The sequence below is a fragment of the Ixodes scapularis genome, unplaced genomic scaffold (genome assembly GCF_016920785.2).
Source record: "Ixodes scapularis isolate PalLabHiFi unplaced genomic scaffold, ASM1692078v2 PGA_scaffold0__279_contigs__length_252992795, whole genome shotgun sequence".
In the NCBI taxonomy this organism is placed as follows: Eukaryota; Metazoa; Arthropoda; class Arachnida; order Ixodida; family Ixodidae; genus Ixodes; species Ixodes scapularis.
In genome coordinates, this window is record NW_024609835.1 from 187,038,130 (window position 1) to 187,110,218 (window position 72,089).

Here is a 72,089-nt window from a genome sequence, read left to right on the forward strand (position 1 = left end):
CGCCGCACCCGGACTGGGGGTACCTGACGGAGGCCGTGAAAGGCAGGAACCTCTGGCATGTCGCCCATGAGGGAGGACTGACTTTGATTACTGACCCGGATCAACCCACTCGGAGGGGAGATGCAAGGCACAGGGACACCACGCCGGACCTAACATTCGTCCGGAACGTGAAAGGAGCGGAGTGGATCAACGCCTGGGAAGATCTGGGCAGCGACCATTTCGTGGTGGCGGCGACGGTCACAGCCGGCCCGGGGAAATGGAAGGGCAGAAGGCTTAGGATTACAGAGTGGGACGCCTTCAGAGGATTTTAGAAGAGTTTGAGGAAGATGACATTGAGAACATGGAGGAGTGAACAAAAGAGCTGAGGGCCCGCGCCGAGCGCGCGAACAAGACCGTGCCAGAGGAGGCGAACATGCTGACTGCAGACAGTAAGCTCCTGCACATGTGGGAGGCCAAGTCCAGCATGCAGAGGAGGTTGAGGATCCAGAGGCACAAGCGCAACCTTCGGCGTAAGATCGCCAAGTTAAGTAAGGAGATTGAAGCACATGCCAGCAAGATCACGCGAGAGCAGTGGCAAGACTCCTGCGACCGCTTCGACCACCAGCTTGGCGCTCCGAAGACCTGGAACATCCTTCGGCACCTGCTCGATCCAGACGGCACCAAGACGGCCCAGAAGAACAAGATGAGCGAGATCCTGCGTCGCCATGAGGGGAGCGAGAACGACCTCCCCTTAGCAAAAAAAGCCTATATTTTAATTACATTTTAAATGCATTTAGTACATGTATTGTTTTCGAATTTTTTGTTCGCACTTGAAATGCATTTAAATGCATTTCTCGAAATGCATTCGAACTTATCTTTTTGGTGCACTAAAAGTATGAAGGAACATATATTATAAATGCATTCAAATGTATTCCAGAATGAATTAAATTTGCACTACGATAGCGTTCTAAAATGTATTTGAAATGCATTTCTGTATTTTATTTAAATGCATTTTAGGTGTACAGTATTTATACCTTCCATTTATTTTTTACATAATGCTACTGAATATCCCCCGACTTCAAAAATGCAAGCCATCTAGTACAACAAATGCACAAATTAATGCTCACTCAGAGACCCCTCCCAGAATGCTAGACACACAAAATAGAACTGTCAAACACATTGAGCATTTCACACAGGTTGCAAGTAGAAACTGGTTTATTTTGTACTACCGGTACAATCGTAAACTCCATCCCCTCAGCCTTCTCGTTTTTTTTATACAAAGCTTTATATTTAGACAACACCATTTCCAAATTACTACAGAATTGACTTTTACGCTTAACAAAAGATAAGCTACCAACAACACCCACACGTGCGACGAAGAAAGAAAACAAAAAAATAAACAACAGAGGAAACAGAACTAGTGACTGATGTCCTTAAAGGTAGAGAAAAAAATAGTTTCCTCTTGCACAACTTCTGGAACACGAACGTTGCCCGGACGCACATGCAAACAAACATTGAAAACAAAGTCAGTTAATAAAACACGCATTTCGAAAAAAAAAAAAAAACGCTTGTTGTGTGCTGTCGAAGATGAGCTGTCGCCCGTTCGTTTAGGCCGGCGGCCGATAGCTGAAAATCTAACACGATGGAGGCAAACACGCGTCCGGCACTGGCGAATGCCGCAAAAACAAAGGTGGTCGGTCTCGGAACTAAGTTTTTCGCCTTGTAATCGCCTGGTCGTCATTCGGTCATCCCGCGAAGGCCTGTAGAATCGGGAAGGCGTCTGGCACACCTGCTGACCGCCAGAAGGCACCGCAAAGTTGCACAAGAGGTGCCGCAAATAGGCAGGCGGGCGGGAATATGGGCGCCATGTTGACTCGGCTGCAGCTGGCCGCCAGCGGCGGGCAGATGGCAGCCATGTTGAATCGGCCTTCTCTTCACGATAGAAACGTGCACCTCGGAGCTTGAAAAGCTACACGAATTATCGAGAAACGTATCGTATGCTTTTCTTGAAGAGTCCTGCAGCCCTCCAGGAATGTTTCGGCGAGGATTCAGACGTTTTCCGGCTAAAAACGTAAAAACTCACGGGGTCGATGGTAGAGACCTGACGCACGCTGGCCTCCTACTTCAGTGCTGCCAACCGTAAAAAAAAAAAGTGTGCATTTTTTTGTCTGAATTAGGCGATTGAGAGTAAAATGTGTACACAAAAAAAACTTCTTGCTCGAAATTTGCCTTGCTTTTTCAAGTCAGGCTTTGGCAAAGCCTACCTCGTGTAGCAACATTTAACGTTTACTTAGATTATGGCAAGCCAAATTATGTATTATTGTTGGTGTCTGTCGCGCTTATAGGGAGTATTCACTGGGGACATAGCTCTGAGCTCGACTGCTGAGCGCGTGCTGACGGCGGGCTTTCAGAGTTCTTTTGCAACGTGCATTTTGCACCATCAAGAGTGTCGGTCTTAGCAGCCTATTAATGTGAGCTCGTTCTGAGCATGAGCTCTAAACATAGACCTCAAGTATATCGTCCAGCGAATACCCTCTATAGAATTCCACGACTTTATGTATACGTGCATTTGGACTGTGCCTAATTCGTATTTTCCGCGATGTATTTTTGTAAATGTATTTACAATATATTTTTAAAAATATATTTTAATACAAAGCAAAGAAAATTTTTATTGACCAAAAATATGTGAAATGCATTTTGAATGAACTAACATCGCATAAATGCCTTTAATTGTATTTGAGGTGTTCTTAAAGTAAATTTTAGAAAACACTTATTTTTGCGTATTTAGAGAAATACATTTTAATATTATACGAAGGACAAAAAATGCATTTTAGTGTATATTTTAATGCATTTAGAGACAGAAAATACGTTTAAATGCATTTGAAGTACATTTGGACATATTTCGAAAGTATTAGTTTTCACTAAGGGTCATGAAGGAGATCCGCAAGAGGTACCTAGGGGACAGCCCACCCCAAGCTCCTACGGAGTACGACGGCTAGAGGAACGAGGCGTTAGACGTGCCCATCACCGAAGCGGAAGTAAGGGAGGTCCTGCTCAGACTCAAGACCAAGTCGGCCCCGTGTCCCGACGGAGTGGCGAACAAGATGCTACGCAATCTTGGGGACGGAGCCGTTACCGGCATAACGCGATACATGAACGCGTGCTGGGAGCGGGGCTTTATCCCCCAGCAGCGGAAGACCGCCAAGGTGTTAATGATCCCCAAGCCGGGCAAGAGGCCGCAGCTGGCCTCCCTTAGACCCATTTCGTTAACTTCCTGCGCGGGCAAGCTCATGGAGCACGTCGTCCTATGGAGGCTGAACAGATACATGGAGGAGAGAGAGCTCTTTCCGCACACCATGGTCGGCTTCAGGCCGCATCTGTCCACTCAGGACGTGATGCTGCGCCTTAAGCAACAGATAGTGGATGGAACGGGGAGCTCCCCCCTCGACACCAAAGCAATCCTAGGCCTGGACTTGACGAAGGCTTTCGATAACATTATACACGACGCAGCCCTCGACAACCTCAGGGCACTGGCCGTGGGCAAGCGAACATATGAATACATTCAGAACTTTCTGAGCTGGAGGAAGGCGAGATTGGCGGTCGGCGAGGTCGAGTCCGAAGGGAAAAGGAACGCCACAGGGATCGGTGCTGTCCCCGTACCTCTTCAACGTGGCGGTGATCTGCCTGCCCGCGAAACTTGAGAAGGTAGCCGGACTGCAGCATAGCATCTACGCCGATGACATCACGCTGTGGGTGACTGGCGGCAGCGACTGCTACATAGAGGAAGTACTGCAGGAGGCAATCCGGGTGGTAGAAGAGTACTTAGCTCTCAGGGGACTGGCGTGCTCTCCGCAGAAGTCCGAGCTTTTGCTGCTGAGACCAAAACGCGGCGGGAAGGAGAAATCGAACATCGAACTCTTCGCGCAAGGGCACCGAATCCCCCAGGTCGAGAGCATCAGGGTGCTAGGCCTGCGCATGGAGGCAGATGGAAAGAACAGGGAGATGATACAGGCCCTAAAAGGGACGGCCTATCAGGTCGCCCGGCTCATCGCCAGGATCTCCAACAGGAACTATGGGATGAAGAAAAGCAACCTCATGCGCCTGGTACAAGCTTTTGTGATGAGTCGGCTGGCGTACGTGGTTCCCTTCATGAGACTCGGAGTGGCCGAAAAGTCCAAGCTGGAATGTGAAGTGCGGAAAGCATACAAGCGAGCCCTAGGGCTGCCGGATTCGACGTCAAACGAGAAGTTGGCGGCCCTAGGGGTAAAAATACCATCGACGAGCTCATCGAGGCTCAAAGAACGGCCCAGTTGGAACGGCTCACGAGGAGCGCGACTGGCAGGCACATTCTCAAGAGCCTCGGCCTCCGGTATGAGACACAGAGAGGCGAGAAAGTGTACGTTCCCCTACACATCAGGGAGATGCTGCAGATTTCCCCTATCCCAAAGCACATGCATCCTGTACACGACGCCAAGAGAAGGGAGGCGAGGGCCAAAGCCTTGGGAAGAACGCTAAAACAAGAGGAGGAGGTCGCGTATGTCGACGCGGCCGAGTACTAGGGAAGAGGAGCCATGGCAGCGGCGGCGTTGAACGGTGACGGGCACCTCGTCGCGAGCTGCAGCGTGAAGGCCGACGACCCGGTGACGGCGGAAGAGGTGGCGGTGGCGCTCGCGCTAAGCATGCCCGGCGTCAGGGCAATCGTGTGCGACTCCCAGAGCGCGGTTCGCAACCTCGCCAAAGGGAGAGTGTCGCCGAAGACTCTGCGGGTCCTCAGGGGTGCGACGTGCTTCGGTGGGAGAGAAAGAGTGAGACTCGTGTGGACACCAGCACACGCGTCACTTCCTGGCAACGAGGAGGCTCACGACGCGACCGGAGGACTTACCGTCCGGGCCGGCACGACGTCTGGGGCCCCCGTTGCGTCGTCCGGGAGAGACAGGCTGGTGACATATAGAGAAATTCTTGACCACTACACGGACGCGAGGAGGAGCTTTCCCCCCGTGCACCACCCTCTGAACAAGAGACAATCCACGGTGTGGAGACGTCTGCAAACGAACACCTATCCGTGTCCGGCTTTACTAAATCGGTTGTACCCTGACCGATACACGGGTGCGTGCAAACTATGTGGGAAGAGGGCGAACTTGAAACACATGGTGTGGGAGTGTGGTAACATAGGGGCGCTTGCGCGAATAAATTACTCACGCAGTTCAGAGATGAAGAGAGCTGGGAGAGCACTCTGCTCAGCTCGAACCCTCGGGTCCAAGAAGAGTTAGTCCGACCGGCCGAAGACGCCGCCAGGGTCCAGGGGATCCCGGCCGTCGTCTGAGGGGAGGGGGGGGGGGAACCTTTGTGGGCTCCTCACCACTTCCTAATTCCTTTTTCGGGCACCAATAAAGTTGTACTGACTGACTGACTGACTGTGCAATCCCAGAAATGCCTGGACATAGAATATACTTTTCCTGTCATCAATTTCAAAATCCAGAATCAGGCCGTCGGGACTTTTCAAAAATGAAGTCATTTGGTTCTTCGGAGCTTGATTTATTCGTAGAAACTGCGTCAGTTGCATTCTGCCACTATACGATACCATTTTTTCGTTTACTTTTGCCAGTTCCTGAGGAGTCGATTAGTGGCGTCCTTTCAGCGCCTCCGCAACTCCGCTACACAGAGCCTGTCCTGATATTTTTCTTCATAAGATATATTAGGTCGTTCACAACTACTAGTTGCGATCTCAGCTAAAAGTACCTGTCCCGTGATATACTCTTAGCAATAAGTGGCACCCTTATTATTTTCAACCAATGCGTATTGAAATGGGGATTTCCCAGACAGAACATCGTGACTGAAATGGCAAGAAACGTTTCAATTCATCTGCAGAGGTGTTAAAACTCTCTCCTGACTCAGCGACTTCTTCGGTGCACCGACCCATTGACATCATTGCACGCAATTTGTCAGTGACAGACTGCTGAAACTATTTATATGGGCCGTAGTGAGTGAACTATTTCTCCCACGTCGTCCGGAACGGCTTGGAAGTTCGGTACCCAGGACACTGGAGAACTGAAAGCAACATTGTGCCAGCTCTTACAAATATGTGTCAGACAGTTTGAGCACGCAACAAATTACCTTGTAAAGGTAACAAAATTTGACAAAGATAGCAGGATGACAAAAGTAGTGGTAAGAACAAAAACTAAATTTCTCAAAGACTAAAAAACGTTGAACACACATTAGAACCTGACGTAATGCTTAAACCACTTCGCCCTCAAAATATGTTGCAAACAGCTGTCAATGTAAACAAGTCAATTTTTATACGTTTTGTATCGTATTATGAATCTGTCGATAGCAGGTAAATCTCTCTTCTGACTGACTTTCCACAAAGGCAGCCTCTTTTCGTACCAGGAGCAGTCGCTGTGGCTCCTTTTCGTCACTGCGGCTGCCTTCTGCAGAACTGGGGTCATCTTCAGAAGAAACAAACGGAGCGTCGTGTTCAATGGTATCATCATTACTGTCTAACAACTCAAAGTCAGACGTCTGTCCTTGTGCAATTTTTTAAAGTATTTGTTCAGTCATTTTTTCACTGATGCGTGGTGGACCTCCTAAACCAGCCCTAAATATCATACCACGTGAAAAAAATAAAAAAGACGTCTTTGTACGGCACTCACTTGAGCAACCAAAGGCAGTACGTCAGTCAGGCACACTTTTCACTGAGTCCCATTGTGCCGTCTATTGGACATCCCAATCTAAAGGGCGTCGGAGTAAAACAAAGGCAACTGGAGATCAACATTGTAAATCGGAATGTGCACTTAATAGTTAAGGATGACATCCAAGCGGTAGAACTAAAGAAACTCGTAAAAAAAGTAGCAAAAACATACTTTTTTGATCGCCACCGTAGAGCGCGCTCTAAATGAAAGCCTCTCCCGCTCCCGCTGGTGAATTGAGTTTTCCTCAACTTCACAAATGGCGCCACTAAATGTCCACAATGGTGGAAATCGGGATTCGACTACGAAAACACTGTTGATATCTGTCCGTCCGTTCAGATCTTGTCACTAATATATTGAACACATTTTCTATAGCTGGCTGGCTCTCAGGAGTATCTTGAAAATTCTAGTATTTTTTATAATATTTGTTTATTAAGAAAACACCTACACCACCTAGGATTCATTATTGAGAAAGTATGAATATAACATAATCCCCTTCAGTATAGTTTTGTATTTTGATAGCATATAAACGCAGTATCTAGGGTATTAAGTCAGCAGGTATAGTTTGCTTAACCCTTCGCACCTTGTAGGAAGCAATTCACATAATTGCAAGCATGTCGTCACCCAAGAACGCTACGTGTTTGTAATCGTGCATTATGGATCCGGCGCTGGCTAATGAGGCACAAGCATGTAAATACATGAGTGAAAGCGCATGCAGCACGTTACCCAATGAAATGTTTGGAGGCCTGCAAAGGTATGCGCTTTGCTAGATGCTGCGGCGGCAACCATAGGCCATGCGCACTATCCTCTTACACATTTGAGGGAAGGTGTTCTGGGTGCTGTCATTTTGAACAATGTTACCACGGCGTATTTTTTTTTTTGTTTTGTTTTCTGTTGTGTAAATCCTAAAACACAGGGAATCAAAAATTCCGTCGCATCGCGTCGTCAAGTAGCGTAACCATAGGAACCGCCGCAGACGGTATTACGAGACGGCATGGCACAAGGCCACATCACAGCGTTGGCGCGACGCGACTCGATTGTTGCTTACATGTGTATCACGTTTTAGGCTGCGCCACAAAAAAAGCGCGAATCTGACCAACTAGTAAAAGCAGTAGCTATGTCGAATTGCGTTTCGCGCCTTGGTGAAAAAAAGATTTTGAAGCGGCCAAGGGTGCGGGGCTTGTTATTGCAGGGGCTGGTGTTCGTACTCAGTTGGTAGGCCTGCTCAGATAAAGGTGTGTTTCTTCTGTGCTCAGTTCGGCGAGGTCTTCTTGCGGGTGAACAATGCACCAATTCTAGCAGACGTCATTGCAACGTACCCCGCGGAAACAAACTATTTGCTCATTGCGAAGGAAAACTGGCTGACGGTAACGAGGGTGTAAGTGCACCTTCTGTTTCATTCTTTTAATACCTTTGAGAATTTAGTATGCGTTTAATTTCTGGCATTCGTTACTGCTTTCGGAATCTTATTTTATTGTTTTGTACACGTTTGCGGTGAAAAAACAAAACACGTGTATTTTCATAAAACGTTTCTGACACTCCCTCGACGAAAAACTGGTTTCCTTCAGCGACTGACGCCTATCTGCATTGTGCGACAGGCAGCAAAGGTGTTTGTCGGAGAGTAAGTGTGCCTAACCTCGGTACACGGGTTCAGCTGAGAAATCATTAGCAAGCCATGTATAGACGCTTTCTACGCGGTCATCTACATCATTCATTGCGGGAATTCCAGTATGCGGGGAGACAGTTTGTCTTTCGCGACGCCACTGGAAGTGCACGTTTTATTTAAGACTGTCAGTCACTTGTTTTGTATTGCTTGTTTCATGTTTGTTATGTACTACATTTTTCACACATACAGATTATCTGCAAAACGTAGCCAGAGATAAGAGGAAAACTTTCGATTATATTTTTTGTCAGCGAATGCTTAGAGAAACGTTGACAGTATAACCTATAGCAATGACGTTTTGTCCCGAAATGCTTAATAAAACCTCCAAAAATGTGTCTTTTTGGGAACCGAGGACCAAGATTGCGACTAAAGAAATGACAAACCCCAGCTCGAGCCTCCACATCCACAGTTGTAGTGAACAGTTAGAAATATTCCCCACTTCAGTATTAAAGGTTTAGAAGCATAATTTTATATCGCTGTCTCTTGGCGATGTTGACTTCTATTTTAACCAGGTGTAAAACAAAATAGCAGGAAAAAATTAATCCGTTACGAAACAGCGTCTAATAGAAAATAATGACGTAAACGCCGGTGAAACACAATTTCTTAGAGCCACAACTTGCCAGTATGCATAATTTTTTGTAGTCTTTCGCAGCCACAAGTGTCGCTGCTCGCAAACGGCTAATGGTTGCACGGTATTGCTCTAGATTGTTTTCATTATTTTCCTTTTCATTAATTGTAATAGCTTTCCACCCACATTAATCTTACTTTGTTTGGTTGTTTCTGTCGAAGAAACTTTCTTATCAAAATTATTAACAAACTGAATATACTCATCAAGATTGAGCTCTTAAAGCTGCAGCAGTTCTTCGGTCACGCCTAACAAATTGTCTTAAAAAGAAAGCATTTTGGAATGTGTCAATCTGAGTGTAATTGTTTAAGTTTGCCACTTATGCCATTCATTAAAAAAGACTGTAATGTCACGATGAAAACAAATTACTAATAAAAGAAGCAGTGGTATCAGCACGCTCCAGCCAAAACCCACGCTCCTCGTGACGCGCCCTCCTTTGGGGCCGTACATATTCAAGACTGCATTATCCACGCCGTAGGGGTTACTTGAATACGTTGAATACTCCGGACTACTAAATTGGGCCCAAACGTTCCAAGGATATATTTTTTTTTAGGTGAACTGATGCCGATAAATTGCTCGGTGACGTGCCTGAAGGCGGGCCACGACTGCGCAGCGTCAAAGACGAGTCCCGCGAGCACCCTGCCTAGTTGACTGGGCAGGAAGGGCAGCGCCACCTGCCTGAAGACGCTGACGAGAAGCTCCTCGGTCACCGCTCGCTCCAGCCCGGAACATTCGCAGTCACTGTCGTCTCCATTCACGATGAATTCTTCCGTTGAGGTTCTCGTCGATCGCTCCGCTGGCGTCCAGCAGTCCGATCACATTACCGTTGCCAAAAGGCGCGTTCATCCTGGGTGGTTCTCTTCTCCGAGTCGCCAACAGGTCGTGAAGACATATGTCGATGACCTGCTTATCACCAGCAGCTCACCTAAAGAACACATCACGTATATTTTGAAAAAATTAAGCGTACGAGTCGCATATTTGGAACACATACACGCATATACAAGCAGTTTCACAACTATGCTATTGTCGTTAACGCAGCTAAGCGTGTCTTCAGAACATCTACATGCTTGTTTCTAGGGCATCAAAGGAGCATCAACGCATTCATCGGTTGCCTTCCAAAGTCCAAGTCATCTGGGAACTCCCGTACCCAACTTCACTACGCAGGCTACTATGATATTTCGCCCTTGTAAATATTCGTCTATATTCCATATACAGCTAACTGCTCCTAGATTCTCAAAAAACTCAGAGACCTGCTGCACCAATCAAAAAGTCTGATCGCTCTGGTTGATTGGAACTAAAGTGCACTTGACTCACCTGAGGCACATGGCGCCACACGTGAGTGAGCCCTGGTGCAATGGAAAAGAATACCGTATTCTGCTCCCATGATGCTTTTGAATCTCGGTTTTAAGTCTTATACTATCACCAAACAAGCCTCACCAAACTTGCATTCCACATGAAATTGTGATCAATGTTGCAGCAGATGCTTTTAGAGCAAAAAAGTATGCTCAATTTCTAAACATCTTCAACTGTGTTGTAGGAAATATAATTAAAACTCAAATATTTAGGGGTGGCGGCCATGCTTGATTTGCTTGATTAAGCTTGATTTGAGAATATCCCAAATTAGGGAAAAACATCTCCGTCGCAAGAACCAAACCCATCTACCAAACGTTGCTGCTCGGAGAACGTTACATTAAAAAGTCAGAAGACCCACGAAAGAAAGAAACACAAACACACTTTTAATACATTTGCTCATTTGGTTACCGGTGTGCTGTCCTGAAAGTTATTGAATATAACCAAGAACTTTCATATAGCTGACAAGCACATAGCAAAACACACGGAGGCATTCTGTCACGCTTGCAACACAACTAGCAGAAACCTCGCTGTATGAGCGGATGCCAAGATCCACGCTCATAACATCAAATTCTCGTTCGCACCAGTCATCACGGAGAACTCTAAAAATGGTGGCCCCATTACCTCTACGCCAGGAAATGACGAAAATGGCTCCGAAGTGTTACGAGGGAGAGCACTCCCGAAGCTCCATATACTTCGAAGATGGGCTTGCTCCTTGGTGTTCGACGAGCTCCCGCACTTTCTCACAGAAGCCCTGATGACTCCAGAGAAGCGAAAACAAGATGGAAAGCTGGCTGAACAATGCCCCATTGGTTTCCTCGTCGAAAACGTATTAGAACTGTTTTATTTGTACTGATTCGTGAGGTGCACTGCTTTATGTTCGGAAAAGATACATATAATTGTCATATTACCATCCGATAATGATGAGGATGGGAGCAATCGCCACTGTGAAAACCCAGAGGGCCGTGACGTCTGACGTCTGAGGGAATTTCGGGGATGGTAGCCTTGTAGCGAAGCAGCGTTAGATTTTTTTATTTTATTTTTCTCGTGCGTATCAGGAATTAGAATACGATGTTTGCTAACCAACTCGCGTTCATAATTTTGCTCTCTGTTTATTCCTGAATTCAGCGTGGAAGTAATATTTCATTAGAGCAATATTCGTATATCCTGGCGCTATAACGAGCGTAAGTTTCGTCTTTGATACCACAAAGTGCGAATGGGGAAAAGTGAGAATGTGTAGATAATCGGGTGGACATTTGTATTGTACACTGTGTTCCACACTATGCTAGACAGAAACCTACGCTTTAATCGGTAGGGGGCCAAAGAAGCCGCGCCCAAAGCGCACGGTCAAGTTCTTGTTGTTTTATTGGGTCGATCATGACTAACTAAATCCAGCCACACACAAAAATTATCAATTTTGCTTCTCTTTCATTTTTATATTCGTTTAAAAAAACTGATAGTTTCATTCTGGTAAATCGAGGAACATATATTGCGATACATTATTTTCTTCATTGGCATGTTTAAACAACATATTGATGCGCGTGAGGGCTACTGTACTCAACAAATAGATTTTCATATAACTTTGAGCGAAAAAAATACACTCCGCATTGTGCCGACATATATGCCTCAGTTAGGTTTACTTTTGTCATATTCTTCTAGAAAACAAAACAACAAAAAGTCAGAGAAAGTACTTAGGAAGTGAATATAATATGCTCCGCGGGCGCGCGCACCTCTGACGCAGTAGTTTGGAAGCTGCCACGCGCCTAGGTGCGGCTGTAAAGAAAGACGGTTCCCAAAATTTTGGAGGAACAAAAAGGGCTCTGCCGGCTCATCGGCGGCGCTAGCCGTTGGGCCAAGCGTCCGACAAGATGGCAGTAAAGCTTGGTAGCTAAATTCCTTCTGGCCTGGCTGATGCATCGGGGTGGACGGCGGTAGCCGAGCGAAATAACCCTCCGACGTGTTTAAGTTACAGCACTAAGTATTGTGTTCCAGAATTAGTAAGATACTTACCTAATCCCAAAAGTAATAACGAGTAACCTGAGTACAGTATTTAAAGCACGAACCAGTCTGCATCCGACCGGTTCTTGAGATTACCCCCCACCGCCCCCATTACACCCCGGAGAAGCGTATACTGCAGCGAATTTTTCCGCTGCTATAGTCCACAATTTATCCCCGGGTTTAATAATGACCTACCTCCTTAAAAAGCAAAGCCTGGTATATAAGGGGCGCCCCAATACAAATTTACGTTTAGAGTCTTTGTTTTGGAGGTAGTCCCCTATGTACTTGCAAGCAGTTTTCTTTCATCCTAACTACGGTAGACATCAAAGCACAAATATAACGCAAATGAACAGTGCAGTGCTCCACAATTAAAATCGCAAAGATTGAGAGGTTCTAATCTGTAGAAGCACCTAAGGACCTTCCATAGCAATTAAAAGAGCATGCAAACCCGAATGTGTAAGCGTAAAGTCACCTTTGTTTGGATAAAACTTGTAGCTCCCGAAACCTTTGACTACGGAACCTGTGTCCTCGTTCAGGCACTTGGCGTCTACAGAAGACAAATGAATGCAGAGATGCTAGTCGGGCCGCTATTAGGTGAACCTTTTTTTAATGATAAAACTTGTTCATAAATAATTTTTCTAACATTTCGTGCCGTCGACCAGAATTTGCTTAACCCAGTTGTCCTGCATAAACCCGCTTGAGCAGTTTAATGCAAAATTAGGATAGTATCAATCGACCTTCAACCATTAATTGAAAAAAAACTGCCCTGTCTAGCGGAGCCCTATATTTCAGGCACCACACTGCTCTACCCGTCGCTGCGTGTTCTCCCACGCTACTTTATTAGCTGCCGCGAACGCCATGACACGTGAACTCACCGCAGAACGTCTGATTGCGACAGCACCTTACTCGCTAGCTTGGATTAAAGGTTATTACGTCGTGTCGGCCCAAAAAGGCTCATTTTAGAGGCAGGTGCTCGAGTTGGCTACCCACGCACTTTCAATTAAGTCCAAAGCATTCATATAGATTATTTTATTTTTTTCTCGTTTCCTTTGACTGCATGGGGACGTCGCGTTGGAGCATACACCACAACGTTTCTCAGCATATTTTCGTTCACTGTCTATGCATTAATATACCAAAGTATATTTTTATAACCTCAAAGGTATGGTTATGTTCAACGCTTAGTCTAATTTAACCTCACGCGATCCAAACGCCCTCGCTCATAACTTGAATGGACAGAAAGCCTGCTTGCCTAATCTCATCTAAAACACAAAGCCGGCGCGTGACATCATCAATAGTGCCTCCCCGACCAGCCCCGAGTGAAAAACCCGCTGTGAGTTATTAGGGGTAGGCCGCGCGTGCGTCTAACCTCATCTTGTGCTAGCGCAGCCCTTGTTTTTAGACGCTGCAGTACTCATAAACTAGCCCAAGACGACGCTGACGCGAGGTGGGTGGATCTGCATGAATCTCACGGTGATGATGTTTGAGAAGGGGGAGGTGGAGGGGGGGGGGGGGGGGCGGGAAGGACGCTGCACTTTGTGGCCTCTAAGTAGCATTGGTTTGTCTTGACGTTTTTTTTTTATTAGAACAAGCGCACCCAGCATCAACCCCACGTATAAAAGCAACTGCGGTGTATGCAACCAACCAAGGTAATTATTAGCGCGTAGTCATTACAACATCACGAGTAATGGTCAACCCTTCAGCCACTTTTACCCTACGGGGACCTATCAGTCCCCCCTGAATCAAACATACGACCCGTGGTTCACATTTTGAAAGCAAACAAAAACGAACACGGTTTTAGTACAAAACTTATTTTCCGCTACAGGCGAGGGACGCCTGAAACCGGATCCAAAAGAAAAACAATGGCGATACCGAGTACCCACAGGTTACAAATCATAAAGCTTTATATGTTTTGAAGCACTAAGCCTCGCAGGATTTGTAACCCAAGCTCTCGCATATGTTGAGGTAGCGGGGTTCAATACAATGCTTGAAACATGAGTACCAAAGAGCACGTACTAGAGAAACTAAGGCCAATTTGACGTCAAAATGTCCCTAGGGATCTTAGAGTACCGGTGAATGTGAATTTTCCGCAAGATGTTGTCTAGTAGGACATTGAGCCAGGAATCAGTATAATTACATATAACACTTGAACGATAAACGGCTCGGATATCAGCGGATTTTATTTTTCCTCAATTGCTGGATAATTTGGGCCTTCCTCTTCGGCAATTCACCCTTGTGAAGGCTTCCACTGCGTTTCGACGGTGCCAAAAAGTGACCCATCGAAAACTTCCCCGGGGTCGAAAAAATAGTGACGAGTAGAGAAATCTTTATTAATCCAGACCTTCTTTTCGACACCATTCGCTTAAAGTCGTTCCGCAAAGCCCAAGAATGATACGCTAATGTAATTTGATCGAAATTTTATTTTTCTTGTGGTGATTTATTGATTACGCATGTGAGAGTTTTTAATGTCAGATCAGTCACTTGCAACAGAGCTACAAGGACATGTGTGGGAAAGTTTGAGAAAATTGAATTGAAATTCTCAACCAGATTTCGCCGTTTCTTTTTGTGTTTGTTAAGAGTTATAGTGACACTTTTTAGTTTCACATTTAAAAGAGCTTTGTTTAAGCTACTAAGCGTTTAAGTGAAATAGAAAGTTCCCATAAAAAAGCGAACATAAGTGAGGTGTGGTGGCTGCAGAAAACAAATTCGATTAAAGCAGTCCTTCTTGGCCACTCGTACACTCAGAAAGGAGACAAACTGCTGTGTTCGTTCAACTTTTGCATGTACATTAAACTGCAAAAAAAAAAAATAAACATTGCTGAGAGATAAGAAACCAGTGCTTATGGCGAAACATATCTATGCTTTTGTTTACTATTTAGAGTGGAGGAACGAAATAAGAGTTAAGTGGTGCTTTATTCAGTTACATTTTTTATTACTGCAATCCAAATAATATTAAAGGGACCGTGAAATGACCTTTTTACTTTTTCCAGATAACTTTTTGCAATAAACATTCTATGTTCACTGAATGCCGAACATGCATCCGTTTTCGTTTCGGCTAATTAAGTTCTACACAAAAAATGAATGAAAAATCGACTTTTTCTTTTTCTCCAACTTATCGCAAAACAAGCTGCGGCGCAGTTTTGACGGTCGTGACGTACTCTGGCACAGGAACCGGAAGTTTTCTCGGCAGTTGGAAAATGAGAGCGTTAGCGGCAGCGAGTTGGGGGTGTGCCGAAAGGTTTTACTGCTCTGATGGGCGCTGATGTCACCGACGTATTTTCTGAATCGGCGCCTCTCATTGCCGCGATAAACATGGATACATCGCAGCTGAGCGAAATTCAGTTAGATGGGTTGCGCTACAGCGACAGCATGGGACTAGTCCTATGCACCGGTATGCCTGTTGGGAAGTGCGGCGAGTCTTCCGACTACCACTTCAGTTCTTCATCGGAATCGGACGACGAGGAGTGAGGCGGCTTAGAGGCACAGAATGGCAGGTTCCCTAGTAAAAAAAATCATTTGTATGAGAAATTTCTTGTGTCCAATAAACACATATGAGTCATACAAGATATATAAAAATATATAAGAACATATAAGAACCATATAAGAATTATATGAGAATTATATAAGATATATAAGAACCCCATAAGAAACTTATAAGAAACTTTCCACTAGTTTCTTATATGGTGGTTGTATGTTCTCATATACCTTATATAGTTCTTATATAGCTCTTATGTGGTTCTTATACGGTTCTTATATGTTCTTATATATCTTGTATGATTCATATCTGTTTATTGGACACAGAAATTTCTCATACAAATGAGAAGTTTTAATGGGGTTACGTGTCGGCCGTAATTATGTACGGAAGTAAGAAAGATATAGAACGTTTTGTTTCTTTGTAGCTGCATCTGCAAGTGGTGCATTGCGGCGCACACCGCTCGAGAGTGCTTCTGCTGCCGGGAATGCTCCGCCGCCGTCTCAATTCAAAACGACCGCTGCATCAACCATGTATAATTTCGCATTCTATGTCTGGTCCCCATTGCGCTACAGGTAATGTAAATACTGGGAGCTGCAAGAACAAGGGTTGCGAATGAACCGTGGAGCGAGCATGTACGTAAGCTTTGAAACTGATTTGGCCGTGCTGCAACAGTGCAACGGCCCGGCACCAACATTGCCGATTCATTTCGTGCGAAATGCAAGCGGTGCTTTGCCGATTATATGTATTAAATTTGTTCGTTGCAGTCGGCTTCATTTTGTTGCCCACCGGCTGTTCGCCAGGTGGTTGTGGCAGAGGCTGGACCGGCATTACAGGCGAGTTCTACCCGCGTGTGTTGTGACACGGATTAGAGAATTCGCATCCGAGCTGTACACGAGATTTTTGGAGGCTCAGTAAACGTCAAACCTGAAGAGGGTTATACCTTTGTCCACTCTGTCCTCTTTTCCACTTGTTTGAGGGATTTTTTTCAATAATTTTACTCTTACCACCTGACTTGTCTTATTGCCATGCCTGATGAACCTGCCATGATAACAATGTAGGTGGAGAGTACTTGGAATAATCGTTGCACTGAATGGACGGCTGAGCTTGAGGAATTGTATATGTGCGCTCTGTATGCACCATACATTTTGAGAAAGTATGTGTCCAATTTCTCATGCCTTACCACATATAAAACATATGCTTTCCCAATCGGAGTTTTTATCGAGCCCATTATTTACACACCACACATTTATTCCTAACATATTCTTTCAGAATTACCCGTGCATCAACTTTCCTGCGGGGCGCTTGAACGCCCAATTGCAGCGGTCTGCGGAGAAAATTTAGCAAATGACGAGGACAAAAATATGTTCAGACGCAAAAAGACAGGCCTGACAGTGACACTCCACCAGTGACGCTCTCTTGCACAATTATTTAAACCTATATGTCAGTTTTGTCTTGACCATCTTATCCCAAATAAAACGAAGAACGTACTTGGTAAGAACCCCTGGATCACCCGAGACATAGTTCATCTGGTAAAGAAAATAAAACGTGATGGAAAGCTTTGGTTTGATAGTTCCACTATTTGAAATTTAAAGGGAATGCTTACGAAAAAATTGTGTAGGTAGGGAGTTTTACTAATCTAACACGCGACAAAATTTTGGTTCATTCTCATTCCCAATGGACAGAAAACCGTTGATTCTGTTAAAATAGGAGAAACCATGAGTCACGACAAGCAGAAAATTGCCAATGAACTTAATGTTTTCACATCCCAGCCCGCTAAAAACTTCCTTTGATAATTCAACCAGATTTGTCCAGAGTTCGTAAAATTTTAGGCCGAAGTCATCATGTGGCTCTGATTAGATTCCCAACCTGTTCCTTCGCCGTTACGCTGAATCACTTGCTAGGTTCCTTGTTGCCATTTTTTTTCCTTGTTTTAATGTGGTGATGCTCCCTTTATTAGCGTTGTGCACAGGCTGTACCCGTTTTTAAATGGGGACAATGCTCACTGTTAACTTATCACCATCCCATATCACCTACCAGCACATCACGTAAAATCTTAGAACATATCACTTCTAATTACATGACTGAATTCTTCTATAAGCATGACATCATCTCGTCTTTTCACCACGGCTTCCGTAGAGGCCTTTCCACTACCGGAGAAATATTTCTTCTATTTATTTTTTCGCTTCAGTCAAATCAAATCAAATCTTTATTTTCCAGAAAACTGGAGGGATCGCCAGACAAAAAGCTGTTAAAAACAGCTTGACTGGGTCTGGGATCCCTTTATATTGGCAGCAGCTTTGACACTGAAAAACATATGTTATACATACGTATATATATATAAATATATATATATAAAAGAAGAAAAAATAAAAAAAAATCACAGCCAAATTATGCATTCCAAATCCCGCTAAGCGAAGCTACCCACAGTACAAACGGAGGTCTTTTTTGTTTAACGTGTATATGTTTACGTTGTTAGTTATATACTTGTTTAATAAGCATGGTACATTATAATGTAGTGACTTAAAGTTATAGTTTGTGCGAGATTGAGGAAGCACATATGTCTCTGTACTGCGTGTGTTAACATTACTTTCGTTCATTTTGAGTCCTGAAATAATGTACAAAAAATCTACAAATGTTTGAGATGAAAAACGAATCGCACAGAGTAAACGGTATTCGTACATGCTCGCAACAGGAAGTATCCTAAATTTTGTAAACAAAGGTTTTGTGTGGTCGGTATACAAAACATCCGCAATATAGCGTGATATTTTTTTTCTGCAGTAGTAGTACATTTTGAAGATTAGTTTTTGTCGTTGTAGCCCACTCGAGATGGTAATAGTTTAAGTTAGACTGAAATAGAGCGTGGTAAATTTATAGCATAATGTTGGGGGGTAAAACACTCCGACAACGAAGGACAATACCGCCAATTCGAGAAAGTTTACCAACTAGATAGTTGACATGAGATTCCCACGTCAAGTGCTCCGAAAAAAATACACCTAAAGTTTTATGTTTCTTTACTAGTTCAAATTCCGAAGAGCCAAGTTGAATAGTATGATTTACCACGATTGGTTTATTGGTAGCCCTGAATAAGATAGCCTTCGATTTTGTTGCGTTTACGTTAAGCTGATTTACCTCAGACCATTGCGAAAACTTTTCTAGAACAGAGTTTGCTTTGCAGATTACTGCATTAGCATCATGGCCGGAGAAAAACAGGCTTGTATCGTCTGCATAAATTATAAACTGTGCTTCATTATCAATATTAACAATATCATTGATGAAGACATTAAACAAAAGAGGTCCTCATATATGCTACCTTGCGGCACGCCTTGCTGTGCATTTCGAAAAGAAGAGCAATGACCATCAATAATAACACACTGTTTCCGATCTTGTAAATATGATTTCAGTAAAGCCAGTGGCACACCACGGACGCCATAACGATTTATATTTCGCAAGCAAAATTTCGTGATTTAAAACATCAAACGCTTTGCTAAAATCAATGAATAAACCTAATGTAATAAGTCTCTTTTATATGTTTTGTAATATAATTTCCTTTTGAAATAGCAATGCAGCTTCACTTGATTTACCTTTTCGAAAACCAAACTGATTGTCTGTTAACACGCAATGTTTTACAAAAAGAGTTATCGAGACGTGTAAGAATAAATTTCTCAAGTGCTATAGAGAAAACAGGCAGCATGGATATAGGTCTATAGTTTTTTACCATGTTTTTATCACCACCTTTGTATATGGCTGAGACTTTAACAAACTTCATACTTGCGGGAAATATTCCAGAAGAGAACGATAAGTTATATATATGCGCTAGGCATGGTGCAATTACGTCCGTTACAAATTTAACAGGTTTCATTTCAAGCTTGTCGATATCACTACTCTTGCTCTTTCCGAGACCTAAGACTGCATTAAAAACTTCTTTCTCGTCGTTGGGGTTTAAGAAAGAAGTGTCATCGACATGACTGACATAACGAATGGCAGTGTCATCGTAGGTAGTATTCTGCGTATCTGTAAAGTGGGCGTTAAAACAATATGCCAGACACACTCCCGACATAGATCGACCTTCTACGGTTGATTCCTTTATACAAGAAGATACTTTATTGCGATTTAGAACTTCATTTATAACTTTCCAGACAACCTCGGGACGCTGCTTTGTGGCGTCACAAAATTTTTGCTTACAGTATGAGGATTTCGCTTTTGTCATTTCATATATTAATTCGTTCCTGATTTTCATAAAACGCAATAACTTGTCCTGATTCCTTGAAGTTAAAAAATTCCTATATGAGCGATCTTTCTTCTGCATCATTTTAACAGGCAGGGGGGTTACCGATGGTTTCCTTATCTTCCTATTTACAGTTACTGTTTTGACCGGAAAATGCAAGTCATATAGTTATTTGAAAACGTGTAAGATTTCGTTATAAGATTCATCCGCATCTGTCATACAGTAAATAGGGGTCCAATCACAGTTTAAGACCGCGTCCCTATATGCAAGTAGAGAATCGTTTGACTTTTTCCGAAAGGTGGCGGTAGCCTTCGAACTCTCTCTCTGCGTTTCGTGATTATACAAGGGAAAACAAATTGGACAATGATCGCTGATATCGCTGCTAATGGTTCCCGCGGCTTTGACTTTGGTAGACTTATTGGTAATAAAAAGATCGATTGCATTTGATGTGGACAATGTGAATCTTGTCGCGGATGTAATAACGTTTTCAAAGCCCGTAGAGTTTAGCGTATTAGTGAGCATTCTTGCTTGAATTAAATCCTCTAATATATTTACATTAAAATCCCCCCTAGTACCAAGCGATCGTTATTTACAGAAACGTAATCTAAGAACTTTTCAAAGAAAAGAAATAGAATTTTGAAAGTCTGCCGAAGGTGGACGATACAAGACAGTAGCAATACTGTTTCCACATTTTATACTTAATACTTCGTAATCACCTGTAACTTCAGAAAAGGTTTCCGTCAACTCACATTTAATAGAGCGTTTCACGTGAATATCAACACCACCACTACGTCGTTCTTTGCGGTTTAAAAAGAAATGTTTGTAACCCTCTATGATAAGCATATCAGCGTCCTGCTGACACCACGTTTCTGTAAACATTATTACACCAAAATAAACCCAACACTGATCTAGAAGAGATAATATAGAATCATGTTTATTCGTTGCCGAACGAGCATTTAAGTGAAAGACGTGAACACAATCTTTAGAAGACAAATACTGATTGAGTTGTGCGGGCAAAACCAGATTTAAGTATTCCATTGAAATGAAAAAGGGGACATAAAAGCTACAAAAGTAATTAAGCGAATCTTTTCAACGTCTTCCTCACTGACAATTTGAACAAGCGGCGCATTAACCGCTTGACGAGCGAACATTTTGCCGTTTCGCACCCAAACATAACTCCAGTTACATGGGTTTTTTTTTTTTCAATCGCTTTGCCAAGAACACGCTTCAGTGTTGGGCAGAGATGTTCATTAGCAAAAATGTACGCACTCGTGTCAAGACCAAGATCCCGATTTGAGAGACGCTTCTTTTTCGCCTGATCAAGAACAGTGTCACGCTTTCCACGGTTCACAAACTGCAGAATAATGTTACCTCTTTCTGCATCCCGGGTCGGCACGCGATGACAAGCAGCAATTTCAGCTCGAGCTATCGTTTTACCGATAACATCCCCAATCTTTTCCATCAACCCTTGAAGGACTTCACGGTCGCGTTTCTCGACCCTCTTGATTTCTATGTTGACGTTGCGCGAGTATTGTTCAGACTCCGTGAGGCCGTTCCTGGCAGGCCTTTATACGCCCTTGCATTTCGTCGCATTTCTTTGACAAGCTCACGTTCTCCATTCGAAGCTCGACGTTCTCTTCCAGAACGTATTTTATCTTTCCCTTCAAATTTTCGAATTCAAGGTTAATGAAGTTCATGCTATCTTTAACTTCCTCGATATCGGACCGATTTTCACGAATATCGCTTCTGGAGTCTTTCTAATGCCCCCCTGAAAGCCCCCCATTCTTGCCGAAGTTCCTCCTTGAGGTCATTTAACAATTTTGACATGTCCTTAGACATAGAGCAATGTGTCAAACACACAAGAAAAACGAAAAAATAAGACAGATAAACGCAAAAAAGTAAGCGCTGTGGCAACAGTGACTCTAATCCTCACTAAGAGTAATGAACAAACAAATTCAAGCACACCTGCAAAGATGGCCGGTGTGAGCGTGGTAGCTCTGTGCCGTCGGTGCTGCCAAGTGTCGAAGATCAGAAGCGTTCTACTTTTGTAGAGTGCAGCGGCTGACGTTTTGTGGCACCGTCCAATGGCAAGCTGGCTCGAAGAACAGCGTAGTCACGCAGACGGCCGAACCTTGGGCTCGTAATCTCTCCGGAGTAGATGCCGACGAGACCAGAAGTAGACTGTCAAAAACAGGATCGGCGATCTGCAAAGATGACCGGTGTGAGCATGGTAGCTCTGAGCCGTCGCTGCTGCCAAGTGTCAACAAATCGTCGACAAACCCGGCCAAGTCGGCGTAGTCTTTCTCGACTTGAGCAATGCATTTGATAGGGTCTCTCATTCCGGTATTTTATTCAAACTTAACAAACTTGGCTTTCCCCGTACGGTTGTAGAATGGTTTCCTCTTGTCTAGAAATGCGCAAATAATTTGTCGATGTAGACTCTCATAATTCAGATACCTTTTCTGTAATTTCTTGTGTCCGGCAAGGAAGTGTCCTTGGTCTGCTATTTTCTTAATTTATATTAATGAATTAACCTCATGCATCCACGAGAGTGTGAGTATTCGTTTATTTACATATGACTGCTTACTGCTCAAGGCTATTAAGTCTATTAGCAACCAGGTTGTGCTGAATGAGAATATAAATACAATTTCTAATTGGTGAGATCCCTGAGAAACGAAACTTAAGACATATCTGTGTTTATGCGTATCACCAACAGAAAGTGCCCCCCTGTGCTTGACTACTCTATTTGCAACACAATAATTTTTCAAACGGACAGTTGTAAGTACCTTGGCGTTACAATTATTAACAACCTTTCTTGTTCTTCGTACATTGAACACACCTGTGCATCTGCACGTCGTAAACTAGGCTTAGTGAGGCAGATGGTTAAATATGTGCCCTCTCCTGTCAAACTTCCAACTTATGGCACACTAATAAGGTCTTGGTTGGAGTACTCTTGCACTGTGTGGAATTCTTTTACGAAGAAACATATTAACAGGCTTGAGCAGGTCCAGAAACTAGCAGTTCGTTTTATATATAATCGTTATCGCCGGCTTGACTTTCCTACCAAATTAATTAGAACTAACATCATTCCTTTAGAAGATCACAAGAAGCTAGCAATATAAAAATTCAATTTTCAGTTTTAGTATCACAAACTTCGCAGTGAGTCATCATCCTACAGTCAGCCATCATCTACAGGACAGAATAAACATGACCACACACAAAAATGCTCCCATAATTGCTGGCATAAACACTTATAAATACTCCTTTTTCCCCAGAAGCGTAACTCCTTGCCTTCCCATGTTTTTATTTAGGACAATGTTCTGCGATCATTTTAACCCCTTATTAAAGTGCACTTTGTGCTTTATGTGGTTTATGTGTTTTCAATCGCCCCTCCTTTTCCTTTTATTATAAATTCTAGGTATCGCGTGAAGAAAAACAGCATCCACTCCTGCTTGCCCCGCATCACTGACCTGCAGTACCTTGGAAATAGTTCTAAAAAAATGTTTTAAGTAGAAAAGAGCTGGAGAGAGCCATATGATGCTGGTAGTTCAGATCGTAATAATACTGGCCATAACAATGCTGAAGTGAGTTAGCTCATCAGCTGATGAAGACGACAAAGTTACACAATCTGCGGCCTCGCCTAGACAAATCGGCTGACTCCGGAGTCAGTTAAATCTCTTTTTGATTGCCGTTCGGTTTGGTCGCTCATATTCGGCTTTGGAGGTGTTCTTGTGGCCTGGAACTGCTCCAGAAAGCTTAAAAAGCCGCACATTCCAACAGCCAGAGCAATCAGCTCCTGGACATAGCCAGAAAGAGATGAGATCAGAAGTCATCAAGACATACACTATATTTTACTTGATAAAGCATAAAAAAGCGAACTGGTGAACCATCGGAGTCTAGTAAAAAAAACAAAAAAAACAGTTGTCTGCGTCTTCAAACACATGCTTTTCAAACACCCACCGCAATCACGCTTTTACACCCTCACTAGAATGCTTCGTGATTTATCTGCCGCACGACGAAACACTTTGATGGAGAAGGGCAATAGAATACACAACTCCTCGCTGCGGGGGGGGGGGGGGGGAGAAGCTGCAATGCTGTCAGCACTAGCGCGATCATCCATAGTCACCATGCGAAAACTGGCTTTCCATGGCTTGCATGCTACAGTGGCAAAGGACTAAAGCACTCTACTGTCTGCCAGCCAGATTAGCCATTACAATGATCGCTGTTTCAGTTCGCTGCCCTGATGGTGTCGCTCTCTCAAGATTCTCGACCTGTTCAAAGTATATTTAGAATGCATTGCAGGCTAAAGACACTTTGAACATCGGCGCGTAACTTTGCCTCCCCACGGACTTAAAGTGAAACGAAGTATAGAAACCATACTTCGCCAATCCGGGACATAATGCTGCCCCAACTAGAATAAGTCCAAATTCTGGGCTTTGCATAAGAGCTAGGCACAATTCTGTGAAATTCCAAGACGGTTGAGGGCCCATAAAAGCCCTGCGTGTGTTTTACCAATACCTTGTTCCTGCCCCTAATCCTGCTTAACAAATCCTAGAAACAAGCTAAACACCGCGGAAGCGCCCACCGCATTTAAGCACCCCCCGCAATCAAGCGCCCACTATTAACATGTTCCAAACTTGTGAATTAGCAAATTATACGTTAAGCGGCCAATTTGACCAAACAAGCGCCCATTTCTAGATTGATTCAGTTTTCAGTGAAAGATGAGTGGGCGGTCCACCGGTATTTTACGATAGTATATAAAGGGGAGGAAAGACGTGTGCCTGTGTTCCTTTTGTATTTGTATACATACCTTCTACTATGCATACTACTTTCTATGACACAACTGAATATTTTTATATTTCAATATGCTTTCACTACGCAGATTAAAGCTGTCATCTCAACCGAATATGACGAGCTACTGAAACAGGCAACTAGAAGCCCATTTAAAGCTGTATTGGTAACATCAATGCTGTCGTGTCCAGAAGGTTGCATGCATGCCTTGCCCAGTGCCTGAATATACCACAGACAAAATTAATGTTTGCACAAATTGGTTGCAGTGCAGCAGTACGCACAAACAACCCTTGCTCTGCAGAAAATATTACATTGCAGTGTTGTGATTGCTGTGCCATCGGCGCCAAAATTGTACAAAAGTGCTTACCCCGATACATCTTGCTACATTTCTACAAAATACAATAAATTTGTGAAAGTATAGCGCCAAAATGTAATTTTGCTTTATTTGTACTATATATAATATAGCTGAAACCCCACTGCGTCGCCGGATTGTTAGGTAGGCTTGTGAATAATTCCAGAACCTTCAAATATGGCCTCGAATAACATACTACTCGATTTTATATCTTTGTCAATCACTGATGATACTCGGAAGTCTCGCAAAATCATGTTCGTGATCTGTTCAGGCGGGTTAGCCCTGTTGAGTGCGCTTCTCGGCCGGCTACGGTGCACTGCAGTGAAGCAAAATCCTCAAAACAGGTATTGAGATTTTGCGTATCTTTCCTTGTCCCAGCGCACCTGCGTGCTAGAAGGAATTAACTCCTCAGAGCGGAACGTCGTTCCCGCAAACATCAAATATATTAAAAAGAAAAAAAAAAACTAATGAGTACTGAAGCGCCAACATTACCTTTTAGTCAACATTTCTGAATAAAACGGTGACTGGGTTATACAATAAACAACAATATGTTGAAGTCATTATTTAAACCCCGAGACAAGGTGAAATAAAATAACGGACCAGAGGCGACTTGTCCGTTATTTTATTTATCCTTGTGTAGCTTTTAGATTATAATGTTTCCTAAGCAGCTCGCGTGGATACCATTTTTGTTTTTCAAATTTGATAATTAGCAAGGATCTTTGAGTATCCTCATGAAAAAATCTCGTTTCTATGAGAGATGTCTTGGTCTAATAAATGCATATGATAAAATAAGAACATATATGATCATATAAGAATATTACAATTTTATGCAAATTCTTTAAAAAAAATATTCTACAGAATAGTGTATTGTTCGTATAAGGTTCTTATATGCTCTTACATGATATTTGTTGTTGGAAGATTTATGTGAACTGTAAGTGATGATAGAATTCTTCTCATTGTGTGAATATTTCTATGACCTGTGCTATATGTTTATTTTATGTCGTTTTTCGTGTATAGTTATCACCTTTATATTGCTTCTACCTTTGTGATGGCACAGTGAATAGAGTAAATATAACTTCACTGGCTGGGGCAGAGGGTGGAAGCTCTAATAACTTTAAGCAAGTCGGCTGGGTTTTAACCTAAGCTTATCGTTGACATGTTGATTTTTGTTATCACAAAAACCTACATATTAAATATCACTGCTGTTCATTCAAATGCCAAAATTTTGTTTTTTCTCTTAATAAAAAAAATTAAGTTTTATTACAATTTTCAGAACTTGGATAAAATGTTAATTCAAGTACCTAATATTATTCTGTTCTAACATCCATTCACGGCAGTTTAAACTGCTCTTCATCAGCCAGCATGTTGTTGTTGTGCATGGTGTTTCTATTTTGAAGTATGCACCTAGTTCAGTTGTTTGAGCGAATTAAAAATGCCAAACAATTGATGTCAATAAAAGGTTGCGCAGAGGTCGGAAGACAAAATAGACAGCATCTTGTATTTAGACATGTCAACACACAAATCTTCGCACATATGCAGTGGTGGGAATGCAAATGAGGTGTGTGCCTATATGCTCCAAAAGTTATTTTTGTTGCTGCGAAATGGACTTTTGGATGCTCCAAAAGTTGCTCTAAAATGACTCAAACCAATCAAATCACTAACATTGTCTGAAAGGGTGATGTAACATATCTGCATAGTTACCATCTGTTATCTCTGTCTTCACTGGACAGACAACAAGGTGCCCCTTCATTGCCGTCGGTATCTTCACTTTTCATTGATGATAACCTTTTTTCGTGATCACTTGTTCACGTTCCGCGTTCTCATTAAAGTGTAGTGCTGCCAGGCGGGTCCTACATGGTGTGCAGAAACCAGGTATTACGACAAACCACAGCATTCCATTTGTTTGGCATGGCTTTCAGTTTATGGTGCCGCTCCCCCCTCCCGTCCTTCTCTTTTCCCCACGAAAGTAAAAAAGTGTGCAATAAAAGAGAATTAAAATAATTTTGTGATTGTCTCTTTATGATTGCATTTCAGATGCAGCCTCAGTATTCAAAAACCTAGAAAGTATTGCTCCTTGTGCCTTATTTTCTCATTTAAAAGCGCACTCCACATTCACGGAGGGAGAAGCCTATACGAATGGCGGAATAAAAGGACTGCCCATGGGGTAATCCCAAATTGGCTGAGCAATTTCTTAATCTGCAGGCTGCTGCAGTCATTCGGACTTTGATTGCCTTATCCCTAAACCCGCAAAAAGAGTCTCCGAGCTAGAGGTCGGGGGGTTGAGTTCCCTGGGGGGAGGGGGGGGGGGCAAATAGAGATTTCCTTCCGAAGCATCAAGAGTCAGCTGTCAAATCTGTTGTTTGGTGCTTTTACAGCGGTCACTTTGTCTGCAAGAGGTTTCATAAACATTGTTACTCGCTGTAGATGAGATATTTAGCCAGTGTATTATGAGCACATTAAAGACCGCTCGTCTGGGCTAAGTAATTACACAGGACCGCATGCCGGTGCGACGCTCATTTAGATTAAAATGTGTCGGGATGACAATTGAACCTACGGCTCCCGAGTATTGCAGCATGAGCTTATGGTCATATATTGTGGAGACAAGAAAAGAAACACCAATCCTTGCGGTGTTCAAGCTCTGACTGCCTCGCGTGCCCGCTCATCACCCCGTTGTCAGTCCTCCTTATTTTCGTCTTTTTCCACTCCCACACACATACACCCTCCCCCTCCCCCTCCCCCTCCCCTCGTGGGGAAGGGAGCGCTCGGTTTTGATGGCAGCGATAGCTGCCTGCAGGAAGCAGTCGCCCTCCTTGATGAGGAGGTGGTCGTCAATGAGCTCCTGCTGCGTCTTCTTGTACATGTCGGTCAGCGGGTAACAGGTGCCCTTTAGCTCGCCCTCCAGCATGCGCAGAGTCGAGCTCACCTTCTCCTCCATCTCGCTGTACTAAACCTCCGTCAGACACGGGTTGAAAGGGTAGCCAGGCAACGAGCGTCCTCAGTGCACGCGGGTGGAGATGACAAACTGGTCGTCAGGGTCCACGTTGACCAGGGTGTTGAGGTCTCCGAAGTCCGTGGGCGGGTGCTTGTCGGTCACTTTGAAGCCGCTGTGGTAGTCGTCGTTCACCTGGTTGAAGAGGATGGCGAACAGCGTGTACGATTTGACATCAGGGGTGCGCAGGCCGTCGCCGCTGTCGAGGTTCTCCACGCCGGACTGTATGACGTCGAGCAAGGTGGCTCCCATGGCGGTCTTGCGAGTCTTGAGCCTTTCGAAGACACCTTTGGTCAGGTACTTCTTAAGAGCGACTTGCGGTCCTTAACATCCTGGAGCTTTTTGAAGCCCGCATTTAGCTTGTCTAGCGTTGCCTGGTCGGCCATGTTGCTGCCTGAGTTGTGATGACCACCGGAGTTGGACGATAATCAGGCGCCGTACCCGAAAGGCACGACCGCGCGCTTGAGAAGCGAGAAGTTTCTTTTCACGACTCTCATGTAGTGTCCGGCCGAGTCGGGTTGGTTGTAGCTTCGACCTTCGCGGCTGTAATGACTCGGCCCTGGGTTCGTGATCGTCTGCCTCGTGACGTTCGGTGCTATAGTGTCGTCTTTAGGACCGACGTTCCTTTTCGGCGGATCGGGCAGCGTAACTTCGCTCGGACGTTCTGGGTCATGGCGGGACGAACGGAGGACCGTGCGGTGGCGGTGGAACTCCGAACGGTATCCGACGTACTCTCCAAAGGACATTTGAAAGGGCGCAAATCGGAGAGCTTCGGGTGGCGTGACGATTGGCGAGAAGGACGGTGGAAGCCGACCTTGGCTTTCGGCACACAGCTTCGACTGAAAAGCGCTGATTCTCGACGCCTCCGCAGGAACGGGAGACGTTCACTGCGGTCTGGGTGTTAACGTCCATTCGGGTGCGTGATCCACTCACGGCTACGGCGTTGTCAGAGATGTACTTGGCTGTTTGAGAAGGACTCTGCCGGCCGCTTCTCCCTCTGCGGCTCTACATCGATCGTGGCTACTCGCTGGGATCTGCGCTCCCGGCGCCCCCGGAATCCTATGATCTGAGCACGCCCGCTGTCCTATACCAGGTTCGGGACCGTTGACTTGCTCTCATTCAGGGTGCGTCCTTGGAATGGTGCTGGGATATCAGCCGGCGCCAGTCCTTGTGGGGCTCGTGGCTGTCCGTCCCAGCGCAGACGGGAAGTGAACCGCACGAGGCTGTCATGCTCCATGATGCACCACGTCGCAGCCTCAAGCGTTCGGGGGCGTTGCCGTGGGTGCTGAGGAGGCGGCCGATGGCCGCGACTGCGGGTGCCCGGGGAGGGTAAGAAGACCGCTGCAGGTGTGGGTGGCGTGGCCGCCACCACGGTCGGCCTCGTGGCATGGCTGCAGGTAGTCGAGGGCAAGAAGAGGCATGATTGGACAAGACGAAGATGTTATTACTTAACACTCAACACTCTTCGCCACGATTATAAATCTCAGCACTCTTCGCCGCGATCAATAAAAGGCTTCAAGTCATTGATGTTAATAGGTCCGCCGAGTGTGCCGGTTAAGGGGCATCGTATTTGATATACGAGGCGTGTAATTCGCACCTCAACCACGAATGGCTCATCCCATCGTTTGGCGAGTGAAGCAGAAAATCTTTGGCTTGCGTTACTGAGTGGATCAGTGCGCCGGACAACCAGATCTCCGACGGAAAATTCGACGTTTCTCCGGCCTTTATTATATTGGGTTCGCTCTTGTGATTGGGCCAGTTCGATGTTCCCTAGGGCCATTGTCACTGTATTTCGGATATTGTCGCAGAGCCTTTGCGCAAACCTTGAGCATGATTGGCACGGTTGATCATCTGGGGCAAGCTCTACATTGTTTTCCATGGGTACTCTTAGCTCCCGATCAATATTCAACCCTGCCAGTGTGAATCCCGTGGTTAGGTTTCCTGTGGTATGGGTAGCAAAGGCCACCTCTGTGATATAAGAGTCCCAGTTGCGGTGTTCGTTAGTGTACAAAATTACCATAGCCCGGAGGTCGCGATTTACTGTTTCAGTGATATTTGTCTGGGGGCGATAAGGGGAAGTACAATTGTGTTGGATACCGAGAAGTTCACAGCAATTTTTGAGTACAGTGCTGGTGTAGTAAGTGGCCTGGTTTGTTATAAGGACAGCAGGATATACAAACCGGGAAAACGTTTCTCCCATATCTTCTTGGACGTAAGTTGATGCAAGGGTCGAAGGTCGACCCACTTAGAGAAGTGGTCGGTGACCACAAAGAGGTACCTGTTCCCTTATGGGCTGTGTGGAAATGGGCCCATGAAATCACATGAGACAATTTCCCAAGGACGATGACTCTGGACCGACTGCAAGAAACCAATGGGCTTCCCGCCACGGGGTTTAGCTCTCTGGCATTGAGAACAGCTGCGGGCATAACGCAAGACATCGCGGTTCATTCGAGGCCAGGTCGCAATGCGGCAGAGCTTTTGGTAGGTTTTTCCCCATCACTGTGACCTGCCAGGACACTGTTATGAAAGTAACTTATAAAAGCACGTCGTAATATTTTCGGCACGACTACGCGGAATGGCGACGTGGTAGTCACCCTCTTTTGCTTGAGGTATGTATCGAAGTAAAGGCCATTGTTACTCTGAACGTAGGTGTCTTTAAGTGCAGCAGTCATGTCCTGTCCCCTGGAACTGGGTTGATTTAACTGGGTAGATATTTGCTGGCACAGATCATCTGCTCGCTGGCTGCACGAGAAGTCCAGATGTGGTCTCGCACTCTTGCAGTAGTCTAAACATTCCGGCAAGAAGCAGGGAAAGTTGGTCCTGAAGGGTGTCTACCTGCGGAACGTTAGTGGTAGAGGAGGCATCTCTCGGCGTCGGAAAGGGGCATCTCTCCGCCAGCAATTCGCGCGACTCAGGGTGGGGAACATCTGGCGGAGAAGCTGACGCCGACGTCGTAATATCGCGTCCATCTCCAACTATAGGTGAATCTTGTTCAATCGCAGGGCGATTGAACAAGAAATCCCGCTCGAGACCAGTGGGATTTCGTCCCTGGTCTCGAGCGCGAGTTGTCGGTCGCATATTACGGGACATTTAAAGACCGAGTGAAAGGGGCGTTGATGTTAGCCAAAGCGCGATAAATTTACCTTGGTCGACGTGTAGCTGCCGTGATGTCGGGCCCCACGTTAGGACGTCGATTGTGGAGGCAAGAAAACGAACACCAATCCTCGCGATGTTCAAGCTCCGACTGCCCCGCGTGCCCGCTCGTCACCGCGTTGTCGGTCCTCTATATTCTCGTCTTTTTCCGTTCCCCACAATATATATATATATATCTATATATTGTGAACGAAGAGAGGAGAAGGTGATTATTGAATTTTACTGCATTAAAGTTTGGGAAAGGAAAAGGGAAAAGTGGTCGCGAAAAATTGGGCCAGGAGCGGAGATTGAACCCGCAACCTTCGCCTGTCCGGGGAACCACCTTAATGGGAGACTGATACCCCCGAAATTCTTTTTTCTCTTTTTTGTCAGGCAATTCATTATGGTGTCAGAATACTACCTAAATAATACTTTGCTACAGAGTAACGTATTTTGTTAATAAAGCCAAAAAAGTGCAACTGCTGGAAACTGAAACCGAAACTCTCGCACCGCACGGAGAAGTGGAGAAGAGAGAGTGGAGTGGCGGAAGTCACGTGGCTACACCCGACCATGCGAATTTTTTTTTTTTTTTGCCGCACGTAGCAGACGATATGCGTTCCCGGTTACCATTCGGCGTGCGATTCCTTTGCAGTTATGTCTCTTCCGCTCGCTGTTCTGTACTTCAGGATGAGTCGTTTTGTGCATTTAAGTGTTGGCAATTAGTAGTGAGTGCCCGTGGTGAATTCCCGTGATCCGCTCCGAAAAGAATACTCCCAAGATATTCCGTGAAGAGCTGCCTCACATGTCCTGCTTCTAAAAGTGGCATTGTGCGGCAGAGTGCACAAGTTTCCGAAAGATCAGCGGGTCGGGATCAATGGCTGGCTGCAATTCCTGTAGAACAGTTACACGGAACTCGCAAAGCAGACGCTACCCGATTCATATGCTTCTTGCTTTTTGTGGAAATTGACCAGATTGAGTTCGCCGGTGTCAGAAATAGAATCCCATACCACTTAGTTCAGCGACGTATCGTACACAACAATTTTTTTTCCAGAGATAATTGTAAAAACTGAAATGTTAACATTGCAAAGTGCTAGAAAAAGGAAAGGTACACCCACAACAGGTATGGAACCCGTGCCCGCTGCTTGTGAAGCGGACGTCTTTTCACTGACCTACTGAAGGAAGTCTTTCATGCGTAGTAATGCCGCGGGTTGATTGTATGTCGGAAGTTTGCTGCCGGTTACCCTTCAGTACATGCACTCCCGGCTTGAAGTTTGGCAGCACCACGCATAGGCCATATTCGCACCTCCTAAAGAAACCGTACGCGTGCGTATTGAGCTCGAAGTACGCACTTTGTGCTTGACGTTTGAGCGAGCGATGTCTTCAGCCACGAGAAGGGACGACGGCTCGGCGACGTCTTCGTGCAATCGGCTCGCTCGTAGGCGTGTCGTACGGGATGAATATCAATTCTTTTGATCGGTGTAAAATTTCTCTTTCGAAGGAAGACAGCATTCGCCGGTACAGCGAACAACAGTTCTGAAGTAGAGGTCTAACGCCCGTCGTCCGCTGCCATCCGCTAGTCCCCACAGTAGGCGAAACGATGCCACCTTGAGAATTATGCAGTGAACGCACAGAATGCTTCTGGTTGTCTGCGCTACTTTTTTTAATCAATGTACTTGCAGCTTCTTGGAAGCCACAAAAAATGGGTTTCAACTTTTTTTCTATTTTTAATATTGACTGCGTGCCTTCAATGACTCACGACTTTGATTAAATTTGGTGGTCGCATCGAAACCTTAGAAAACGGCTCTTGACCACGGAAAAGAGAGTGAACGCGACTCACACTCAGCGCGACTCGGGCGGAAAGAAACCGAATTTCGAACCGCAAATTCTGTTTTATGCAGTTGGACTCGCATATGTCACGTACAACTAAAAACCTCGGCGAGCATAAATACCCTGTCAGTGTCCTTTACCCTATAAGATCGTCCCGGCCACTGGTTTTGGAAGACTAGATTCTTGACCAGCTCTCTGTGTACTGTTAGTTTCGAATTTGTTTAACTAGGTCGACGACAACCGTTGCTGATTTAAGGCCTGTGCTAGTTCCGAATTGCGGCAGTGACGTGGCACGCCATCTCAGCTTGCAAATGTCGGAAAGGGCCAGTGTTCCAAGATATCTAGAAAACGACTCCTCCCCATAGGGACAGGCTGCACCGTATATATAATGTTCTCTCAACTGGGTAGACGGCCGCCGTTGCTGATTTAAGGCCCGTGCTAGTTCTGACTTGCGGCGGTGACGTGGCACGTCACCTCAGCTAGCAAATATCGGAAAGGGCAGGTATTTTATGGTTTCATCCCTAGAAAACGTATAAATAATACATCATTGAGCGACACCCAAATGTGTTGGGTGTTTTATTTGTTTTTATTAACAATAAAAAAGGACAGAAAAAAAACTATGACAACAGACGGCTAGAGCCCCTACTAGGCCGCTAACAGCTACAGAAAACAAAACCAAAATTTAGGTCAGTGTGTAGCTTCATACAGTACCACCTAGTTGTTGCATGGGGACAAAAAACGATAGTGCGTGAGCGTGGTCGAGCTGAAAGCACTGGTAGTTCCCAACCTAGTTGGATGCGAAAATGTATAGAGGGTATTGTTGTTTGTAACTAAATCGGGTAGGGAACATCAGTTTCTCTTTCAATGAACAGGCATAAAGTGTAGGATTGTCTCCAAGACAGATACTAATGTTTACCTCTTCAATATTTCCTTTAACTGTGCCTGTAAAGAAAAGAAAGGAAGGCACCCATAACTTGAGCGCATGTCGTCTTCCCAATGTTCGCTGAGTGGGATTCAGTCTTCATCCTTCTCTTTTCCGGGATCAAGGTCTTCTTCGAAGAGGGAAGCGAAGGGAAGCGTCACAACTGAAGCTGGTGGAAGCAGTAAGGGGGTAGGAAGCACGGAGAAGGAAGGCACCCAGCTCTCCGTTTGTACCGCACAGGTCATCGCAGCATAGGCCTGCTGGAAGTTGAACTGCCCGCCTGACCACAGGAAAACAATAAACAATTTTTACATCTCATTTCAGTGTCTCCAGGCAAAGATAATACGCAATGGCATAAGGAAAGGTTTAGTAACTACACACGGTATACATGGTTGGATCCCGCGAGGATTGGGCCTTCGCATATGACAGTGACTAACCAACAAATACACTACAGAAACAAACCATATAGACTAATTGAATACAGGTATTTTTATGGATGCCACTATATGGCAAGCGAGCCAGTGCCGACGTTTGCTTGAATACTTACCGACTGCCGTTCGACCAAGCAAAGAAACTTGGATGTGTGTAGCTGCTTGTTGAATCGGCGCTGAAGCTTGCACAGTTGCATCGTTCATACCTGCCCTGCCTCGCATATTAACTCGCAGAGCTACGGCGGTGTTGCTGGCCTCTCTTGTATGCAGCGATATGTAGTTTCCGCTCCCGCTTTCCAGGCAAAGCAGCAGCAGCACTCTTGAAGAGGGGCGCTCTCCATAGATACTTTATTCGCCGATACCGGATTATCGCCCTGGTAAAAGAAAATTCACCAAATTTTACAACGTGGAAGTTGACATATCTAGTGGGTGGCGTCAAATCTATAATTTTAAATGACCAGTAAATGTAAAAATCAGTGAGTCCCTATATGTCCCTAGAAGGAAGTGACATATCACGCATTCATCTAAGTCCAAAAAGCAGCTTGTTCATTCCTTGCTGCCTTAAGTTCAATTATTCTAGTTTATAATAGAGGTGCTTTTGTGTGGCACCCGATTTGGTGAAGTAAAACAAATAAAAACAGCAGTGCTCAACATATTAAATTTAATTCCTCGTCTACAGCAGGGACTCGTCGTCCACTCGAGGAAGACCAACAGCCCCGCTGTCTGAACATTCCCCAAAACAAGTATTTGCGCAGGCACCCCATCTTTAAAACTCTCGAGCTCGTGCTAGTAGTCCCTCGAGAGCAACTTTCTGCGGAATTGTAGCGGAAGAAAAGAGCATATTGTTGCTTAGCGATGATCGACACTCAACATACATGTGCGAGCCGTAGCTTGGAGTCGTAGCTGTGATTGCATACCAACAGACATTTGTCGAAATAGAGCATCAAATGCGCGTCTTTCGGCTCCCTTCCGAGGTTGCGGGTCCGCAACGACTCGACAATAATTCAGCAGATGCTGATCGTACTGTTCGTTAACAGTGGAGTTGTCTACACTTTACGCACTCGGTATTCTCCACATGGTGAAATTCGTTTGACGCTCGCGACGTGACTCATGGTTGTCCTTTGACCCTTGGCGACTCACTCCTGTTCGGGGGGACGGTAGCCGAAGCGTCGGAATCGTATCGGGTTTCAGGTGGAGGGCGTTTCGGAACGTGTCCGCATTCGCGGAGAGCACTGTGCATGTGGCTGTAATTACTCTCGGTGTCTAAATATTCCGATCATATATAAAGGGCTTTAGACTCGGGGTCCCACAAACCGATCAGCCTGCACCAACTGCTTCCACGTGGTTCACCGAGTGGCAAGTGGTAAAACTGGAACCGTTTCTTTTTAACCACCGGACTACAGAAACTGTAGTTCGGGCACTTCGGTACACTGCAGCCTTTCGGCATAGCTGCCGAGCGACCGATCACAAACAATGTAAACACCACTCGAGCAGCCAGAAAACGAAAGTGCTTTACAAAGAAAGCGCGACCACCAGCAAACCCGTTCAGCAGACGACGCTCGGGGATTGACTGCGCAAGCGCAATAGGGTCTTTCGCTTACTTCGTGTACCACACGATGGATGGCGCTTGGTTCTGAGCATTATCAAATTCGGCAATTTTCGTCATATCTCTTATTATGCTACAAGATGTGGATCTGAATATTTTTTTTAAACAAAACTTTTAGCAAACATTCGCCGGCTATTTCTTGTTTATGATCGCGGTGCTGGTGAGGTAGGCACTTACCGAATAGGCGACGTGGTCTTGGCTGACGTGCTAAGGTTTCGCGTATGAATCGCTGTGAAAAGGCATCGAACTTTCGAAGGACAGAAGGTTCAAAAGAGTCCGGTTTTCTTTTAAAAGTTTTATTGCGAAGATTTTTTTTGGTTCCCTATTATTATGTTTTTTCGTTTCTTTTCACACCTTTTACGACGTGCGGTGGGTGAAATCGATTTAAAAATCAATTCATGGTCCCTTTAATTACACACTAAACATTGTAACACCCGGAATCGTGTAAAAAGGGTGTAATGAGGGTGTGTGTAAGTTAGGCAAAACACCTTTTTTACACCCTTTTTACACTATATCTGAATATTGGTGGGTGTAAAAAAGGTGTGCTGATGTTTTACACCCCTTACACGACCTTTTTATGCCCCACTTGTAGCGATGGTGTTTGAAATCGTGTAAAAAGGGTGTATAGGCGAATTGTAAGCCCTTCATTCACACGATGTGAAAGGGGTATAATGGTAAGGCTGTCAAATACACCCATAATTTCATAGCCGTTCATGTTTACTGCTTTGGTGAAACTGATGCTGATGTATGGCTGTAGAAGATCGAGTCCAATTAATCGCCACACGAAGTTACGTATGTTTAGGAAGTGCTTGAGAACAGTTTTCGCAACTCCGATTGAACTCTCCGCCCGACACGAGGCGAAAATTACGTGCCGAGCGTGCACCAGTTTTATCGGTTCAACCTTAATTTAAAAAAAAAAAAAAAATCATCTCCGCTCGCAAAAAAAAAAAGAAGGAAAATGAACGAAATTGTGTAAATATACAACCCAAGGAAGACGCAGTATTGCGCCGCTATAGAATTAAATCGAAAAGATTGCGCTGATACCATTTTAGTCAAGACAATATCTGTGAAAAATGGGATGGGTCGCGCCGACGCCATCCTGACATACCGTGCGTGGCGACGTTTTTGGTTAAGTGTCAAGAGTGTCCTGCGTGAATCGGCTATGCGGGCGAGGTATTTCTATTTCTTGACTGCCTAAATTCCGACGTTATAAAAAACAAAACAAAACAAGATTAAGCAAAACCGAATTTGCTTATTTTTAACCTGAGAAAGACCTCCTTCACTGATGATTTGAACAAACTGTGGCGCCCCTCGTTTCGGGTATTAAAACCTCACCTAAATGGGTTTTGCACTAATTATAGCACCTTCACTGAGATTTTATTTTTGCGTGCACCTCTGAAGAAACAGTGTCGCAAGATAATTGAAAGTGCCCGAATTATGACACACCCGCTACGAAACGCGACCCTTATCTCTGCATGGGACACCAAAATGTCTAGCGTCCCGACTTTTTTTTGGTCTTTTGAGTTTTCTTTGGTACACGTGAAACCAAGCCTCTTATTGTTTCATGTTCTCAGCGCCTTACCTTTGACCCGTGCTACGACGGCGTTCAACTTTGTTTTTTGTATTCATTTTGTGATATCGCGGTCCGCACCACAGCATGCGCTTCTACATGAGTGGCAGTTGGATACGCTTAAAGGGGTAGTCCACCGGTTTTTTCATTGTCTCCGATTTGCTTGAAATTTTGCTAAACTAACCAACACACATCGCTAAAATAGTATCCCAAATATTAGGTCAAAATATTGTTTTTTCGCGAAGTTATTGAATTTACAGTTTTGGTCTTCACCATGTTTTTCAAACTGAAAGTCTCTACTGGCAACAATGAAAAAGTGACGTCAGTGGAAGGCAGGGGTTCACTCTTTGGGCTGTAGATTTTGTTTTAAACTGATTCGAAGCAGTTTCATGGTGTCAAATGAATGCTTGGGAAGCTCGCTGCAGTACCCGCGCACCAGCACGGAACAAATGATTGGCATATTCTATTTTTTGGCTGCTTGCTCGACTGGCAAGCCTACCTGCCACTGACGTCACGGCACTGAAAAGTGCGCGAATATTTGAATGTTGGTTTTTGCACCATTTTCATTTGCCGATTTCACAATACCTATTATGAATTTCGCGATGCTAAATAGCATACCGGAAAGGCTAAAGGCCGGGGAGTCAGAAATTATAGTTAGTTGAGGTAGCTGAAAAAATCGGTGGAGTACCCCTTTAAGGCTACGCCAAGCAGACGTGATGAGTGCAATTTCGCGACCTTCTCTAGGCAGTGCAGGTGGCAACACAAAGCAGTGAAGGGAGATTAGCTGCTTTGTCCATACCCCTTTGACCTCGTCTTCTTATAAGCCTCCGCACCTTCTTTTGTGTCTTGGTGTGGCTCTGAGCGAGTGCGAAGGCCGTTTCTAGCGCGAAACACGTGACCGCTCTCCGCAGGACAAAAACACATGGACGAAAATTTGCCACGTGACTCGCCGTGACGCGCTGATGGGCTACTGGGGCCCTAGTCTTCGCCGTATGCCAAGTTATGGTGAGTTGTAGGATCCACGCAAATCCGGTTTCTAAAAAAGGGGGTCTGGGGCCGTCAGTGCTTTTCAGTTTTTCATGTGTTGCAGTCGCAGCCGTGATTTTTCGACGTAAACGGCCGGCGTGCATCCATGGCAACTTTTCGGTGATGGTCATTTATTTTGTCAGAGTCCGTGGAATTATTGTGCTGTGCTTGTCGGAAGCGTTTCGGCAAAGAGCTTCCCATCGGCGGCCGCGGCCGCCTTCAACCTCGACATTGTGTTTGCGTTGTTTTGTGCTGCCCGAATCGGATTACGCATCTATCACGAACTACATGAGATCGCTGTTTTATTCCTAAGTACTGTGCAAGCATGCTTCTGATTGTAGTTCTGCTTCCGTCTCAATAGACCATTTTACTGTTTACAAGCATGAACTGCCGCTTACTTCCCAAGCAACTCCCGGTCGTTCCGTCTTTGCAAGCCTGTCAGTTTCGCTTACGTCACCAGTGCTAGAAAGCATAAATGCCGCAAGAGAAGTGAAGTCGGATATTTAATTAGTGCCTTCGGTTGTACAATATAAAGAGGTTATGAAACAATATCGGGTTGCAAGGTTAGTGAACTTGCACACACGGACCACCACTGGTTCAGAAGTGCCTTGGTCGTGGTGAAATTCCAAGGATAAAAGGGAACACTTTCTTTCAGTCTTGCCTTCGCCAAGCTTGATGACGTGCGTGTGAACGTAGTTTTGCCCTTTGGTAACCTTGTAATTGCAGGCACTTGCCCGCATAAGCGGAGACATGGCTGCGGTCAGATTACCTGCTTGCAATCGTCTAGAGTGAATTTAGTAGAACCTGGTAAAACCTTGATCGAAAAAAAAGTGAAAGCCGTTTACAACTCCCTGTAACAGCGAATTAGAGCGCAGCTCTTGAGGAGGAGGAGGGAAGGGTACTGGGGGGTCAGGTGACCTGGGGGGTCACGTGATCTTGGGCGGTCACGTGACGATGCCGATGATGCCATCAGTGCCGTCACTGATGACGTCATCAGTGACGATGACGATGCGGGCTCCGATGACGTCATCAGTGACGTCACTGATGACGTCATCAGCGACGATGACGATGCGGATGTCAGTGACGTCATCAGTGCATCCGTGATGATGACGATGACGATGCGGGTGCCGGTGACGTCATCAGTGACGTCACCGATGACGTCCTCAGTGATGATGGCGATCACGATGCGGATGCCGGGACGTCATTAGTGACGTCACTGATGACGTCATTAGGGATGATGACGATGACGATGCGGATGCCGGTGACGTCATCAGTGACGTCTCTGGTGACGTCAGCAGTGATGAGGATGACGATGCGGATGCCGGTGACGTCATCAGTGGCGATGACGTTATCGGGGAGGTCACGTGACCCTGGGGGGTCACGTGACCTCGGGGGGAGGGGTCACGTGACCTCGGAAGGGGGTCACGTGACCTTGGGGTGGCCTTGGGATGACCTTGGGGGTCACGTGACCTTGGGGTGACCTTGCTTACGCCGACGCCGACGCCGCTCAAGCCGGGAACGGGCCCCTAAGAGCTGCGCTCTAAAATAAGAAGTGAACCAAGCATGTTTAGACTCATTTGCAGGCATTTCTTCATGCAATCTTTTGCTTCCCTTTCTGGTGGTGGTACACCCAATTTAGAGGGCGTACTGCGTAGTCATAACGCCTTAATAAAAAGGTGTACAGTAAAATCACACCCTAATTTAAGGGTGTTCGGAATTACGCCCTTCTTTCAGGGTGTTTGGAATAACACCCGTTTCTTAGGGCATTTTCCTACAACAACAAGGGTGTTCATAATGTTTAGGTTGTACTTTCCTTATGTGTTAGAACTTCACAGAACTTTTTTGATATTAGTCATTACAGTAGCAACAATTTACCGCTCAGAAACAAAACACTTTGGCAAGGCCACCTTCTTTCTAATTTAAGCGCTATTTTGTACCAAATTGAGTGGATCGAGTTCGGGCTCAGATCCCATGCTCACTATACACAAGTAGCCACAAACAAGACCAATCGTGGATTCTAAATAAATGTTATTTTGACCAATCTACATAAAAAATATAACCTTGCTTTCTTTATGCCAACACCTTTGTGGTGTTGGCAATGGTTTCTTATATTTCAGCCAGACAGAAGTACCAAGTTTCAAAGTCGTACTTTTGTTTACTCTCAGCCATTAAGCGTCTCGCTTCCATGGACAATGCAAATGCGGTTGGAAACGGGGTAGGAGCAAAAAAGTGAGCCCCGCTCTTCCCCCCCCCCCCCCCCCCCACACACACACACACATACTCGCAATATTTTGTTTTGTTTATTTGGGTAAGGAAACATGGGCCGTCCGCACCGAGCCGAAACCAAGCGCACCGAGAGTCAGAGGGAACGTGACTTGGTCGCCGCAACGAGGCTCTCAGTCAACCAAACGCCGAAACAAAAACACATCCCAAACGCGGACTCAGAAGATAGGGCAAGACGTCGAGCGAAAGACGTAAAACAATAACGAAGTGCACGCACTATTGGTTTTGTCTAAATTTGTTTCCTGATGTTTTTTCGTTTTTGTTTTTGGTAATCGGCCGTCCGCCAAATGCCCAGTCCGGTGGCGAGATCCAGGAAGAGCTCAAGTCTTCATGTGGTCTTACAAAAAGAAAGATCAGCTTCTGTGTTTTCGGTCCTCGCATCTTGAACCGACCAAGTTCCTTTGAGGAGCAGGGATTTGGTGCAGCCCAATTTACGTTAACTCGTTTAAGGACCCCTCACTACTGCGCCAGAACAGCTGGTATGTGAGGGATGTACATTTGTAGGCATATCGCAGTTTCACCCCCTACGTGATCGTTTTCAAGATATATTTCCTTGTATTTGGGCTGGCTTCGTGATCAAAAATCGAATGCAGGAATTCCTCGGAAAAAGGCGAAAATGCGTTGTGCGATTTTCTGCGGACTTTCTGAAGAACCCGTGTCCTTTATAGGGTATAGTCATTGCCAGTTTAGGAAACGCAGGGCCCGCCCAGTCCCCATCATCTTATCGTTTCTCGTAACCATTGAGATTGCATAAATATAAAACAGGGACACCAAAACATATCTTAGAGCGAAAAGCCGAGCTCATGTTAAGCCTCACATAGTATTTCTGAAGCAGTCAGAGACCAGCAGCCACCGCATATGCCGACGTTATTTCCTCTGCTTCTCTTGCAGAGGTTATTGGTGAATCATAACGGCGATCTCAGATTGGCTACGATTGAAGGATAGTAGAGATAGACGTCAAAATAGCTGCCTTGATGTCTATTTACGATATTTAATTCAGAGCCAATCAGTGCTCGGCGTTCTGACGTCCTCACAGCCCCCTGCAAAAGAAGCAGACGAACTTGCACTCCGCATTAACATTTGAGTGAATAGAATGTGTCATCTTGCGTAATATAATGCTTCAATTTGTTGTTAGCAGTGTTACATCGTATTTCATCGCGGGATGTGTTTGTCGTCCCCAACTCTTGTGTATCTATTTATAGTTGTTTCAAGCTCGCTGTACTGAACCGACGCCCTTGCCACATTGGACCGACTATGATTTTAGCGTGCTGTGGGGTGATAAAAATGCCCGCCGCCGCACGACGCATGTAATATTAAAATCGGAGCAAAAATTCACCCTGCATAGGTTTGACAGCTGCAGCTCCTACGTGAGGGTGATTTCTTACAGCTTAAGTTTGCAGCCATATACGCTTAAAGCGGAGTAGTCAGGTTTAAATGGTAACTCCGATGAAAAGTCGAACACAAATGACTAACACGGGTATCAGGAGACAAAATACTATATCTGCCAAAATATTATACTTGTGGGAAAGAGCGATCCACTTTAAAACCGATATTAAAATGCTACCTCCAGCTCCCGTATGGGCTTTCAGCGGGTTCGTTGTTTGTCAAACAGCCTTGTGCCCCGATGTCACGCACGTAGTCAAGAAGGTTACAGGGTCATACTGTTATGTTGACGTGTGTTTCTGCTGTGCCTTACGCCGTTTCAGCGTAGGACTTCTGCTTGTTGTCTTATGCTTTAGCGCCCGTAGTTTATAAGTGGTGCTCAGCGATCGCGCACGAAGGATTGTTGACACCTTGCTCGATCTAGCTAGTCGTGGTGCCAGATGTGCAAGAAAAAAATGTTCGACATTGTAGAAACCGGTAGATGGTGGAGCACTCGGCTTAAGGAGCACAAAAGGGATGTGGTGAAGGCCACGCATGCCACGAGAAGTAAGTCCGAGCTCGTCGACCATAGCCGGACAACTTGGCATACGTTTAACTTGGAAAATGCGGCGACCTTGGCTTGTGAGCAGCGTTGGGGCCCGATAGATTTCGTGAAATCGTGGTTTATCCCAACACAAAGAGGGGCCCCCTACCGGACGTTTACGGAACTTGTTGGATTAGAGTCGACTGGTTTTGACTCTCCCCCCAACCGGGCCAGTTCATACAGATGATGCCACCCGGATAGAGGCGAAACGTCTATGTTGTTGTTATTTTTGGGTTGTGCTAAGCCAGAGTAAACTTATTTCATTATATTAGGAACGTTCAGCAACCCGTTGCTGTGTTTCGCGTAGCGCACTAGCCGAGGCCTAGAAGGATGCTTTTGAGCGCGCGTCTGGCGGTCACAGTATCACCTGGGTGCACGCTTAAAAGCACGCTTAAAAGACTCTGGTAGCGAGGCACGCGAAACGAAGTAAAAATTTGCTAAGCGTCCAGGATATCTCAAATTTATTATATGGCACGCCTTGGGCTATTACTGAACTCGTTCTGTTTTTATAATTATAGGAAGTATTCGCTGGTGGTCACTTCTGAGCCGGTTTCTGCGCAGCGCCAGCTTACGATTAGCATCTACAGGGTGTCACAAAAGAAAATTTACACGGTCGTTTTTACCGCAAAAATAAACTAGGCATCGCCGAACGCTCATTCTCCGCCCAAAGGTAGAGCTAGAGGTCACAACCGGATGCCAAAGTTTCAGCACGATCCAATAACTTAATCAAAAGTTATAAGCGATTTTCTGAACATTTCAATGGGAAAATGGCGGTCGACGGAGTTTTCAAATACATGAAGCTCTATGTCACCAGAAACCGAAAACGGGCAAAAATGGGCTCCATTTTCCCTATGAAATTTTCAGAAAATCACTTATAACTTTTGATTAAGTTATCAGATCGGCCTGAAACTTCGGCATATGGTTGTGACCTCTAGCTCTACCTTTGGGCGGAGAATGAGCGTTCGGCGATGTCTAGTTTATTTTTGCGGTAAAAAAGACCGTGTAAATTTTCTTTTGTGACACCCTGTACAACGCTTCTGCAAGCTGCATTGCATACCACCTAGATTGTATTTTTTCTCAGAATCGGTGCCTCAATCTTACCCTGTGCTCAGAACACCGCGCTAAATAGACCATTCTCAATATTTCGCGCCATTCCAGTTCGCCATTGCTTTATTATTCATCGAATATGTTCAAAAATATGTCAACCTTTTTATGAAGAACCTGGCTGTCTTCATCCCTCCAGATCTCACAAATACCATCCGTTAAAGGGATACTGAACCGTAATTTCGAGCAAACAAAACCATGCTGGACTGATAGGCGGGACGCTACAACCCCCCCCCCCCCCCCCTTTTTCAAGAAAAAAAAAAAAAAACAAGAAAAAAAAAACATGATTCATACAGCGATATGTCTATCAGATCGCCGTTATTGGGGAAAAACAAAATTTTGCGATTAAACACGGCCGACGAGGTCGACGAGAGAAGTATAGTCACGATTCTCATTCCCTCTCTTTCTCGCTTTGTCCCGTCGAGCTGGTGAACCGAAGCGAGGAAGAGAGAAGCGAGGCCGCTTCCTTTCATTCTCAACTGTTCCAGGAGGATCGTGGCGTCGTAGACCGCGTTTGATCGCGTGCTTCTTTTTTGAACAGTATGGCCATCTGTTTGAGATACCGATGTATGAGTGATGTTTTGGAGATCGTAGCGTCCCGTTCAACGCTTCAGCGGCCTTATTTTTCGAAATCGAAATATCGGTTCAGTATCCCTTTAGGCCTTACAAAAGATACCGGCCTACTTCAAAACGCAAATAAGTCATAAAATAAAAAAAAAGAACTGTGATTTTAGAGATTGTATCTCCGCGTTGTGACGTTATCGGTGCTTTGTGATTCGCCGGGCCCCTTCAGTAAATCGCAATGATTGGATCTTTTTGAACGTTAGAGAGAAATATTTATGAAGAAATCGACCTATTTTCAAATGATTACTTCAGTCTGAGTATGTATTAGACATAAGTTCACCGTCGGCATTCGGCGTGAACTCGTGTCCAATCACTTGCTTTGAGGACACAAAATGACGATCTTTAATATATAAAAGGTCGTGAAGCGTGAAATGAATGCTAGCTGTGTTTGGCTATCTGTTTCGCGTTTGTCCTCCTTATCCCCACTCTCCAGGGTTAAAATGTCTGTCTTTTCTTGTAGATTTAATCTTGTAAAATTACAAAGCATTGTGATCACTCCTTGTAAAAAATAGGGTGAAACAACTTGCCAGGGTCAGCGGCGGACGGAATTGCAAACGACCGAGCCAAATGTGAGGGCGCTTTGGCGCTTTCGTTGCCCCACTTTTAATTTTAAACCAAAAACTACATTACAAAACCATTTTGTTCGTTTTAATAAACAATGGTCATTCAGGGTAGTCACAATAAAGAGATAGCGACATTCATCAACGCGTGCGGCATGCGCGCCCCACTACTCGACTCTGCCGTCTGCGTCGCCATACGCTGCTGATCAAGGCTAGCTTTTTACCTTTTTTTTTACAGAGAGGAAGCTACGCTTTGTAACTTTACTAGATAAAACCGACCGGTGAAATACACATCTGACGTAAAGTTTAGACTGCTACGTGCAGCGGCCGATGTCTACGACCCATAATATATTGAGCCTGGTTATTGCAGACACCATATATATTATATCCCGCAACGTAAACGTACAAGCACTCTTATATGCATGTGTGACAAAGCCAAAACAGGTCCAGATTGAACTACTCGCACAAACTACGGATGTGAAGCCCGCCGCCGATTTCGCGAAGCATTTTTTTTATATAATCACCATTCTACTTCTCATTTGAAGCACCCACGTTGCCCGGTCACCAAAAAGAAAAAGTTTCAGATGGAAAATAAGAGTATACGAGTTTTTTTTATTGTATTACGCCTCATGCGCACAAACATAATCCTCATTGTAATATCCCCGGAACGCTGCGACTCCAGCTTGAGCCTATACAGTTTTACGTTAGTCGGTTTCCACAACCACAACAAAACTTTTTTTTTATTTTTCTGAGTATATCCTTCTATGTCAAAGAATGTCTTCCAGATAACTGGAAAATTGTATTGGCATATTTGAAAATATATATTGTTTAAAAACGCAAAAAACTGTGCAGATTTTACAAAGTCAACTCAGATTCCTTCTCATAGGCCAGTGGTATTTTAATTTTGCTATTTTTCATATTTGTAATTGAAAGGGTCAGTGTGAATTAAAACGACGACTTGCATTTTTAGTAAACAATGACAGTTTCCTGGAATTATGCTACTATCCAAGGTCTTTCAAATAAATTGTTTATTGACTACTTTAATACGTGCCGTAGTAATGATCACTCTTGTTAAAACAGGCAAAAACGAATTTGATAGAAAATATGCGAAATTGGTATATCATTACAATTTCTTATTTGCAAATTTTCTCCAAAATAGTACAGTTAGTTAAAATATTTTTTTAAAGATCTACTCCTTTTTGATGATATTGTTCAGGGTTGCTATGGCATTCTTATTGTACATAAAGTTATGCTTTTAATATTCCTTATATGATCTTTGAAAATTCGCAATACTCAGTTTTGAATTATTTCTGTTTCGTATCTTTGCTTTGACAACAGTCTTATTTGAACAATAAAGCGTGAAATTAAGAGTAGTTTTGAGCTAGAACTGGCTTGTTTTGTTACCATATTATGTTCAGCATTTTGCATTCCGCAAGTTGCATTCGGAACGTAAAGGTTCGAATAGAGACACAATATGTTTAGCTGAAGTATAGTAATGGCCGACTTCAATGTTGCACATGTATCCCATGCACACAATGTATTCTAGATCCAATTAGCTTCTACTCTATCATCACAACAAAAATGCACTGTGCTCGCAACCTATACGCTACGTTTTTTTGTGTTTTTTTTTTGCGGGCATATTGCGTGTGTTTTACGCGACTGCTTTATATGGTCCAATTTACTCCTCGCAACTTCCTGTACTTTGTCCCGAAAAGAGTTTTTTAGAGCGTTGTCCAGCAAAGATATTACTACACCTCGTTTGACTAATTTCGAATGGCAACTTTTGTATGGCAAAAGGGGTTTTGCCGCGAGCTTGCCCTATTCCCAGCAAAACCTGTCTGTGTATTCAACCTCAGATACAAATACTGCTGCGCACCTTAATAAGGCTGCTCACTGCTAAAGGTCTACTCAACTGCTGCCTGTGCTAGCTCTTTAATCCTCTGTATTGCCTCCTTCATAACCGAACATATCAAAATGTCATCAGAAGTATCTCCTAATCAAAATCGACCCCTCTGGAAACGATTGTTACACTCGCCCCAAGGTACCGGCCTACGAAGATAAATAAACCTTGGAAAACGCCGATGACAGGGATGAACCGGTACATACTCTTTCATTTTCAGAAAATTTGCTACCTCAATTTAGATAGCTGTGAATTTCAGATACAGCTGTTTTAGGTTAAATTGACTTCCTCCCACGTTCCCGGAATGTAATTTCAACCGCACTAAATTTGCGTCTAATAAATCCCTAAGCCTTGGGAGTAGCAATGGTTGACGAAGGAAATAATATGTCTTGAATGTCAAGTGACATAAGATTGTGCGTTTTGTGGTAGAGAGATGTTACACAGCTTACCAGTGTCTTTCCAATTTTTTAGAACGATTTGATTGGTTATCCTGATTGATGAAAGTCAGCTTTTAAGAAATATAAATACAACGTTCTTCCAAGAAGCATTTTTATTTAAAACTTCTTTGAGAGGCAACATAGGATTTTGGTAATTTAGAAAAAAAAAAAAAGAAAACTTTACAGAGAACAAATCTCTCATAATCTCTGCAACATTATTTGCTATTTTTTACATTTCACACCCATTTAGTATTTCCAAAACGTTAAGTTTTATATGTTTGAGATTAACCTTGCAGGGCTAGAATCACCCCCAACAAATGCTCTTGGTTTTACATAATAGACGGGCTTAGACAGAATCGCGAAATTTCCTGTTTTTTTTTATGTCTGAAGCAACGAAACACTAACTACTTGCATCTTTTTTGCCCACCTGTTGCCCTGAAATCAGTTTTTTCAGGCGTTTTCCTAGCACCCGCCAACATCAAAACTGCATTGATCGGCAGACCGACGAATTGTTGCCTCGCATCCACTGGTACCTTCGCAGCTATGCTAAGGATAGTGAAAACAGTATTTAATCTTCACGGCTCATCATTCAGAAATAAATTGGGTTATTTCCCTAACTCGACACCGAACGCTTCTAAACGATCGCATTCGTTGGGTTTATTACATAGACTAGTCTGGACGCACTTTATCCTCCCCGATTAAGCTTCCGTGTGAACTTGCCCTGTCAATAATGAAACCCTTTTCTAATAACGACTATTTTCTGTTTTGACGAAACCCCTCTTCCTTTTTTTGTCCCACACACTACTTTCAAAGTATTTACTCGTTAAAACTACGAAACGCCTTTTACCGGAGTACAATCAAAAGACACCTCATACAGCTTGGAAAGTTTCTTGAGTTCCATTGTGATGCTGTTCGGTAGGATTTGAGCACTTTCTCCGTAAATTTCTAGTGGCCGCTCCACGATGACATAAACTTCTGTCTCTCCTGGTCAACGAAACTCCTTCTTAGGCAGAACTCCAGGTATATCACGTTCGTTTTAAATACAGCAGCACGAGGACACAACTTGCAAACCACTGAGAGGCCGAACACAAACACCGATGGCGGTGGAAGAGATGAGAGATACAACGACGAACACAGAAAAATGCTGCATGAGGCAGGATTCTTGAAAAAATAGCAATTAAACAGGCGCTGGTTGATGTTGCATATTTACACAGCATGTTAGCGGATACGTGGCAAGGGTTCGCTTACCAGTCAATCAAGACAGTTTCGATTTTGGTGGATGGTCGTAACAGGCATGAAAGAATAGATTTTACGGCAGTAATGGTCCTCAAAAAGTGTTACAAGTTTGCAATTTTCTTTGCTTCAGACAGAAAAGGCAGGAACGTTTGCGATTCAGCCTGAACCTGTGTTTAAAGAGAAGTCAAGAGCAGCGGTAGGGGGATTGTTTTTAGCCCTCCAGGGAAATCTCTAACATATAAAAAATGTGGAAATACTCAGTAATTGCCATATGCAAAAAAGTCGCAAAATAGTTGCAAAATTACAAATGTTTCGTTCATTTTCAAGTTATTTCGAAATATACAAGCTTATGTTGCCACTCAGGGTAGTTGTAAATGAAAATGGTACTTAGCAGAAAGTTTATCGGCATTCCCCCAAAGTTGCCTTTCCTAAATCGAGAAAAGCAGATCAAACGTTGTCTAAAAAATCGAGAAAAAAAAAACGGGTAAGTTGTTTAACATCGTTCCCCAGAAAAAGTGCGATGACATGTAACTTCGCATTAGAGACGTGATTTTCCCTCCGGCAGCCATGGCTTCTTTTAAGGTTAAAGGACTTGTTACAGGAAAAGTTGGTTTGGTTCCATTCGCAGTCCGAGATCGACGTAGGAAGTTGGTTTGTATATAGCGTAACTGTATCTGAAACCTCCAGCGATTGAATTTCAGGGAGTAAAATTGCCCAAAGAAAAGGAGTAGGCATCGGTTTGTTCCTGGCGCCGGAATTTCCCGAGGTTTATTTGGCTTCGTTCCACGTCACCTTGGGGCAAGCTATACAATCGTTCCCAAAAGGGTTGATATTGATTAGGAGAGAGATTCATAATATTTTTATATGTTTGGTTGCGAAGAATGTACTACAGAAGAGAAACGCCGTAAATAGTATAGGCAGCGCCTGAGTTGACCACTAGCACTGGGGAGCCTGATGAAGGTGTACGGCAGTATTTGGATTTAAGGTTTAACACGCTGGAGAGATTGCGCTGGGAATATGGAAAGCTCGTAGCAATCACCCTGTTGCCTTATATACGTTGGCATTCGAAATTGCTCCAACGAGGTGTAGTGATGTCATTTCTAGACAACCCCGCCCAAAAAAATCCTGTTAGCACAAAGTACAGGAAGCTCTTAAGAGGCGATTGCTACTTACTCAAGCGGCAAGGCATACAATCAACATTGTGGAGAGGGCCGCAAAAAATTGTTTGAAGGATTCAGACGAGTGGTGAGGAAAGAAATGGAGAAGACAAACAGGGTAGTGAGTATTTCATTTGTCCATATATTTCACACAACTTGCTGGCGGTTGCCGGGAGGTCCAAGGCTGTAATGATTTTCTCTTCTGATTTTAAGTTGAACAGGCTCACGCTGTTTGTTAGTGGGTAAATCACAAAGTTGTCCCAACATCAGAAGAAAGCCGCCGTTGATTACTAGGCTGGCAAGGTGTGTGTTTTAAGTATGTTGATGTCATGTGTGTTCTCGTACGTTGTTCAGAAGAAATGGTGCCTAAATGATAAGCTTCTTGAGCACTTGATTGCAGTGAAGGACACACCACCAAATTCTAAATTCACTAAACAGGTGCAGGTGAGCAATAATTGCTTTCTTGGTTCTGAAAAAAATGTGATGTTAAGAAAGAATAACTGATTATGTTAACAAAACCTTGAATGAGAGATTCATATTTGCGTCGGTAGGCGATTGAACGAGTCAGCCGTCGATAACAATAAATAAAGCGACCATAAATGTTTTGATGTAGTATGAAAGTTTTTGTTGATGGCTTGGCATTGCCTAATAGCGGGCATGAGTGTGGGGCCTTTGCACTGATGCACGAGCGTACTCTTGGTTTAATTTTTGGGGAAATTTGAATGAATGGATTAATGACAACGGCTATACCCTTTGCAACGAGATGTAGCTTGCACGACCAAGCTAAAACGAAAACAAAAATCTGATTTCCCCTTTCCCTTTTCAAGCCAATGCTTTTCTTTGTCACCAGGTCATGAAGATCATCGCCAGGCATACTTTGTGGGATGGAGCAAAGCAACTGTCATCAACCGCTGCCTCCTCCTCCCAGCGAGGAAGTCGCCAACTTCCCTCTGGTCGAGCCTTGTCGGCTTAACCTAACACCACACCCCCGTGGAGGACCAGTCTGAGGTTTGTGGGCAGGAGCCACACTGGAGGGAGTTACAGTTTTCCTCTCCCATGATTTTGTCATGGCTGTGCTACTAGGTTGTGATTACTTCAAGTTTCTCTATATAGTTTCCACCAGCACTTCAATCGCCTCTTCGTTACCTCAGCTCTTTTATAACCGCCGCTCCCTTCCCCCGTCCCCCTACACACACACTTACCGGTGACTCTTGGTTTCGCTTCTCCAGCGAAAGCGAGAGCTACCGGTACGTTCGTCACCCCTTCGGGAAGGGCGAAACTAAGCTCATTTGACAATCACACGCTGAATTGTTTCCGTCTCCTCTTTACATGCAGCGCACATTTTATGTGTTTTCAAGTTATGCCCTCTATGTTTTTCTTCTAAAGACTCTAGTCCTCATCTCAAACAGCACAGGGCTCCCTCATAAATAATCGAATAAATTAATATTCGACTTTATTTCTTGGTTTTGTGACCTAGACATTTTTAAAGTTGATTTCCGATTTATTTTCTACTCCCACATCCATATCTCTGCCTCCTCAACTGCCTTTTCGACTGAACGCGTTTGCTAAACCTCGTTGCCCGTTTGCAGGAATGTCATCATAGTCTCTGGTGTCCCTTTCGTCCATCTCGTGTTTATACTCTTTATATACAGGTATTTACAGGTGTTTTGTTCCCACCGCGTGTCCTTTCTCTGTCTTAGTATTTGGTAAAAATTTACATAACTCAGTGCCTCTCTGCTATAAAAGGATGACCAGCTCATATCACCAGCACTCTCGCGTTTGGAGTGTTTCCACGTGCTACCAGAGCTATCGTGCCAAGCACCTCTGTCCTATCTCCAATTTTGACGGACTTTATTAACTCATGCACATAACTACATTCACAAAGGTCAATCTTGGTACCATTGCTCCTTTCCGTACTTCGCGCACCTCTTGGTATTTATTAAAGCCCCGTAACTCCCGGTGCCTCACAATGGGTGAATTCCTTTTACGCGTACAAATAATGTCTCTCAATTGCCTCTGGGTATTCGTTAATCCACTCTTCGAAATATTTGCACTTGTCCACCATATTTTTCTTAATAATCTGTATCTTTAAAGGATCTCAATTTTGGTAGTTAAAACACATTTTCCAAGTTGTTCACCTGAATATAAATCCAAAAGCGTCCCCTTCTAAACCGCCGATTCCAATTATTTTTGAAACTCTTTTTGGTTACGTTCTAATAGGACAATATCATCGGCGTACATTAGGCTTGCGAATTTCTGCATCACTGTTTTCCCATCCTTCATGTACAATATCCTGTAGAACTATCCACTTTTCTCTGGTCTTTCTTCTATTTGTTAAAGTATATCATAAAAGGCAGAGGTGATAGGTGGCATCCCTGCCTTAGCCCGCGCCTTGTTGCTGCTGGTTTTGTGGTTTCAGCCTCCAGTCTAATAGTTAATATATTGTCCATTTATACTTCCTGCACAAACTTCACCGATTTCATATTTAAACCTGATTCCTTCATTTGTGTCCATAAAATTTTGCCAATTTACGCTATCGTATGCTGCCTGTATGTCTAAAATGCCATATACAGCCGCGGTTAGATTGTCTGCGCCTTTTCTATCCATTGCGTGACCACATATAGATTATCTTCTAGTCTCCTATGCCTAAGAAACTCATTCAGGAGTTCTCCTAACATTCCTTTAGTTTCTGCCCAATCTTCTACTCTACCCTCCACCACCTGCATTGCTGGTCTGTATAGAACATATGTTACCGCTATGAGGCGGTAGGATTTAATTTGTCTCTGTCGCATTTACAGTTGTACAGCAACCTCAACCTGCTTTGTTGCCAAGCTTCGTGTACGTCTCCCGAACGATATTTTTTTCTAAAGTTTGTTGCAGCAACAATTTTGTTTTTCAGCCAATACTTTTAACAAGTCTTATTGGTATGTCATCTGGTACAGCTGATGCCTCTTTTCATACCCGACTTTCGGCTCTGATTCATTTTCTAGGTGTGATCTGTGGCACTTCGCTAAGGTATTGTTGGCTGTCACTACAATCTATTTTTGCCGTGGTTTCAGTATGCTCTTCAACATTTCATCAATTGTGATCCTAATATATTGGCACGCTTTCTTGACTTCTACATGTGCCCTATCACCAGCAGTGAATGAATTGTGGTGCATGACTGTCATTCTATTTATGAAGTCGTCAACGAGACAGCTGAGACCCTAGCCGAGACCAGGTCGTTCGAGATGAATGTTTTGATTTTATAACAAACAGTCCGTGCCGATCGCGAGCTACCGCAGCATGGCATGCCCAAGCTCGCGCCACCGCTGGTTGCTGGTATGCCGTCTTTGCCAGTATGCAACACTACCCTGTGAAAGTATGCGCTCCCAGAACGTCTTGGCTGCACTTGAACCATTTTTTTTTTAATTTCCCTTGTCTTTTTTTTTCTGAAATTCCTCTATTTTTTTTCTGTTTGCTCAGCTGAAGCACCCACTTTTGTACTCGCCGGTGCTCCCTGGATGGCCCATGTCATTAATTTCTGGCTGCTTTGACCTCCTTATCCCTCCAGCTGTTTTTAATTATGTTTCAATTTGTTCATAAATCTGACTTGGTTTTGTTTTAGCTTTTTTTAAATATTTCTACTAAGTCATTCTACGAGCACTGTTCATTTGCATCTCTGACTACCGTGTTCTCAAATCATTTTAATGTTTCCCTCAACTGCGTGTCACTAGCCGCGTTTACATGAATGCGACTTTGTCGCATCGAATCCAGATGTCGCATTCAATGCGGTCATGTAAACGGCACAATGCGCAAGGAAAACGCATCGCATTCAAGTCGCCAGACAGATGTGGATCGAGATGGCGAGTGCGCATTCATCCAGCCCATGTAAACGGAGGTCGTATCGCATTTTGGAACGGGGAGGATTACGGGAAGGCGCTCGTTGCGGGAGCGAGTGAACAGCTGAGAACATGGCGGCGGCCACCCTCGTCAGCTGCGCGGAGAGCGGTAACGTGTGATCGCCCGCAATTGTTTTCCCGAGAACGAACGCGAGTTTTTATTGCCATCATAAGTAAGCGGAATATAGCGGAGCTGCTCGGTGAGGGCGGCCCCCGTCCAAGCCTTGCGAAGTACGACTTGCGCGTCCGAAGGGGTCCCAATGGCTTTGGCGCAAGCACGAAGGACACCGAGAGCTTCGAGCACTGTAGAGCACTCCATGGTAGCGCAGAACGAGCAGCTCCTACCTCGGTGCCGTTCCTGGCTGCGCAGGAGCCTTTCGGACTCGGGGTCCGGTTGGTTCGGTCGCGACCGGCGAGGTCTGGCGCGGCGAACCGCGGAGGTTTCCTCGAAGAGTGCGCACACACGTCGCCTATGGTCCAGAGTGACCCGGCGGCCCAGCCTGGAGCCCTAAGCGCTTGGGTTTTGATGTTCCTTCCGACTCGTAAGTTCTTCCACAGCACCGAAGACAGCGGGCACGATCTTTACGTTCACTCAACGCGCCGAAAGGCCTCCACGTGCGATGCACCGGAAAACGTGGTGCGGCTGGTGCCGGAACTGCATAGTTTCGAGCTTCGACACGGCATGGCGCCACCTTCATGTAGGGCTTGGTGCGCATTCATGTAAACGTGGCCGCGTCGACTTCGCTCGAAGAACGAGTGGAGTCGATGCGCTGAAGTCGCTTTCATGTAAACGAGGCTTCTATAACCTATCTTGTCTCCTTGCTTCTGGTTCTTGTTGTGTGCATCAAGGTGGCTATCCTCTCTACCTGTTCGTGGCAAATATGCCTATCGAGCAAGAGACAATGCGCAGTTCGATAGGAGAAATTATATTTCGTCTCTTAGTCCTAATTTAACCAAAATTCTTGCAATCTTACCAAACCCAGACAGGTTTAATGAGATACGAGTAAACTTAACGTGCTACGGGCACACGCTTAGGTTATAAACAATGGTGTTTGTCTTTAACTAGATCTAAGGCATATCGGTCATTGCGTTACAACGTTTAACTTCTATACAGCTTCGACGAAAACAAGCGACTCTCTTAATCTGCAAACCAAAACCGGCGTGTTTATTTCCCTTGAATTAACCAACACCCGAGCTTAATGACGCCATTTGAAAACACCGGGTAGCAGTAAATATTCTGTTGAGAATACGAAAGGGTTAACGAAACATAACATAACTGCAGCTGATCACATGGCGGTATGCTCTTCCACAAAGTGTGCACCTCTAGAATTCCAGCCGCAGCCAATCAGCACCAAGAAAAATGAAGAGTTTGACATCGTACATACTATAATTTGTGATACGAGAGAGAATGATACTACACAAATCGGGTGAGGGACGGACATTGGTTGCCAGGCTCGTGATCTAGGGCGTCGAGTTGTAATCGTTTGTAGAGAGAGCATTAAGATGTGTAACAGTACCCTGTTTGGCACATCATGGGCAAACAACAACCGTCAATAGATCACTCTGTGACTAAAACGGATATGTGATGTTTAGGGCTCAGTGTTTTCGGATAAATCCGAAAAAACATTGGAAAGCCACATTTATCCGACAAACTCCAAACCTTGATGTGATAATACCCCCAATCCCCTCCCTCTCCTCCCCAGCCCCTCTCACACACACGCATAGAAACATATACTGTATTTCATAATTAGGTTTGATCAGCGGGAAGTTAGCACAGTTATCCATACAATATCGGTCCATTGTCAAATGGGCTCTTAAGGCTTATATTTTCAAGGTTCATTCAGGACAACAGGTCATTTTACTTTCGGGTCACCACAAAAGCCACTGTTTTGGTTTCCAGTTTGCGCCAAACTATTTGTGCTTCTGAGGAACGAGAGGCTCTGTTTCGTTACAGTGAATGCACTAGGTCACATAGATGTGCAAAATTGGAAAGAGTGGCAGTCGAAACGTCTTTACTAGATTCTTTACAACACCACATCGAGACCTTGGGGTAGATGGATGGAATAGGATGGGATGAATACGAGCCTACCAGCAACTACCTCTAGAGGTTTGTTTATTTCAAGGAGTTGACGTTTATCGAAGCAACAATTGTGTGCATCTTTTGTCGTGTGACAAAATTAGTTTTGCCAATGGGAATAAAACCCAAATTCAGGAAAAATATATTAATTCATACAAGCTCGTTTCATCTTTTATCAAGCCTACGTTTACACTATTATATCATTTATAAATTTATTTATTCATATATATATTTATTTATTAAGAGGAAACACGCCGCAATAATAACCCGAGGTTTGGAGAATCGGAGTCAAGCAAAACCAAACTCCAATAAACTCCTAACCTTTTGGAAAAAAAAGAAAACTCCGTAGGACATTTTCTCAATTTAACTAAAAATAAACTCCCAAAACACGAAATCCGTGTATGTTTCTTACATTATCGTGCAGAGGAAAGAAGACCTTGTGGAACACGGACGAATAAGAATAGGTGAAGTTAGAAATCAGGTTGTAGGGGCTATTGCTGCGACGTTTTACCTTTTTTTTTACTGTTTTCTAAAGACGTGCCGGCATTCATTTTAGCCTTATTATATCACATCAGGTTAGTCCCTTGTTCCGAAAATTCAAAAATTTGAGCTCGCTTTTATATAGTACTCTGGCATGACGCATGATCAGTGTTGAAGTTACCAGGGAAAATCGAAACGGTGAACTCTTTAGGTCCAAAGTAAAACGAAAATTATTCCTCCATGTCACGGTGTTCTTCGCACATTGCCCTGACGCCGCTGACGTCTTGAGAAAGACTGGAGACCGCAGACCGCGCAAACACTTCACATCTTCTTTCGCGCTCCTCCCGGCCCCGCCACACGTACTCCCTCGCCGGGAAGGAAGCCTGCCTGCGCTGTGGGAAGCCAGCCGGTCACGTCCAGGCGGACATGCAAATGAACTTTGGGAAAAGAAGCAGGCGCGTGTGAAGACGTCCCACTATAGCCTGGCTGCCAGGGACGCGCTCCCCTAGCCTCTGGGGCTCGCATAAGGAAGCCCAATCTGCATACAAAGCACCTGGTGCCGCAGTCAATAGCTCCTTTTCACGGGGCCCGTCCGGTGGGCAGTCCCTGAGTTGCAGGACGTGCAAGCCACTGATCGCAGCAGTATGCGGGTGTCTTATTTTTGTATGTCACTTCAACGAACCTTTCTAGTGGTATGCCTGCATTCACTGTTTATTCTGGTGCCTTTTCCTTCTTTCTCTTAAATAATATTATTGGTGTGGTTTTATTCAACCAATTTGAGGTTCGGGAGGCAATTGAGAGTCAAGGTTGCTAAAAAATTGTACGGAAGCGAGCTGTCATTTATTAGAAAAAAAAACGGAGTCGTTGATAGTTTGCAAATTAAGTAACTCGTTTGAAGAGAGATCTAGAACAAGAAGTTTCAGCAGGGACACTAGAATACTATGGGTTAGTACTTGTTTGACTGACACCTCAACATGTTATTTTTTCGGTTGATTTTATCATGCGATTGTTTTGTATATTCGCGAAATAAACGATGAGACCTGGTGCTCGTGCTCCTAAAAGGAAATTATGACGCATTGTTTTCTTTTATTTATTTCGGGAGCCGCGAGGCATCCAATGCAACCGAGGATCTCATTAGACATCTTATATTCTAGATGAATGAGTCGTAAAATACTTGAAGTTGTTTAGCTAAGAGAGCAGTACAAAGTAATAATCTACCTCTTTTCTAAAAAAATTTTAATACAGGATAATAGAGAAAGCAAAGAGGGCACTACTTCATTAAGCATATTACTACTAGAACATTATACTACTAATCACGCGCTTCATGTTTTTTTTTTCGCACTGAAACATCGACTGCTACTATCAAATGCCATGTGCATTATTTCGACTTATTCTTGACGCGAATATTCTTTTCTCAGCAAGTACCGCAGTTTTTCCTCGGTACTTGGCCATGCAGTGCGATATTTTGCGTAAACAATGTCTCCCCTTGAACTAAGAGCTCGAGCTTGTAAGTTTGACTGAGGTATATGTTAAGGCAAAATGTTGTAATATTTTAACTGATGTATAATCATAGAGTAATAAAATAACTAATACAAGTCATATATTCAACATTCAATATAATCAAATTTTATCAATCCTGTAATGCTGTTTTTAGTATTTGCAGCGGCTGGATAACACAAATTTTTGTCTCGTCCTCTTTATAAATGTCTCCGTCTATTCAAACAAAGGATGATATGCTGCCAAAAGTCAAAGAATGGGCGAATAAATGTTTTACGTTAAACTTGCGCGGACAAGAGGTAAGAGCTGACTATATTAGACAGTTTAGTAAACGATAATCTTGTAAGTTTCGTAGTAAGTTTCGTAGCACTTGCTGCAATCTAAACATACGGTTTTTTTTAATTTGGAACTTTGATGTATACAAAATTATGTCTATCATATGTTGCTGGTGTTCAGTAAAACGTATGAGGCGCTGTGAAAACCGCAAGATACAAACGAAAATGGATCTCTGAAGGCCAACAATCAACCAACACAAAACGGAATATATTTTTAATTTTTCCCTAAATCTAGCAATAGTTTAAAAGAACAGCAGTGTTTCCTAATCAACACCCCCCAATTGAGAAATGCAGGTCTTCCGGTTAATTATTTCCATTAAGAGCGCGCCGTTAAAACGTGAATTTAGTTAAGACAGAAATGCTATGTGTATTTTGTAGTGTGCTTTCCCTAATAGCATTTTTTAGCCCTCTCACATCGATAATTCTTTTGCAGCGACTGGCCGATCTTCAAGAAAACAGTTGAGGTAACAAGTTAATATTGCCGCGACCGCAGCTGATCAAGAAGTCAGCGCGCTCGTGGCATAACGGTTTTCCCGCGTGCGTTCCACGCAGAAAACCACGGTTTGATTCCTGGCCACGAGACGCATTTTCGTTGACTCTAAGGTAGTGTTCTGGTAAATTCTAGAATCGTGTTGCTTGTTCGAGGTCAGAATGGGTTCTATACGCCGACCTTCTACGACGATTATTCCAGAAGTCCACACGTGTACCTAAGGGGCTCCGCGTGAGGATCTGCTGTCAGTTTTCGCCCCAGCGCTCGACTCTGCTGTCTCGCCGACTTCGACGCTCGCGACGCTTTGTTATTATCGTCTATTCCCTTTTTGTATTGGGTACAAGTTCGTAACATTAAACGTTTTTATCTGTCTTTTTATTTATTGTTGTTTTGGTCACCACCCGTGACATTCTGGTGGAGGTGCGAGGTACCGCATGTCCGTGGAGCGCTCCCCTCCTAGTTCCCGCAGTACAAGTCCGTACCTAAGCTCCCAAAAACGCAACGCAGACCAGACCGGGATCCGATCAAGCCGCCGGAGCATTGGCCTACCCCCAGAATTAGAACCCTTGCCACCCAAGACCAAGCAAACAAGGAGGACGACGATGGCCAACCAGTCGGAGACCCCGGCCGCTTCTGCCGTCACACACCGGACTCCGACGCCCTTCAACTTGGAGATTCACGAGGATGTTGAAGATTGGCTACAACATTACGAACGAGTGGCCCGCCATAACCGATGGACACCGGAGCAGTGCCTTCAGAACGCCTACTTCGCTCTGGGAGGCACGGCCCTCACCTAGTTCGAGAACCACGAAGCCTCAATTTTGTGGTAGGAAGAATTCCAGGCCGAGCTGCGACGCACATTTGCCAACCAGCACCGACGACAGCGTGCCGAAGAACTCCTGCGAGCGAAAACCAAAGGGCCGATCGAGAGCGTCACAAGCTTCGGTGAAGACGTTCTCCACCTTATGATTCGCGACGACCGAACCGCTCCCGAAGAGAAAATGGAAAAAGCTGCGGGTTTTGATGCACGGCGTGAAGGAAAACATCTTCAGCGGCCGTAATCACTGAAGCAACCAACATCGAGCGCGCGCTTCAGGCACGCGCTTCCCACTACCAGCAACATCCAGGCGTCGCTGCACCAACGCTGCTTAACGGCAAAAACACTCCGGGTACGCCGGACATCCGGGAAATTATCCAGGAGGTCGTTCGGGAGGAGCTGCGAAAGTTGCTGTCAACCGCCAGTCGTCCGCCAACCCTTTCCATCGCCGAGGCTGTCGAGAAGAAGTGCATCGGGCGCTCCAACCAGCGGTTCCCGTCACCACGGTGGCACCGAAGGAACCGACGTTCAGCTACGCCACCATGGCCCGACGCCGGCCGCAAGCTCCCCGCCAAGCCACTGCGCCACCCCGTAGAGACGCCCCAACGTCGCAGTACCCCAGACGGCAGTGAGATCAGGCGCACGTTCGCCCAGAGCAACCTGTGCCAAGGAAGACAGACGTCTGGAGGACGGCCAACCGACGCCAGCTGTTTTACCACTGCGGGGAAGCTGACCATGTGTACCGCCGATGCCCATACCGACGACTCGAGCTGAGCGGGTTCCAACCGAACGACCCGCGCCACCGTTATGATGAACAGCCTCGGAAGATCGACGAGTACCTGCGACGACCTCAGTTCCCCGAGCCTGCGTACCGCCTAGAGTGTCGGTCACCGTCGCCACGACGTCCAGCTTCGCCGATGCACCGACCTCGACGTGAAAGCCTGTCACCCTTCACTCTTCGCCTGGGAAACTAGGCGCGGCAACCCCTGGAGGTGGAGTTGCTGAATATGACGGACGCCTAGATTCTCCATGAATGTTGGAGGGCCCACACTCAGACGCCACCAGAGGCCAAAGTGACGCGCCTGTAAATTTAAAGAATAACCTAAACTTCGTTATCGACGGTCACGACGCGTCGGCTCTCGTCGACACCGGAGCAGACTACTCCGTACAGAGCGGGAGGTTCTCCCAGCGCCTTCGGAAAGTGACGACGCCGTGGGATGGCCCACAGATACGGCCCGCCGGGGGTCATCTGATCACGCCAGTCCGAAGATGCACTGCTCGCGTCGAGATTCACGGCGAGACGTGGCCGGTAACGTTTGTCGTTCTACGAGGTTGTGCGAGAGACGTTATACTCGGAATGGACTTCTTGTGCAAATACAGCGCCGTCATCGGCCTGGAAGTCAACCAGTTGAGGCTGCGTGAACCTGTCGTAATGCCCGGGGATCACAAAACTACGGCAGCCACGTCAAGTACAGTACGTGTACCCTCTGCCCAGGTGAACCTCCCACCACGCTCGAGCGTACTTGTGCCTGTAGCGACCGAAAGAGGCATCTGCGGAGAAGCTTTGGTGGAAGGTAGCGTACAACTTCGCCTAGGAAGAGGGATCGGCGTCGCAAGAGGCATCCCGGAGCTCCAAGACGGACCCACTGTTGCACTCGTGACGAACTTATGACAGGGGGCTCAGCACCTTACGAAAGGCACGGCCGTGGGTCACGCCGATGAGCTCCCCGAATCAGCCACTACGCCGGAGTATCCGGAGACCTCTCTTCGTGGCCACAAGAGACAACGCCGCCTTCCCAGTTAAACATCAATCCCAAACCTGCCTACCCCACAACTTCCACAACTCAGTGACCTTCTCGCCGAGTTCAGTGAGTGCTTCTCCACGTCATCAAAGGTACGCCAAAGGACGGTTGCGAAACATCGAATTGGTACTGATAACCACGTGCTTCCCGTTCAACGGTCGCCGCACCGTTTATCGATGAAAGAGAGAAAGTCATCCAGAAGCAAGTTGAAGAAATGCTTGGCGACGACATCATCCAGCACTCAAACAGTCTGTGGGCTTCACCAGTAGTCCTGGTGAAAAAGAATGACGGGACTCTTCGGTTCTGCCTGGACTATCATCGACTTAGCGCCGTAACAAAAAAGGACGTCTACCAGCTGCCCCGCATCGACGACGCTCTGGGCCGGCTGCGCCACTCCCGATACTTTTTGTCGAAGAATCTGAAGAGTGGGTACTGGCAGATTGAGGTCGACGACCGGGATCGTGAGTAGACTGCCTTCGTCACGGCAGACGGACTGTACGAATTCGAAGTGATGCCGTTTGAACTGTGCACAGCACCGGCAACCATCCAGCGCGTAATGGATACCGTCCTTTCAGGCTTGAAATGGCAAAGCTGCCTCGTCTACCTCGACGACGTCGTGGTATTCGCAAGCGACTTCGACGAGCACCTGAAACATCTGCGAGCCGTGCAACACGCTATCCATAATGCTAGACTGACACTCAAGCCGTTGAAATGCCAGTTCGCTTACGGCGAGCTCAACTTCCTGGGCGTGTTGTGAGGTCTCAGGGTGTAAGCCCTGACCCCGCAAAGACGTTTGTTGTCGCCGCGTTCCTGAAGCTATCGGTCAAGAAATCTGTACGTAGATTTTTTGGGCTGTGCGTTTACTACAGACGTTTCGTTCGCGATTTTGCCAAGATTTCTGCACCGCTAACGAATCTGACGAAGGACAACTTGAACTTTCAGTGGGGAGAGGAGCAATAACCAGCGTCAAACTAACTAAAGGATATACTCCAGTCGCCCCCTTCCCTTGAACACTTCGATCTATCAGCGGAAACGGAAGTTCAAAGGGACGCAAGCAACGCCGGACTCGGCGCGATTCTCGTCGAAAGACAAGAGGGAGCAGAGAGGGTGGTCGCTTACGCAAGCCAGGTACTGTCTAAGGCAAAGCAAAATTACTCAACGACCGCAAGGAATGTCTTCCTGTCGTCTGGGCGTTAACCAAGTTCCGCCCGTACCTATACGGGATTTCGTTCCGCGTTGTGACGGACCACCACGCTCTCTGTTGGCCCGCCAACCTAAAGGACCCGTCAGGACGCCTCGCTCGCTGCAGTCTCCGACTGCAAGAATTCAACGTAGCCATTGTGCAGAAGTCTGGCCAGAAGCATAACGAAGCCGACGGTTTGTCTAGAGCTCCAGTCGAATCGTCTTCGGACGGCACCGACGACGACGATGAAGATCGTTTTCTCGGCGCAGTTACAGATACCGACATTGGAGCACTCCAGCGAGACTACCCGGAACTTCGCGTGGTGATCGACCACTTCGAGGGTCAAGGAAGTTCAGTTTCGCGAGTCTTGGTCGAGACATGTCAAGTTTCGCTCTGCGGCGCGGCGTGCTTTTCAAGAACTTCGGAACCAGTGACCCTGACTGGCTGCTGGTGGTTCCTGTTGGCCTTCGAACAGAGATCTTACAAGCATCCCACGACGACCCGACGACTGGACACCTCGGGTACAGCAGGACGCTAGCCCAGATTCGGGACAAGTACTACTGACCGGGACTCCCGAAAACCGTCCATCTGTACATACTGTCCTGCCATGAGTGCCAACGACGCAAAAAGCCTCCGATAAAGCCAGCAGGACTTCTGCTGACAATCCCTTCCCCGACTACGCCCTTCCAGCAGGGCGGAATGGATTTACTTGGGCGCTTCCCAACATCGACACAAGAAAACCACTGGATTATTGTGGCGACCGATTACCTTAAACAATACGCCGAGACGGAAGCCCCTCCATTGGGTACAGCGGTTGAAGTCGCCAAGTTTTTCGTCGAGTCCATTCTCCTTCGACGCGGCGCACCTGACGTGATGATCACAGATCGCGGGTGATCTTTCATGGCACATCTCACTCAAGAAGTTCTTCGGCTCAGTCACACAGCCATTGACGAACCACCGCGCTTATCATCCACAGACAAACGGCCTAACGGAACGGAACAAGAACCAGAAATTCAGCACTGCTTCTGGTGATTCCCAGAGATATCCTCGAAGTGACAATTCAAGCATGCCATGATGAACTTCGACTACAGTAGAAAAAAGGCAAGAACGTACTATTATCCCAAACTTCTAAAGATTGTCCATCATTACACGAGGTTGCGCCATCAATGCTAACGACACTAGAAACCGCCGTCGAAGCTGGCATGCCTCCTGAAGACGATCACACCTCGACAGCGCTGTTCCAACAGATTGGAATGAATTTGCTTTAACGGTTGTTACCATCCAGACAAAAAATCTGGTGGATAATTTTCGCCGCAGATTACCTCACATGGTCTGTCGAGACAAAAGCCTTTCCATCGGGACCTGCAATGGAAGTCGTCAAGTTCTTCGTTCAATCCATTGTCATCAGGCATGCTGCCCCGAATATACTGATTACAAACCGAGGGTCGTCGTTTTTGGCACAGCTAACAGAATAGAACCTAGGGCTCAGTGACGCCAGCCATCGTTCAACGATGGCTTACCATCTGGAGACCAACGAGGTAACGGAACGGCTAAAGGAGACCATAGGCGACATGATCTTTATGTACGTCAACGTGGGACACAGGACGTGGGACGAGGTGTTAACCTACGCCACGTTTGCCTACAGCACAGCGGCCCGAGAAACCACTGCAGTGACACACTTCCAGCTGGTGCATGACCAAAAAGTGGCGTCTATGCTTGACAGGAAGCTACGACATGACCCAGCGGATGGTGCCTGCGACGACGCCCAGATTGTCGCCCAACGTGAAGAGGTCCGTCAGCTCAGCCGACTCAGGATTCAAGACCAGCAACGTGTCGATGCTGGCCGCTACAACCTTCGTTGTCGGGACGTTCACTGCCAACCCGGAGACATGGTGTGCGTGTGGACACGCATTCGTCGCCACGGCCTCCATGAGAAACTGCTGTAGCTGTACTACGTACAGTACAAGGTGTTTCTTTGCCTCGGTGAGCTCAACTGCGAAGTGGTGGCACACGGTATGCAAAGGGATCACATCTTTCGACTCAAGACGTTGTACGCTAGAGAGGAATGTAGACTTTTCGCGAACCGGACACTTTTTAGCTGACTAAGCTTTTGTTTTCCTCTGTGTTTCATGGGCGCGACAGGTTTTTAAAGTTGGCAGGAGTGGCGCGTGCGGAGCTAGCCAAGTGCGCAGCGCGCTTTGCTCCCACACAGGCGGCCGTGGTTCAAATCATGCCAACGCTTGTCGGTGTTTTATTTATGTACGTAGTAGATTGTTCGAACGTTGGAGAGCCGTGTAGCTTGTTCATGCTCAGAATCCATACTTGCAGAAGGAATGAGGTAAAATATTTTAGGCTCCCAGGGAAGGCTCAAAAGAAGCAGCGATGCGCGCTAGCAAACCAGTCTTTCGCCAGCGCTCAATTTTCTTGCTACGCTGACATCAATATCCGGGACTCTGAGTAATTGTACATTTTATTTTGACGCAAGTTCGCCCCTATTACATGTTTATTTCAGTTCCTACTTTCCTCCATTATCGTCTGTCATTTGTGGCAATATACACACGCTCGCATTATTTCTGCCCTGAGAAGAAAGAGAATGACGCGTCAACCTTTGGTGCGGCAGAACGGTTAGGCATGTTTAGATGCAATCAAGCGAGTTCGTATGTACTAGCGTGACCGGTTCGACCGTTTGATCAACACTCAATGTACCATTAAAACAAAATTTGTACTGTGACTGACACAACACAAAAAGCGTTAAGCGGCATCTTTAATTTCCTTCAAATATCTTCAAAACTACAAAGGTAAAGGTATCAAAAAACTAAATTGCGCTTTTAGAAAAAACACAAAGCAATATTAAAAAGTTATACCTCTTGTTTTTATACAAAATATGTAATGACTTAATACTTCAAGTCATACTTTAAATAACTAAAGACTGCCATATATGAAATTGTTCACGAACACGGCCTTCAAAACCATAACACATATATCTCTTCAGTTTTCTGCTTCACTTTATGTGTCGGCAGATAATGGACAAACAATATGTTCTATAATACCACCTCCCCCCCTTTTTTTTAACAGTGAATCTTAAATTTCTATCACGTCACTTTTAAGGTGATATAAGAAAACGTATGTTTTCTCGCTGTGATTTTTGTTTCGGAACAAACAACAACAATAAAGCAAACTTCTCACCCGGGTCATTAAACATGCGATCTCGAATCGCTCAAGCTATCACTGACCTGCCTTTATTACAATCACGGTCATCAGGAAGCCCCGATATTAGCTGGGCGAAAACAATTATTTGTTTTGCTGCTTTTGAATTAAGTGTTTGAAAATTTGATCTACAGAAATTTTTTCTGCATGCTAGTATTCGCTGGCGTAGTGTTAAAACGTTTTTCGTCAAAATATAATATCTGTCGCTTTATCGTTTTTTGTAGTACGAAAGTGCGCAGTCATTTCAAAAACTCGGTTCGAAAAACAACCGTATTAATTAAGGTCTGTTTCTTGGGCCAAGGAAAAGGGCAATTGATCGATTAACCTACCGATCATTTCCTAAATGCTTTAATCGCCATTAATTTGTCTAAAACTGGTTAATCGGTAAAGCTTTTACGAACCGAAAAAAAATACAAATGAAATGCTTTCCCCAGGCTGACATGGACGAATACAACTGTATTAAGGGTAAACTTTGGGCGAACGTTTATCATAAAATAAAGTGTAAAGGCGAGAGTTGTAACTCCAGACAAGTGCAGAAGGTTACTAGGTGTCACGGCCACTTCATTACTAAGCGACTGTCCTTTTAGAGCCGAAAGACTACTTTGATCAATAAAAGGAGGTCGCTCTTGCTGTAAAACTAGTAATTGGCGAGTGTGAGCGTTTTTAACTGTTCTCAATTACGTATCAAAGTTGATTCATAACAGAAATTGCATATATTGCCACGTCTATCGGATTATCAGCAGAAGCAAAGACAAACGCCTGAAAATAAATTTTACTAATTAATCGATGAATTAAACAATTAAAGAGGAGAATATTTGTGTTAGAATTTTAATTAGCTACCGGCCTTTGTCTTTTGTGCTGGAATTAGAACCGCACAGTTCATGCAGATTCTGTCTTGCCGTAATGACACAATAGAGCGTACAAGTTTGAAGATGCACAGACAAGAGCGGAATGTAATCTGCAACAAATATTTTTACGGAATAGCTAGATTGATAATCCTTTTTAATTCTGTTAGGCTGTATTGAATCGCGTGTAAATGCGGATCCATCTGTACTCTCAAAAATGCACTTTTACTTTATAAGAGGTTTGAACCTTTCTGATTGGCAGCGAGTAGATGTAATGGTGTAGAATATGCTCCCTTAATTATTTAGTGAATCGGCTCTTTGTTTGTTCATTTTTAAGCAAGTTACTAGCACTTGTTTACATGTGCTAGTAATACCCTCGGTTACATTGCAACCTCGCAATGAGTAAATAAGGACGACTAAAAACTCCAATAAAATGCAACAATCTCAATTATGGTACATTGCTCAGAACCCAAAGTTTTATGACACACGCAACTTTCAATATTGTTCTCATGTGGCGAAGACGAATTCAGTTTTCGCTGTTTCTGATTTTAATATACAAAATGAGTATACCGACATTCAAGTGAAAATTATTATACCCACGCGCGTGACTTGTTAAAGTGAGCAACATCAAACTCGCATTAGGCTTGGCAAATGTTTCCTGCACAGCATTGAGAAAAGTCACAGTATTTAAATGCGGACAATAATTCTACTGCAAAAAGTCTCTTCGGTGGATCTCACGGTTTTCTTTCTACGTCTGATAAATAAAGTATCGAACAGTGCTAGATTTTTGACAAAATTTTAAACTTCACCTTACTGGAGTACAATTAAATGTTCAAGTACTCTGTCTCAAGGTTCATCTGGGGATCGAATGAGGACTTTTTTAGTCAGGCTGAAAAAGAATTCACCGCTCAATCTCATTGCCCTCTCAGGAATTGCGCTTCTCCCACCTCCCTACTTAGGTTGTCGTTTTTAGTTAACTGCGGAACGCTCGCGTAACCGCTCATTCCTCCGTAGCCCCTCTAATTAATGTGCGCCTTTTTTTATTGAAGCTCTCTCTATCCCCGCGCCCTCCTAATTCCAGTCGGGTCACGCCGTTAAGTGAAGCGAAGGAAAGGAGATCGCCAAGCGTATGTGCTGTGATGTTGAGCAAAATTTCAATGAACTTTATTTTCTGGTCGGCTAAGCTCTCCCCCTCCCCTGAGCCGTGTCGCTTGCCGCAAGATCAATAATCTCATTACGCGACATCTGCTAACCTCCTTTTTTATATTTGTCAGGCGTTGCGGAAGTGCCTGAGGAGAAGACATTTGTTAACAACGTCAGTCTACAAGGGCTTACAAAAATTACTTGTAAATTGAGAAGTGTTAAATTTTTTTTAGTTCGTTTCCCGAGTTTTGTGAATCAATAGAGGTCAAATATGCCCGTTTGAAAACGACCCAGCTCTATTCTATATACAAAACAACGATCCTGAAACGCCAAATGAAATCAGATTCTTAAGTTTATTCAAAATGCTCTTAGGCGAACTAGTTTTTAAATTGCATAATGCTTGAAAACGTGCGATGCCTCTTGCATAGTACACAGTTATTATTTAAATAATAAAGGTGCAATAAAAATGCGAATTCAAATCGTCCGTCCACCATAAACGCTTTTTTTTCCCAACACACGCGTGGGCGTCGCTGATTTATGAGTGCATCAACATAGGCATAAATATCTGGGGAGTGCTATCAGCCCGGCACCTCATTTGCTGTTGATCTACTTGTATACCCCCAGATGCAGTCAATGAGACGGGGTACAACTCGCTAGGTGTCGCGGTGCAACTTAGCCGAGTCGCAACAATGTCAGAAATAAATCCTCAAATCAAAGTTTTCTCAGTGTATCCGGTAGCCGGGAGCCAGATAGGTCTAACTAACAGTTTGGTCAACTAACGTGGTGAACAAAATATTGCAATATATTGAGCAAAGTTAATTAGCTGATGCTCACTTCTTTTGCCGGTTGCTTTCTGTACAGACGGGTTTCTTTACTAAACAAAGTGTGTGCTGTTTAAATATTAAGTAAAATTTTGCTCCTCGTAAGTCTTAGTTAAACATTCCAAGTATACAAGTTTAGCAGTATTTTGTGACTTCAATGTACGGTCACAGCCATATCCGTGACATGTCACGGTTAGGCACGACAAAGTCTTCACGCATCGACGTCGCGTTCAGGCAACATGGAGTCTTGACGGCAAAGCCTTAATTGACTTCGCTATCACGAGCACGCACGTAACTGTTCTACCTGCGAAAATCTGCGACGATTAGAGAGACGCGTGAGCGTCGCCGCCAGTTCGGCATTCAGCATCTCAGAACCAGTGCGACGCAAAAATGTGGCGACGCCAAGACACGGGCGCCTGCGGCTTTTTGTGGTGCTTTCGTCAAGCTTCAATACCTTTACTGCTTGAGGCGGCTCAGGGTCCATAACGATGACGTCGTACGCAGTCCTTGTCTCCTAGGTAGTATACAAAGTTCCGATTGGCTATTGTCTTTGCTTTTTTTTTTTCGAACCCGTGTTAAGTAGCGGGTACTTAAAAGGCTTCAACGACAAGGATCAACTTCGATACCTCTTAAAATTTCTTTATACGGTATCGGCATGCGTTCTTGGTCCCATGGGCAAAAAGAAAGAGCACTTGTTCTTCTGGAAATGGCAAGTCTTCCGGAGGTATCTTGGGCGCATCTTCAGGACTAAATATTTGAGCCACCTGGAGAATGTGCCCGCTAACGACTGAAAACCTACAAGTCCTTAAACGAATTCAACTACATTGTGGACGGCGATGCATCGGCGATGGGCACCTACCTCCCACAGGGCGCCGGAAATTCGTGCACTGATTCCCCGCAGTGGTTGCCTAGCCGGATCTTGGTTTTAGCAATTATTGGAAAGTTTTTATTACGTTTTCTTCAGCGCGATAGGGATGTCTGTAAGGCCCAACGTTCAATGTTTTGACTTGGTTGCGTACTTTCATATTCAAGGTTTCTTTCCCCAAGCACCGTATCAGGGTGCACGTATACATTGCGCAATGGCACCATTGGTACTTATTTTTTTACGGTGATGGTCGGTCGAGAAGCCACTGGCGTCGCATCATGGCGTTTGTCGTGTTGTGCCAACTGTCGACAGCACATCTAAGTAGGCGAGCTCTGTCAGCCTAGCTCCGATCACCGAAGCTCGGCGGCATTCGTGGCGTCCTTTTTCTCGAGAGAATCGAGACAACTTCATTTTGTTATATTGTTTTCGTGGCACAACGGTAACTTTAAAGCACGAGACTGGGGCATTTCTAGGGCATTTCTCTCGCGCCATTGCTCGCTGTGAACCAAGAGTTCAAGCGCACCCACCTAGCACGTCGCGCACCCACTTAGCCAAACCGAAATTAATTCTTTTCCCCTGTCATAGCAGCCGGAAGGGGCGCGAACACCTTTTATTGAAACAAAACGGTTAAAGTACAGGACGCTTACCATACTGCAACTTGCCCCGAGACTGCGGTATACACAATAAACTTCAACGTAGAATGAACAGAAAACAAGAAAGAAGAGATCTCAAACGCAATTAAAAGATCTATTCAGTTCAACCTCCTTATATCCTCACAACCACAAGATTGCCAACCATACAAATCTACCCTTTGCTAGGTGACATTTTCCCAGGACACTTAAAGGAACAATCAGAATAGGAGCATTTTTACGCCCCCTCAACCAACCAAACAAATGACACCTACATCAAAAGTTCCTAGTTTTGGCAAACTCCGCACTTCTACAAAAGGCGGTATATTTTTTTCTTGAACACCTTACACTACAACCGCGTAAGAACATTGACCGACAACACCAATAGAAGGCCCACACTCTCGAAAAGAGAAAAAAAACTCGGATCAATAAAAAGCTGTTAAAGTGCAGGCGAGCTGGTGTAAGTTATACATGATGATTGAAACCCGAGACTTCGGTTTCAGATGAGAAACTCCTAAAGTATGAAGAAAAAAGGGACAGACAACGTCTTGAACCCAGCTAACACAACGTCTCGAACTCAGGAGTTTCCGTTTTTCAAACCACATTTTCAGGTTTCAACCGTCGTGTATAACTGGAAAAGACTGCTTAAAATCTTACGATCCGGAGAAGCGACTTCAAAAATAGAAATTTCTGCTCGCTCTATGCTATAGTGTTATCGCGCTTTCCTTTCAACATATAAAAACGCACACAGACAGATATATCACATTTTTAGCCTCAAAAATGCTTTGACATTGTTCCCCATCCCGCAGCGATGCCTGACTAAAACAGTAACCAATTGAATTTATACGAACGGTTGTTCTTACAAGTATTTGACTGTCATTCACCTCTTTATGTGTATTTTCCGCTCCTGACCACAAAGCAGTTGATTTATTGCAATCATTTTTATGCTTTACAAATTCCGAATAAGCTTCTGTAATCCTCACGTTCTTTTTTGTGTCCTCATATTGTATCAGTAACACACCTCAAATTGTGCTCTACATATTCAAAACGACATGCCTTCTGAATGGGGTTGTGGTTACACTGCACGATGTTTGCAAGAAACCGATTTCTCACGGTGAGGTTTGCTACCCTCATGCACTCCCTTTTTAGAAGGGGCTTGTCTCCTCATCCTACAATCGGAACTAAAAAGAGTTTTCATTCTAAACAACCTAGCACACGGCTTCAAGTTATGCGAATTTCCATGAAAATTCCGGATCACAGCGGTATGTCTTTCCGACGTGTTTTTGCATTGTTTCTTCTTCTTGGAATGTAAGTTTCAATGCGTTTTGACGAAGTCATATTCATAGCCTGCCCGTCCAGCTTCTGCCATTGACCTTCTAACGACTTTGAGATAAAATGTATGCAAGACCGATCTAGAATATTTTTGATCAAAGATATTTCAACTAGCTCTCCTTGAATGGCTGCTCATTTTTGACAGTACCGGGTTTGGGCATTCTTTGCCGTACTTCTAGAACAGACCTTCCTGAGTAAATCCGCAGCTTCCAAAATTGTAATAGTGCATTCTCCGGTTTCTCTATGGTGGAGAGCAGTTCAGGAGCTGCTGACTTTATCAATTGCTTGAGATCACTGAACACAGTATCCCGGAAAGTGCACACTAAAATAGCGTTCACAAATTGTTGCGTTTTTAATGGAATGAAACGTTCAGGAACGTAAACTTGTAGCAAAACACGTAATCGCTGAGCGGGGTATTTCCATATGTGCAGTACATCCCGGAGAGGGATAAATCATGCAGCTCATCAGCCGAGCTTCATCTCGCGCAGCAGTTCCGCCTGCTCTCGTGCGTCTGCCGATCTCGGATCTTCCTTTTTGTCTTTCTTGCAACACCAGTGGTCTTCCACTCTTCCTTCACCACATCAGAGTAGCACTCAGTAGGAACGTTCTAACGGAAGTTCAAAAAGGAACTCGTGACATTCTCAATTCTTAGAATATTAGACCTTTTGTTGCCGGGTTCACCCCGTCTTTAACCAAAGGAAGCTGAGTGCACCCCTGTCTTCCGTCCGTACACGCATTTTCAGAAAGGCTTTGTTTATATCCGCTTTAAGGGTG

The 72,089-nt window shown here is 44.9% G+C and overlaps 1 pseudogene; it reads right to left on the minus strand.

The window, feature by feature from the left end:
• Window positions 1–27,824: 27,824 nt before the first annotated feature.
• LOC120841762 lies at window positions 27,825–28,516 on the minus strand (annotated as a pseudogene).
• Between the last annotated feature and the right edge of the window lie 43,573 nt (window positions 28,517–72,089).